This window comes from Perna viridis, chromosome 1 (assembly GCF_037379345.1).
Source record: "Perna viridis isolate PV_CMFRI_1.1 ecotype Kerala chromosome 1, ASM3737934v1, whole genome shotgun sequence".
Taxonomy (NCBI): Eukaryota; Metazoa; Mollusca; class Bivalvia; order Mytilida; family Mytilidae; genus Perna; species Perna viridis.
Genome location: NC_142445.1, coordinates 62,839,508 through 62,897,122, shown reverse-complemented (window position 1 = coordinate 62,897,122; position 57,615 = coordinate 62,839,508). Strand labels below are relative to the sequence as shown.

The 57,615-nt window shown below is 36.0% G+C and overlaps 6 protein-coding genes across 8 annotated transcripts; 1 reads left to right on the top strand and 5 right to left on the bottom strand.

Annotated features, from left to right (window-relative positions):
* Positions 1–579: 579 nt before the first annotated feature.
* Positions 580–11,975, top strand: LOC148629785 (uncharacterized). The gene is made up of 19 exons (XM_088557155.1): positions 580–1,119; positions 1,397–1,412; positions 1,703–1,818; positions 1,954–2,158; positions 2,332–2,565; positions 2,738–2,778; positions 3,132–3,236; positions 3,916–3,935; positions 4,153–4,183; positions 4,654–4,707; positions 5,538–5,695; positions 6,034–6,160; positions 6,677–6,808; positions 7,174–7,286; positions 7,820–7,894; positions 8,146–8,231; positions 8,901–9,117; positions 9,764–10,038; positions 11,195–11,975. Exons 3-19 carry the CDS (start codon positions 1,764–1,766, stop codon positions 11,298–11,300), a joined length of 2,034 nt encoding a protein of 677 aa, XP_088413281.1. The 5' UTR covers positions 580–1,119; positions 1,397–1,412; positions 1,703–1,763; the 3' UTR covers positions 11,301–11,975.
* On the bottom strand, positions 11,454–21,510 carry LOC148629784 (uncharacterized). The gene is made up of 14 exons (XM_088557165.1): positions 20,271–21,510; positions 19,067–19,110; positions 18,472–18,686; positions 17,994–18,083; positions 17,629–17,731; positions 16,448–16,675; positions 15,686–15,919; positions 15,232–15,403; positions 14,736–14,916; positions 14,247–14,436; positions 13,834–13,998; positions 12,546–12,618; positions 12,074–12,129; positions 11,454–11,813 (listed from the first exon to the last, which is right to left on the bottom strand). The coding sequence occupies exons 2-14, from the start codon at positions 19,101–19,103 to the stop codon at positions 11,617–11,619; spliced, it is 1,941 nt and encodes a 646-aa protein (XP_088413291.1). The 5' UTR covers positions 19,104–19,110; positions 20,271–21,510; the 3' UTR covers positions 11,454–11,616.
* A 10,493-nt stretch (positions 21,511–32,003) lies between these two features.
* On the bottom strand, positions 32,004–37,563 carry LOC148629783 (uncharacterized). Its single transcript, XM_088557091.1, has 4 exons — positions 35,944–37,563; positions 35,383–35,463; positions 34,298–34,389; positions 32,004–34,094 (listed from the first exon to the last, which is right to left on the bottom strand). The coding sequence occupies exons 1-4, from the start codon at positions 36,011–36,013 to the stop codon at positions 33,873–33,875; spliced, it is 465 nt and encodes a 154-aa protein (XP_088413217.1). The 5' UTR covers positions 36,014–37,563; the 3' UTR covers positions 32,004–33,872.
* A 198-nt stretch (positions 37,564–37,761) lies between these two features.
* LOC148629782 (uncharacterized) lies at positions 37,762–43,143 on the bottom strand. Its single transcript, XM_088557105.1, has 4 exons — positions 40,842–43,143; positions 39,937–40,017; positions 38,740–38,831; positions 37,762–38,136 (listed from the first exon to the last, which is right to left on the bottom strand). The coding sequence occupies exons 1-4, from the start codon at positions 40,903–40,905 to the stop codon at positions 37,933–37,935; spliced, it is 441 nt and encodes a 146-aa protein (XP_088413231.1). The 5' UTR covers positions 40,906–43,143; the 3' UTR covers positions 37,762–37,932.
* A 151-nt stretch (positions 43,144–43,294) lies between these two features.
* Positions 43,295–51,789, bottom strand: LOC148629781 (uncharacterized). Of its 2 annotated transcripts, XM_088557119.1 has the most exons (5): positions 51,656–51,789; positions 51,302–51,403; positions 45,631–45,711; positions 44,592–44,683; positions 43,295–43,750 (listed from the first exon to the last, which is right to left on the bottom strand). In XM_088557119.1, exons 2-5 carry the CDS (start codon positions 51,372–51,374, stop codon positions 43,559–43,561), a joined length of 438 nt encoding a protein of 145 aa, XP_088413245.1. In that variant the 5' UTR covers positions 51,375–51,403; positions 51,656–51,789; the 3' UTR covers positions 43,295–43,558. The 2 variants fall into 2 exon arrangements, with proteins under 2 accessions (XP_088413245.1, XP_088413239.1); XM_088557113.1 differs by lacking the exon at positions 51,656–51,789 and having other exon boundaries at positions 51,302–51,628.
* A 645-nt stretch (positions 51,790–52,434) lies between these two features.
* LOC148629780 (uncharacterized) lies at positions 52,435–57,360 on the bottom strand. 2 transcript variants are annotated; one of them, XM_088557134.1, is made up of 5 exons: positions 57,334–57,360; positions 56,150–56,245; positions 54,135–54,215; positions 53,590–53,681; positions 52,435–52,911 (listed from the first exon to the last, which is right to left on the bottom strand). In XM_088557134.1, exons 2-5 carry the CDS (start codon positions 56,220–56,222, stop codon positions 52,720–52,722), a joined length of 438 nt encoding a protein of 145 aa, XP_088413260.1. In that variant the 5' UTR covers positions 56,223–56,245; positions 57,334–57,360; the 3' UTR covers positions 52,435–52,719. The 2 variants fall into 2 exon arrangements, with proteins under 2 accessions (XP_088413260.1, XP_088413254.1); XM_088557128.1 differs by lacking the exon at positions 57,334–57,360 and having other exon boundaries at positions 56,150–56,385.
* Between the last annotated feature and the right edge of the window lie 255 nt (positions 57,361–57,615).

The window sequence follows — 57,615 nt, the reverse complement described above, 5'->3', positions numbered from 1 at the left end:
TTATATAGCAGTGATTTACCGATTGTTCCCTGTGTAAAAAAACCCGATACTTCACACTTAAATAAATTCTGTCATTTCACTCTCGGACTTTCTCCCGCCAATATATCAGAAAACATCACGATACAAATATCAATCCGCCGTTCACAAAGTTTAAAATTTATGTTGAAAATTGCAACAAATAATGAAGGAAATCTTTATAATAAATAGGATAGTCAATTGTTTATTCACTCTTACCAATTAATTATCCTGTTATCAAAGATCAGTGGAGACAACAAAAATCATCCAAAAAACGTAGTATTTTATTTGCAAGATACAAAAAAAGGAAACAATCATAAGAATATTGCAAGGTTCGGTAATCTGTACATGCTTTTCAACAGAACCAGGCTTCAAAATATAGATCAATTCAAACGGTAAATTTTTCTCAATAATTTGAGATCTGAAAAACAACAGTATAAATTTGGGGGAAACCATGTTAAATTGGTGTAAATAGCATATACTTTAATGTATACTTAATGTTTTTGTGCATTTCTGCCAGATTTTTTTGCTATATAAGTGATTATTTTTTTACGCTATAAAGACAAACCAAAAAAGCAGGTAAATTTGGAAAAGGTGGTTCAGATAAAAAAGGCGGAGGGAAAGTTGGCAAAGGAGCTAAAGGAAAAAACAAGAAATTAACTAAAGAAGAAAAGAACAAATTAAAACAAGGAAAAAGAAATCCTGGAAGTGACAGCGAATACAGTTACCGTAGTGAGGTCAGTGCAGGAGGGACTAGGCATGTACGGCGTCGAAGGAAGAGGGCAGATGGTACTTATAGTGACAGCGAGTCCTACCACAGTAGTCAGGATGAGGAGGGCGAAGAAAGAAGGCGAAAAAGACGTCAAGAAAGAGGAGACTTCGACAATGATGGTACTACAGCAACAGGGACGGCCAATTCTGGTGAAACAAAAGATGATGCCGACAGTGACTATAGTTACGCCAGTGAAACTAGTGAAGGTGGAACTAAATACCAAGTAAAAAGAAAACGAATTAGAGATGAAGATGGGAACATTATTGGTTATGGCGATAAAGAGCCTGCTGGCGACAATGTCAGTGATGCTGAATCTGTGAAAACAAGGCGAGGTAAGTTTTGTAAATACATGTACTTGCGGGTAAAAATAAAATAATGGAAAAGTGGAAACCCAGAAAACCCGGCAACTGTACTAAGCTATTGCATCAGTTGTTTTTAAACGAAAGATTTTCGTTTCAAAAACCGTCACAGATTTTTAATGCAAGAAACCAATCATTCAATACTTTGTTAAAGCAAATTACATGAAACTTTAAATTTTTTTTTCAATTTATGTTGTGATCTTCTTCATATAGTATGTTATTTACTTTATTTATCGTTTCTGTCTTTCAGGCTCAGTCGACGAAGAGTACGTATTTATATTGATGAACTATATAATTGAAATAAGTTAAGATTTAAGTATATTGAAATAAATTAAGATTTAAGTATATTTACATATTTCTTGTTAACATATACGAGGCACTTTGTTTAAAGATTTAAAACAGCTATAAACACTTTTTTCAGCTTGTTGTCTTTTTAGCCTGTCAAAAAGAAAAGTTTGTTACAGTTCTGTACTGAAGAATCCATAATTTATTTTTTAATTGCCCACATTGCCTTATTTATTATATATTTCTGAATGTTCTAAATTGTGCCACGCAGTTTCAACAAAGAGAAGATCCATGTCAAAGACATATTAGGAGAAGACCATGGCTTTAATCAGATGGGAGATGGCAATGACAGTGGGATTGATGGAGAACAAGATGATGAATGGCCAGGTCAGTATGCCAAAAAGATAATATATTTATGCCAATATATAAACAGTTATTATGATAATGATGCTGACTCATCTATGAAACCTTCTGCATTCATAATGTAATGATAAAAGATTTTTAAAAAAATCTACTTTTAAGGTCGTCTGGGAGGAAAACTGGAGGCGATACCATCAGACTTCAGTGACGCAACAACAGATGATGATGATGTTGATCTTTCGAAAATGACAGAAGAAGAAAAACAAGAATACTTCAGGCAGAAAGAAGAACGGCGAAAACAGAGAGAGGCCAGGCGACGAGCAAAATATGGGGATAAGTATGATGAAATCATGAAGAAAAGGGAAGAGTAAGTATCAATCAGTCTTTTATTAAATATGCTATAATTAACGTATGTTGTAAAAAGGCACCAGTAATCGATAAGGTATTTATAATATATTCTATACATTTGAACTGATGAAATTTGAAAATACTTCAACTGCTTTTAAAAACCATCATTAATGTTGAAAAAAATTCATTTAGGAAAAAAAACCAAGAAAAGAAAGAGATAGAAGAGCAGGAAAAAGCCGAAAAAGAAAAAAGGGAAAAAGAACAAAAAGATGACAAAAGTGGCCGCAGATCATCGCTCAGAAGATATTCGGACTACAAAGGCAAAGAACCACCTAAAAGTATGGTAACTTATGAGAAAGGACCTCCAAGAGAAATAGGTGGGAAAGATACTATTGACAAAAGAGAACATGGGCTCAGTCATGAATCGTAAGTCTGATCTTGATGTAGCAGTAAAGTAATCAAGATAGCGAATGCTAATTTTTCTTTTTCATTTTGGGGGTCTTTTTTTAACTTTCGAAATATTAAGTTGTAAATACGAAACCGATTCAAATGCAAAAACAGTAAACGAACAATATATTAATTTCGTTGCTTTTAACAGGTGGGTGAAAAAAGAGAAAACGGACACAAGCAATCGAAGAGGTAATATAACTTTTCACATTATAATTACAATAGGTAATATTAGCAATTCGAATGTTAATGATTGTTTTCCATTTCTGTTTTTTGTCCCTGGAATATATTCTTTTGATTTCCGCTAGAATCTTGGTTCCCTCGGTCCCTTGATTACTCTGAATATCAGTTTTGATATATAAATCTCCTTTAAGCAAAGATAAAATAATTTTAGTAACAAAAAGTATACTTCATCGGAACCATTTGTATTTAAAACACCTTGTGTGTCACTATTTTTTTATTAGACGTTTTTTTTGTGACAATGTTTTTTTTATATCGTAACAACTCCAATGTTTCAAATATAACATTATTTTTATTGCGTTCAGGTAGTGCTGATTCAACTGCATCTGATTTTGTTCCAACAAAGCTAAGGAGAGAAACGACAATGCTTAGGAAACTCCCTACTATCCCCCAAGGAAAAGTTCCTGAAGGTAATGCTGGTTTGGTTAACCTTACCTTTTGATTTTCATTTACTTTTTTGAATTGTTTTATTTGATTCGTGTTTGTTCTGGGTTTATTTCTGTTATGTTGTTGTTACCGAAATACAGCAGTAACTGATATCTTAGAACAAAGTAAAATTGTCCAGGAATGTAATATAAGTACAAAATGCGTGGTCAATTTAGATGAGATGCCTTAAAAATCTATGAACAACAAATGTTGTTATTATTGATTCGACAAATTACCAACTTAAAAGTAAAATTCTCTTTTATAACAATACCAGTGAACGACAGCTGTCAAATGCCGAATATATGACAAATAACTTGTGTACTTCGTTAATATTAATCGACTTTGTCTCTTGGTTTGAAGTTACTGTCATTTCTTGTTGTTTAACTTATGATATTGTCCATTTCCCCAATAAAACATTTATATTCAAAATAAAGAGTAGCCTGCATGTACGGCTAGGGTAAGGAATAATGAATTTAATGGACAATTTGATTTTTAAATGTATCTGTATTTTCATGTTAGGTAATAACTTTGTGATTTGACCATAACAACAAAAACAACAGAAAAAAAGTAGTTCTTAGTTTTTAAAGTAACTTAGATTGGAATATATCTGTGTACAAGGTCAAATTACCATCTACTATTAAAACATTTCATTTTTATTTACAGATGGCAAGAAGAAAAAACAGGTTTGTGATATTTTTCAATCCTCCGAAACACAGTATTTATTCAAATAACTTTTTTTTTCATGATATTGATTATGTAAAGACAGCTGTACAAAGGAACCCTTTTAACATGGGGCTTATAATGCATACGTTGTGGTAAATGAGGTTTATTTGTATTTTTTGCACTATTGTAGGTAAGTACTATTTGTTTCTAAGCTCGTATTATTTGATTTATTTGTAGCCTGGTTCTAAAGATGGAGATTCTTCAAATTGTGAGTATTATTTGTTTGTCATAAGTTAATTTGTCATGATAAGTGAAAATTGTAAACCCGAGACAATAGTTTCGACAATATTATTTACGATATTTATAGAGTAGTTTTGCATCAAATTTTAGGGATAATGTCAAGTGATATACAATTTGATTTTCAGGAATAGTAAAACCTATGATTTAGTAAGCGTTATATTGGTAAAATAGTCATGAACAGCGTTGGAATGTCCCTAAAATAAACAGTTGCGAGGTTGCAACTATCAAAGAAATAAACAAAACATACAAAATGGAAACAAAAAAGAATCGTCCTATGAGATAAAAAAAAAATATGAACCAATAATCTCGTAGTCATAAGCACTTTACCGTTTGTCTAACTGTAACACTTTCATGCTTTCAACCATCGTTATTTTATGTCATTGTTTGTTAGCTAGTGACTGTTTCATAAAATGTTATATCTTTATGTCACTATTTCAGATGATGGTGATGACGACAGTGAAGATTCTAGATCTAAAATAATCGACGACAAAAGTATGTAGTATCAGTCAACTAAAATTACTTTTAGAATTACGGTGGAAAAGATTTATTGCGTATAAACACTTAAAAATGGATAATGGTATTGCAGCATGGTATATCTTATACTGTTATCCCTGAAATTTCCTGTACCCGTAAAACACTTAACCACGGATTAAACAATGCTTTTATCCTTAAAATGTTGGTTATGGTTCATGTTGATTTTTGACTGATTTTTTAAGGCAATATTTGATATAAGTAACGTTATTCAGTTACATGATTTTTTTTTTTTTTTTGCATAAAGAACCTGGAAACTACATTTTGAAAATGTGTTCGTGCTTAATATGTGTTTCATTATTCATTCTTACATAAATGACACATATCCTTACTTATTTCAAAAAGGTTAAAGTGTATATCTGCTTTATTAGAACAAGGATTATTGCATACGTTGTTATCTCCCACATTAAAAATGGTCGGACTGGGGTTGGCATATTAAGTAAGCAGACTGATTATTATTTTTATTTTAAGGTCAAGAAGAAATGTTTTTAAGTTTAAGATCTATTCCATGATAATTGATTTTTTTCTAGATATGCTTAGATTTAAAATATTTACATCATGTCCCGAATAAGGACACTGATAAACTGGTTCGGTAAAGACTACTATATCGTACATACCACCACATGACCTAATTTCAATAATCTGATTAATTGAATAATGAATACTAAGTTATCAAACATATTACTACGACACTGAATAATATGCTTGTTATATATCAACTAAGAAACGGTTAGATATTATAATGTGTGTCAGTGGATGTAAAAATTGTATTTTTTGAATGAATGCTGTAGAAAAATCCAAATGGGACTCAATCGTTGAAGTCGGAGCTGATGGAAAGTTGCGACTAAAGAAGAGCTTTATTGACCTAAAAGATTTGGACGATGATACCTTGAGAAAACTTGGAATTGATCCTACCTTATCTAAAAAGGATATTGCTAGAAAACTTAAGGTATTAGTATATTCTCCTTCGTTTTTATTCCAAAATAAAATTTCTTACATTATTTACTATTTAAGAATGCAGTATTGTGTATTAATGTCGGTAAACCACTTCTATGTGTCCTTCACCATCTCTTGCAAATTTCCCTACAAATTAACACAAATTGGGGAGGTCTACCGCTTCGCTGTTTTCTCAGTTAAAACGACTGACCGAGAAAGGATTTTAGTATTTTCCTATTAGACTCATATCCTATCCTCAACTTTTGAGTGTCGTTGACAGAAGTAATATGTTAATAATCAGCATACGTTATTCACGATAAATGTAAAATTTACACACACTTAACATTTCAGGAGCTATTTGGAAACGACATAAAAATTAAAGATGGAAGCTTCTATATTGGAACGAAGCATGTTAATGAGTTTGAAGACATGGATGATGATGAACTTGCTAAGCAAGAGGATTTGGATATTTCTACTTGTAAGATACATGATATATATCATGTAAAACTATTGCTTATTTAAATAAATTAAAGTTACTATGAAATCGGAGCTCTAAAAAACTTATTTCTAGGTGAGAATGCTTTATGCAATGAATCTTGCGAACATCCTTTTCATTACTGCAGATTTCATGCGCCTGTCCATAGTCAGGAGATGTTAGTCATTAATGTGTCCCTGTATCGTTATACTACTTTTTACTTTGAATTTTAAGAATTACCTTTGTTTAGTTTCCGTATATTTTATAACTTTGTTGTCGGGTCCTTCCAGAACTTACCTGAAGGTGTGTTTACACTTATTGAAGGCCTTTGAACGTATTTCCTACTTTGTTTATATGTTATATCCTCGCGCATTTGTTATGTTTCACCGTATACGGTTTTTTTTTCTATTACGTAGACATTTTCATTGTTGTTCTTCTTTACCTTACTTGTTCTAATAAAATTTTGAAAGCAGCATTATTACAATATCAATTAACGCCAAAGTGTCTTGGCTAATTCAGTGACTGGAACACGGCGTATTAATGTGTTGATGAAGAGGGGTGGATCGGCTTTAAGACGCCACATGTTACGAATACTTGCTGAGTGTAGATTGCAAGATACTGGATTTACCAAAGCGAACATAGACGAACAGGGTACTGTCATTCGAACGTTTTTTTTTTTTGTTTTTTTTTTGTATTCTATTTTTATTTTTGAATTGGATTTAATTGATTGATGAACTTCAATGAAGAAGTTGACCTCATTTCTGTATTTAAAACTCAGTACACTGGAAGAAGTCTTTGTTATGTCAGGACACAGAAACAGTGTTTCGCAGTTACAAAAGATTAACATTTTATTCCACTGATTTGCATTTGCTCAACTATAATTTTAGCATGTCATTTTTATTTTTTTATAACTTTTTTTTCTCAAAATTGTTACATTAGATTACAAACGTTTCAAAATACTTTCAAGTTTATTTGATACCATTCTTTGAAATAAAATTGTTCATTTATAATTGTAGGATCAATTGACTTCCTAGCGCATTATAGACTTGTTGATCCAAAGAAAGTAGACGGCTATGCTAAGGCTTTTGTCGTTGAAGATACAGATTTTGATACATTCATTGACTACCAAGTAAGATATATAGTTGACTTTAAAAAAGCATATACAAAATGTACTGATATAGAATTAAAGAATGTTTCGTGGATTATTTCGTATAACATGTTCAAAAACATTAATAATTAATATGAATATTACCTTTATTTTTTTATAGTGTATTCCAATCCAAATCATTGTTTTTTGTTTTTGTTTTTTGTTTTTTTGTTGTTTTTTTTTTTCGTAATCGAAACAATATTTTTTTCAGATTTTCTTGGAATCACAGAATTAAGACTAACTGACGATAATGACATCAAAATATTTAAACACCAGGTTATACAAAATAATATGGTTTGCTCAAAGAGTACCAACTTAAAAGAGGCAGAAGGCTTTTTACAAATCACTTTTGATAATAACACATATAAACATATATCTGATTTAAGTTAAAATATATTTAAAATATACCATATAGTTCCGGTATATACAATACATAAAAAGTATCTATACATTACAATATAAAAAGCATTCTTGTGCAGTCATTAAATAATATTTTGTTTTCTATTAATTTCCAGAACACGAAATCAGCCCTTGATGGCATAGAATCAATTAAAGATATGAGCGCAAAACAACTGGAATACGTCTTTAGGGTAAGCAGACAGAGCTATCAACCTGGCTTCATTTATGCCCTAGAATGTATGAAAAAACCTTCACTGGATTTTTTGTGAACCATGACAAATTATACCTATGAATGAGGAATACGGCCATATGCCGTTCGTTCCTTGTAGGCTTCTTTTTTGATCATCACTTGTAGTAATAATTATTCAACCACTTTGTTGACATTCTACATGGACTAGCAATGAGTCATTTTAATATTTGCATTTTTTTTAATATGTATTAGGTCCTGAATATAGACGAAGCAACCAGAGTAACGTTTCGAATGTTTGCGGTTTTAACTGCGCTTTGTGAAAGAGTGTCATCAATGGAGTAAGTGTGTTTAAATAGTACTTGCATGACCTATAGATACTTGACGATTAACTGAGGGTTTAAAGTTATTGTGAAAAAAGAAATATAATAACTATATTGGCAATACACATAAATATATAAATTTTGGAAGTACTATTTTTATTTATAATTAGTTCTAGTTAGAAACTAAACGCTAAAATTAATTATATTGGTACACAAACTCCTATAGAGTTTTGTCAACAACTTAGACAGTCGTAAAATACATGTTTATTTTGAATTATGGTTAGCTTTAACAAAAAATGAATGATTTGAAAATCATTCGAAAGCTCATAAATCAGTTCACAAACACCTTAAGCATTGAAATTAGTGTGCAACTTTCTAAAAAATATTTAAAATAAGGATTTGTTTTATTTGTAAATTGCGAATCAGATTAAAGAATTGTACTGAACAATTTTTTTGAAATTCTTAATTTTATTTTATTTTATTTTCACATCCCTTACCTTAGTGTTACTGCTTTGTTGTCAGATCTACGCACTTTCTTTTTTTGATTCTTGTAATATTTGAAAATTTTGTTAATTTGGATTTTTAAAAAGGTATTAACAGTTAAAACTTTGATTATTACTAAGAAAGCAACTAACTTATTTCAACTATACAATTGAATTCAATACCTACCCTTCCTTCTTCCTTCAGTGACTTGAGTCGACAACTTTTAGAAATCTGCAATTTGTTAGATATAGAAAGGAAACTGGACCTTTACAAAGCCATGTTTTATCACAATGTTCCAACGTATCGTGACACAAATTATGTCACGGAAGAGTCTTTAAAAATAGAACTTATGGCAGGTGGACTTAATTGGTCGCAACAAGAATTCGTTATGAAGAAAATGGAACCGAATTACTTAGGGGAGGTAATATTTACAGAAAAGTAATACTAGTATCATGTAGTTAAAAAATCATTTATGTTGTATTATGTAAAGTAAGTGTAACTTGTACATATCTACCGGCGTATTTCTATACAATCTAGTGAGATTTATTTCACAAACGAAATTAAGGACTTTGGAGGGTTATTATAAATGTAGTGTAAATGAATGAGTTTTTAAATATATTTTAACGTTCGCCGTCTGTTCATGGATTTTCCTTTACTCTTATGAGGTTGACTTTATAGTTGCTACAAAATTGAAGTCATCACTGCAGAAGTTTTATGTTCGTCATCATGAACTTGTGGATCATTACGGTGTATCAATCTCCACCATGAGTACCTATTTGTTCATCGTGTCATAGTTTTCCTTTCCTCTTTTGTCTACCCCGGACTTGACTTTTTATGAGCAATTCATTCAAGAAAGGTATAGGATGCATACCTTACCGGTACACCTGGTCCATGCTCCCAGTGGAGTCCGAGTTTCTCGTTTACTTTATTTATGCTTTATATTTTTAAACCATATCCCGTTTTAGGAGTTAAAGAAAGCAGTAATTTGTTAAATATAGATACTTTGATTTTCGTTTTTTAAATACTTAATTACTTGTACAAGAGTAATATTTCACAGTCTATTTCAGATATCTTTCCTGGATTATATGTGCTACATACCTCTGTTCCTGTCAATGCATGACAATATCTGTGATAACCCATTAGACATGTCAAGTCAGAAATATCAACAACCTCCGAGAAGAAGGCCCCCGTCGGTTCAAAGGGACATGAACCCATTATCGCAGCCGCTCAGCAAGACATCAGCATTTTTACTTCGTAAACAAGCTCAGGATTTTGAGTCTGGGACAGCTGACCCCGAACACTTTTCCAAAGAATATGTACAACAAGTCAATAAGTATCGGATGTAAGTACAATCCATTACTTTTTTAAATAGTCAGGCTTAATTCAACTTCTGCAACATTTGAATATTATTTGTTTCGTTTTAAGATATTGTAACTCGCTAAACAGGCTTTGGCAACACCCCTTCAGCACCTGTGTATGGAGTTTTCATATAACAATTCATGCGTGATGCCAAAACTACTTTTTGTACCGTGCTAAACTTCGTACACGTACAATTAAGCTAATGGAACAGGGTTTTGTTGCTACAAGATTAAAGTCATCTGTACAATAGTTTTAAGGTCGTCATCGTGAATGGATCGTTATAGTGTGTCTTTCTACACCATTTTGTTCGCCATGTTATAGTTTTACTTTCTTGTTGCGTCTACGTCTTACGTCGACATGACATTTTATGAGCAACATGGCGGGTGTCGCTAGAAATGCAGAGGACGCTTACCCTACCGGTGCCTCTGGTCCATGCACCAATTTTATAAGTGGAATCTGGGTTGCTCATTGCTTCTTTGTACTTGTTATTTGGTTTCTTCATGTTCTATGTTGTGTGTGTCCAAGTCTAGTCTTTATGTTTGGAATATATTCTTTTAACCTCCGCACAAATCTTGATTCCCTTAATAACTCTTGATCAAATATATAGATTGACTGTTGCAGCGGGGATGACAAATATTTTATATAAAATTCCTAGTCATTTACTCTATATATTTTACCCATCAAAATATTTTTTCTAACCATATACTCTTTAGATCAAAGGTTAATTAGAATGCTATTTTTAATTTTGGTTCTCATGATTGAAAGCCTAAAACAACACTCAGATCAACAACTCTTCGTTTCCCGCATTACATATTAAACTGGTAATAGCAACTAACCGGTCTTTCTCGTTTAAAAGGAGTTATTTTTGTATCAAAACCGAGCCATTGTACTTTCGGTTTTGTATCGTATGTACTATTTCTTGAAATAGCATGTCGAAAACCTTTGTTTTGAGATTGTTAGTGTTGGTGTGAGATCTTGAATAGGATAAAGAGAAGATTGAGATTCTAATTTTATTATGTAGACAAATATATATACCGCTGACATTTTCATCGTAGTGGGGTTGTTGACTCTGACATATACACCATACACATTCCCTTTATAAACCTTCAAATGTTTCATTTAATACATCTTTTTTTCAGTTTACCAGATATACCAACAATATTGCAAAGACAACCTTCGAATGTTTCTAGTACTACAGATTATTATAGCGGAAGTTCAATAAGGGAGAAGACTCTGATCTACTGAGAAAAAAAATGTTGAAAAGATTTTTTTAATGTGTGTGTTTTAATGCTGGTAAAAGTGATATCTATGATTATTAATGGCGTGTGTGAATCTCTAGTCTTTTGTACCTCAACTGCCCCTGAAATATCACGAATAAAGTGCTTAGAAGAATGAATGTTATAGAAAAATGAGAACAATTTTATTTGCTTCATATTCTCAGATAAGAATATCTGTTACGTCGGTTTTCAATGTGTTTTATCGATTTCATTAGTATCCAATATCGCTGTTACAAACAATACAGAGTACTGCATTATTATATTCAGTTCCTCAGCGTCCTCCGCTAAATATTTTTAATTATGGATGCACTCAGAAAAGAGTTACTTCTCTTGGCGTTTATGTAAATAGAGGATGGAATTGAATTCCATGACATCCCCGAGTCATAACTGACCACATAACCCTGGCCGTTGTTGGATAGGCCAAACAAACATCCTACGTCCGAATTTATTCCAAGAATTGTGGAAACCATCGGCGACAGCACTGAAAATACAGATTGGTCATTATACTGTAAACATTACTCAACTATTCTTATTTGTCATTATACTGTTTTATTGATTTGATTTTTGTCACATACATTTTTTTTCTGAAATAGTGAACTCATTGTACTTGTTGTGACATGCGTAATAAAATTGACAAAACGGATGAATGGGTTACTCGATGCCAACTTAAACAATTTACACAGAAACAATACCGCGGTTGTGAAATGTTGAAATGTAAGTAAATGCAATATGAATACAAACCTCTCTCTTTTCCATCTTTAGATCTGGCTATACAGGAAGCGGAAGTCCTCCCAAAACTGTTATTAAAATATGCTTTGATCTTTTATTCGGTAATTAATATTCTTAAGAATATACTTTGAAAAGCGAGTTTACCAATCTTCAAAAGTATTCTAAATCGATCTTAATCTAATCCCCAAATCTGACGAAAATCAATAGTAATCATGCGAATCCCAAACATTGTAAATAGAAATGCACTGTTTTAATTAGAAACAAGAGAACATTACTATTATTGTAATATTAATATGCTGCAAAATGAAAAGGTGTTAGCATTGTTGATCTTAGTATAACTTTTTTTTATCTTTTTCGGTTTTAATGCTCTAATCCAGTTCACGATTTCAAATTCATAGTTTACAAAATGAATTTGCCATTGCCTTCACTGTTTAAAATATCTGCGTCCAACACAGTATATGGATTCTTCTTAAACTACGGTTACCTCGTTTTCTTTCTGTTGTCACAGTTGTAACTCGTACCATTCAAGTCTTGTAAATTTGACCCGTAATGGTAATCTTGAAAATAAAAACTTTCTATTTCGTCCCTTATAGAATTCAAATCTATTTAGGTTATGTCTTTTTGGTGAATTGTGATTGTTTATTTACCCTCGATAGCCTCTACATTGACACTTTTTTACCATGTCATTGCAGCTTTCATAAAAAGAACATAGATGTCATTGCTCCGACAAAGATGGAGCCGATTAAAGGCGTAAAATGCTATTTTTTATTATTATTATTATCATTATTATTTTATTTTTTTTTATTTTTATTTTTATTATTATTATTATTATTATTATTATTATTATTTATTTATTTTTTTGGTCTATTCCATTCATTTTTGACATCGTTTATATTCAGAACAAATGTTTGAAAAAAATGTAGTTGCGTAGCCTAATTTATCTACTTATAAAATATAGAAATTTATAACCATTTGATATTGTTGGTTTGATGTCATTTCATTGAATCATTAAATATGGATCTTTGGGAAGAAAAAAACGGTACATACATTGTATATTTTTGTGATTGGAATTATTATGTGAAGGGTAATAACACAGTTACCGAACTGATAAAATCAAAGCGGCATAAAAGGGTAAGTCATAAGTAAAGTCCGTATAACAAAGGCAACAACTGGGTAAAATCCGGAAAGTTGGAATAAAAACATTTTAGAATCGTGAACGAATGGCCTCTCTTTTAATATCGATACCTTTTTTGTAAATCCTATAATTAAGATACTTTTATAAAAATGTTTAGGAACAAAAAATATTTCGTACTTAAAAATCACCCTAAGATCATTTTTTTAAAATAATTTATAATTTAAATTATACATGCCAAGTAGACAACCAATTGTTTCAATATTCATTTACTAAAGGACAACCTAGATTTCAATTTAGAGAAGTAGAATTTTCATCAACTTGCTCAATAAGACAAGGTTCATAAATTGACAATGTTATACCCTGATCATATTTTTAAAAAATGTTTTGTAACAATAAACTATTCATCAGTGAAACATCACCCTACCAAATTCAAACATGGAGAAAATGTGTCATGCAATACACGTAGCAATTTGATAACTTAAGCCTAATACAGTTGATAAGTAGCAAAACAACCAGAAGACGATGTATGATTTAAGAGCAACGTCGGTTTAAAGGTTGAAAACAAACAAACAGTGATCAGTTGAGGACAAAGCAATATGATTTTGAAAAGAATACAAACCAGTCGAGTAGACCATACCTTCGATTGTATCAATACAATGAAACATGTTTTCACATGATACGCATTTGCTTTTGTTTTGTTGTCCACAGTGACAACTATGTCTACGACAACAGGCACACGAACGGTCTACTGTATCCCAAGAGCAAGGACAATCATTTCCAACCACGTGTGCTTTACTTTGCTCTGAAATCAAATGGTATAATACTGAACATAAGTATGCAAATACGTCAAAATAAAAAAAAAACATGGTCTAAACTTGAACACATGAAACAGACGATCTACATACAAAATAAGGATAACCAAATAAAAAAAAAGATTACACATATAAACCGAAGGAAATAAATGAGGTGATTCTACTTCAAAATTGATTTATCTTCTTCTGTATTGTTTCGTGTTTTGTGTTTAATTGTTGTTTATTCAAAGTATATTACCATGCTCCTGTTCTGCTTTGAAATGATAAGATTTCAAGGAAGTTGTGAAGTCTTCGTCTGATCTCCATCCTGTATATATTACCTCATAGACCAGTGGTATCTCTTCTGTAGATGAATACTCATCTTTTTCTATATCAACAGTGACGTTAAATATTAAACGTGACAGGTGTGGAAATGACACACGTGGAAGCTACAAGTATTTGATATATATATCATTCAAAAGAAATTGGAAGGTGAACATAAAATCTATACCATGGTTGGGATTTTTATGACAGATATGGACAAATATTGTCTCCTGGTTTCAATAAAAGCTTGCTTTAATTTTAATTGGGATAAGAAATAATTTTAACAGCACAAATTGATGTATAAAAATCGACCGAAGACCGAATAACCAAGATTTCATCAGCTTAATGCATAAGCATCGTACGCATCGTAAGCATTTTTAGATAACGGTTGTGTTAAAATCGAATTAGCATACGTATATATTACCTCAAAGCAAACGACGTTCTCTTCTTCGTTCTCGTGTACCCGTCTTACAGTGTCGTAATAGCGTTTTGTCGAGGATAGATACGAGATACTTGGTGGAAGATAAAAAAGGACCGAGATGTTGTAGGCAGTTCCGGTTGAAGATTGGTCATGGTTTATTGCCATTCTCATCTTACAATACTTTCTGAATCAATTAAAAATCAAAATTGAAAAACCAATATAAAAAGATGAAATAATTAGAATTTCTCCCTTAAAATAAACTCATCAATTCATAACTTGGAAAATGTCTAACTGAATACTACTGTTATAAATTGAAAATCAACAAACTGAATTTGACCTATGATCTCTAGAAAATACTTGATGCAGTGTTCACACAGTCGACGTTTTAATGTTCGTAGCTTGTTAACAGACCTAATGATTAGACGGATTTTTTGTTATAATATATAATAAAATCATTATCATGATGTCAAGAGTTGTAAGTTATTCAGGATAGACTTACAAACCACCTTCAGACGAGCTTTGGAATTCCTCCAGGATCCCATTTAAGACTGGTCTTTTTGGCACTGCAGCTGTACTTGTCGAGATGTTCACTTTAATATCAATTATCCAAATAAATTCGTCATTCACTTTCAATGATGTTCCAACTTCTAAAGTAGACCCGGCAGAAAATCCTATTCAGAAAAAAAAACCAATTGTATAATGTGGTCATTTTAGATAAAGTAAAATTAAGAGCAACTCTGTTTACGGATTCTTGAACTCGTCAAGTTTTATATTTAAACATTTATTCTTAAACCGTTTTTCGTATAGTTAATAAATATTTTATCTTATGGACTTTATAGTAAAATTTTATCACGTTGTCAACGTGTCTACAACGTACTCTTTTGTTTTATTTTACATTCAAGTATCTGCCTTCATAGATAAAAATTCTGAAGCAAAACTGCACGAGTAATAACCTATGAAATCTTGAAGTCTTCCTTGACATTTGAGATGAAATCCAACAACTTCATTATTCATATCCGTTATATTAAGGGTCGGAAACCGGAATACAGCAGTGTCTTCTTCAGATGTTCCACTCTGTGAATATTTGGTGAGAGCTGAGTTCAATCGAGAGTTGATCATATCTACTATACTTTTATCAGCTCCGGATACACTGGTGACAGCCATGTCGATAACTGTCATTTTTGCCTCTAAATAATAATAAGAAAAGGAAAGACGCTTTTATAAATACCCCTTTATCATGAAAGCCAACTCGTTAAGCTTTCTTTGGCGAAAGTCATAGAAATTGCATCAGTTTTTCAAGTTGAATTTACTCTTGTCTTTACAAATGATTACGTTGGATATCACTTTTGGTCCATGCTCCCACTTTCTAGTGGAGTCCGAGTTGCTTTTGTTATGTATTATTTTAGTTACTTAATGTTCTTTGTTGTGTACGTCTGTTTCCCATGTCTGGTCTTTGTCCATGGATTACATTCTTTTTATGACCGCTAGAACCTTGGTTCCCTTGATTACTCTTTGTGAGGAATCTCTGAATTATAATCCTTTATTTTTTATCATTTTTTTTCAAAATTACAAAATTAAGAATAATATGGCAGTAGTGAGACAAGGTATTGTTTTTAAATACGTAAACGATTTGAGCTTTTATCTCAAATATCCATCAATTTCTCTATTTTCCTGAATTATTTCACACAGTTCTCTAGGCATCTGATGATACCTACCATTATCACTGTACGGCATGTATAGCTTGGCATACGCGCTGTCCGTACTAATAAGTGGAAGTTGTATGTCGACCGAAAAAGTCGTTTCCTCCATCATACCAATAGAAGACGGATGGGCTCCAGAAACATTAAAAGGTGGAACATACACGGCGACAAATTCAGAGTATATGATGGTTGACTCTCCTAATGAGGGTTTCACCTCTATAATTCCACGAATGTTTGTCAAATCTGCAATCAGGGTGGGTATATTGCATGTACATATATAAGTCTGTATTTGTATGCTGAATTAATTTCTATGAAAACCATTCAAATTTAAATTCTATTTTTTTTTAATTGTCTATAGTGATATCCTATAGGTTTAGAATAATTGTACCCTTGATTACTCTTTTAATACACTCTAATTTCAATCAGCAAAAAGTTGATACAACGTATATTAGGGTTTAAGTTGTAAAGTCTGTATTCTTGTGGTGGTTTTTGACACATTTCAGTGACTTTCATGTAGTAGTCTAATTAAGTGTCAGTCCCTGTTGGAGTCAGGCAGTGGGTGAAACATGATATGAAGTAACCAATCATTTTGATAAATTAATGTAATTTTACTATCTGCACCATCAAAATCAAAGAAAAAAGACAAGATTTTCCATATCATGTTGGTAATTTGAGTTATAATTTTTTTAATGCACTGAAAATGAACATTTTAAGGGCAGATGACTCTGTCAAAAACCTCATTTTTCAAACATTCTATTGAAAAATTTCTCAGCAAAGCCATTGATGCAGAGGTAAAAAATGGTCTTTTCAAATACAGAAAGTAGCTTTGAGTGATATTACATTGTTTGATCGGTGGGGTTTTGAAATGCATGTTTCCGATTTTTTCCATTTTGCCCGATTCTTACAAATACTTACTCTTAGTTGTCCAAATAAAAGTGGAATCCGTCCGTCGTGCATGTCCCCTCCCGTCTGAATTTAAGGCCATTTTTTTAATCGAAGGGCACCAGAGTTTTTTGTTTTTTTGTTTTGTTTTGTTTTGTTTGTTTGTTTGTTTGTTTTTGTTTTTTGTTTTGTTTTTTTTTTGAAGATCCGGTTTAGACGAGCCTCTTTCCTTCTACGTGGACATTTATCTTTTGTCCTTTTTTGATGCAAGAAAGAAGTATTTTATAAAACAGTACCAAACGTTAACCACGAACCTGTGACCTTCATAATAAACCTTCCCTCGGCAGAGAGAACAGGCATATAGTTATTTTCTAATTCTACAATGGCAAAAGTTTTGTCTTCACTTGGTCGAATTTGCTGCAAAAAAAAAAGAAACAGTCTAAATTGTATAAAATATCATAATGGTTAATTAGGATTCCACTAGATCACATTTCTACAAAATAATAGTAAACTTCCAACAAATACAAAACCCAATTACACGATCGTTCAATAAAACAACAGATTTGCAAATTCATGTGTACCCATTCAACGGCAAACCTAAGTCAAGGCTTTCCATATTATCAGTATTATTTCCTAGTGACAAGTAAAATACTACACATGACCTATTGCAATGATATACCTGGCGCATAGGGCTTGGTTTGGTTCCTGCTGGCATCACATCAGTTTTCATTTTGACAAATATTCCACCATTTGGTTTGTTCCATAAAAACTGTTACGGAAGATAGATAGCAAACATCAGTAAGTCAGTTGTATTGAAAAAGAACTATTTCTTTCTATGTAGGCGTTTTATTGGTTTGTCGGCATACATGTAAGAATGTTTGGAAATGTGATTAGTTAAGCGATTGCTAATACGTGTATCTTTATTTTATTTTGGTAATTGCCCATCACAAAAACACCAACGACGTAAAACACATTTGGTACACACAAAACGAACAATTGTGCAAGAAAACGATAAAAATGTATAAAACTAGTTTAAGATAAGACTAAAAGTGAATAAAGTCCTGACTTGATATGGACCCTGGATGTAATTAAAAATCCACAGAAGTTTCTTCTTTGTATGACGGTTAATTCAGTATGTACAATACTGGACACTTTACCTTCATTGACAAACCAGAAATGAGTAAATCTATTGATTCCATATCTTGAGCTCCTGTGAAGTTGAGAACAAAAGTGAAATTGATGACATCGCCAACATTAAACTTTCCTGACTGAAGATAATTTATTGCAGGACCTGATGTTTTATCATCTCCAACGCCATTCATATCTTTAATTACGTTTATTCGACCTGTCACATTCATCTCACTCTTGCATGCTGTGAATTAAGTTAAAAATTATGCAGTTTATTTATATGACAAACTAGTAAATTTCGATGTTATTGAAACATTATTCGTTAGAAAGGGATTGAATTTGTTGATGTTTTTTCTAGTACTAGACAAAATGATTTTATAAACGTTTAGTTTTAAATAATCTGAATATGTTGTTATTTTTCACATTAGGATGGGCAAGTTAAATTCAGACCTACGAAAGTATAAATTAACCAAAGTGAAATAATATAAATACCTGTAAACGTTAGGATTTATGACGTACATGGGCCTGTTAATAGTAACTTTTAACATGGTACTTAAACATTAAACGATTCGAACGGTATATTTGACTTCTCGCACAGACGATAAGGATAAGAAATGTACTCACTTGCAAAGAACACTATTAGAATCAATCCTGTCAACATGCTGTGTCTGTTTTACAGAAAATAATGTCGTCACCGATAGGAATTCATTAAAAATTTGTTTTGCACTTTATTACTAATCATTGTATTGAATTGGTATAAAATCTACAATAAAGTTCTCGTAATCTTTATTGTCAGTGTCAAAGTTTGACCATTAAAAGGACACGGTCTGAATTCAAATCATCAGACTGCTTTTAATTAAGATTTTGTTGTTTGCCACAAGGGACAAATCAATTGCAGTTGACAGACATGTGCTCTTTAGACTGTGTTATGTTTTACCAAATAGTTATGAAGTTTGATTTAACGAATGCATTTGAAGACTACAAACATGTTGTCTTGTATCTGAAAGATCGAAACTTATAAAAGTGGTTATGTCCCTTAAAGGGACCAACTCCCACTATGCAGTGTGTGTGATGCCGAAGTCCACAGGACGGATGTGGTGAAATGTAACAAGGCACCAGCGTTTAATCCAAAATAGTAAATACTTTCAGAGATCACAAACAATAAGCTTTGAACTCACCCCCCCCCCCTTACACACACACAAACACATTAATAAAATCTACGGTATTATACACGATGACACATTAATGACCAATAAGTACATGAAATTATCGACAATGTGCATATTTCAATCTGACACTGCATTAAGTTTCACGAGAAACCAGTAAATAGTGAAATGTGAAGAACATTTTGTGTGGCGGCAAGCAAAAAAAACGGCTATTGATACAAGGTGAAATGTGAAGAACATTATGTGTGACGGCAAGAATGACATGGAGAAAACTTTTTGAAATAAATGCACAAATCCATTTACTTATCGTTCACTGAGAATCAAGCGAGTCATAATGGAATTTCGAACAGCGTTATGTCAGACCGACAGTCTGAAGCCGAAATACATCTAAACTTTGTTTTCGATCGGTTATAATTTAGTTACAGTCGCTAAAAAAGATGAGAATTACTATATAATGTATGTACATTGTAGTTTCCAGTTCGGTAGTAAAGTAATAGCAGCTTGATTGCGAGAAGTCATGCGTTTCCCAAATGAAGCTTAGAAATTTAAAAAATAAATAAAAACAAGAAATTCGCAATTTCCCGCGATGTGTTGCATAAAGAATGTATCCGGTTGTCCTAAATCTACTAATTAAGCAAATACACACCCGTTATGAGGCTCACCTCGAAACTTTGGACTGATGGATATTGATAAATCGAGTAGTACATCTAATAATTATGGACTTTTCTGAATTCCTGGACCTGCTTCACCTTTATATGTTTGTCAGCACAATAATATCTTCAATATGAATGCTAAATAAAAATACTAAGGAAGTTAGAAAAAACAGTGTGGGATTACCAATGGTCCAATTCAAAATAGTTGACCTCTAACATCTTATTAGTTATATTATGCATTTCTATGCATCTACATTTCCGAATAAACCAATTGTTAACAGTCATTATTCATGTTGTCTATAGATCCTTAGACGCGTAGTAGCTGTGCTATTTGATTTTGAGCTAAGAATTAACCCCCAAAAAGATTATAAATAGTCATAAAAAAGGAAATATGAAGAGGTAATGATGATTTTTTACGGTCTTGACTATCCTTACAGAGATATCACACGACCGCCCCGTACGAGAATTCTGTTAGATATTGGTTAGTAGTTAGAGGTAGTGGAGCTCAGCCTTCGGGGTACCTGACAGAAGGACTCGGTCAGAGTGTGTCCTACTATCGGCTGGGCTGCTGTGTTGAAGTTATGGCCTACTCCCATACCCCACGTGGGTCCGAGAGCGTTTCCCCACTCTTAACTATTTGAGAGTACGTCAACGTGTAGAGCGTATAAAGAGGTATGCTAAGAATACATCCGGAGAGCTGATGCAGTGGCGGCTCCAAATAATTATTTTTATAAAGGGAATGGGTAACGATCAAGAAACCAGATACATACTTCAATTTGATTGTCTGTTAAGAAACTGGGTTTTCAGAACCAGGTGTATCAATGATTGTATATGTGGTACAAGATGTTGTGCTCTATGAACTTAAAAGTGCACGCAGACCTTATTGCTGAAATAATACTCTAAGAGTTCGGCGTTTCAAAAGTTTATATACGTGTCTCTTCAACTAGATGCTTAGAAATACACACTTTTAACAGGACATGTGTTAAATGTAAACCGACAACGAACCTAAATATTACCCAAACTGGCTCACTGCTACGATGCTACATGCATTCAGAATGGTGAAATTATATCAAGGACAACAATATTATCAATTAACAATATTTACACCAAACAAGCCTATCTTTTAAATTATATTTTTAGTTTAAACATATTTTATTTGTAATAAACAAAATGGATCAGACACAAGTAAAATAACGTATTATGAAGTCTTCTCCTGAAATAATAGTAATTACAATAAAGTATAGGCATACAAATTAGTAGTGTCAAAAGGCCGATTCTACCCCACATGCAGAAATCCTGCATAAAACCCCCAACCCCGACGGCCAGATGTAAAGGGATGGCATTCTTATTGAGCATAGGGTAAATACAAGAATTATGGCTTTCGTATCTATCGGAGAAGACTTCATCAGTGAAGATTTCTTCCAGGAAAAGGTCGAGGAGCAGAGTCAGGAAGCTCAGAAATGGAAGGACCTACCCATCGGGGTAATCTACAAGATCATGGAGGTGATAGAGGTGGACGGTAGGTTTTGACGATACGCACGGTGTCTTCATGCTTCATGCGTTTCTTGCGGATGCGTTTGGATAGGACCGTCAATACCACCATTCCGATCGAATTCAGGATGGCTAGTGAGCTCAAGGGAATACATGCCAGGGCACCTATCCCTGTTGTGGCAGTGCTGAGTGTACCGGTGGTGCAAATGACATTGAGCACGGCACATGTATCTAGAGCAAAAGACACCACTTTGTCCACTCGCTTATAGATCCTCGACAGTCAGTTGTACTTGTGCATTTCGGATTTGAGCTCTCGCTCGGTCGATTTGATCCTAGCTTGCCTGTAGGATTGCTTCCTAGAGTCTACGAGTCCATTTATTTATACCTAGAGGAGCATGCCCAAGATGGGACATCCCTTCTTTGCCGCATGCTGGATTTTTTCCGCTTGACCTTTCGTCAAGTTCAGACCGTACTCTTGATAATCCATTCATTTATACCTCACGCAGATGAAAGCGGATGGTGAGATGCTCCCCTCGCATATCGATGGGGCGACCGTCCTGATCGGTCAGATACGTCTGCATGCGGTCGATGGTCCTCAGGGTTAGACCAGATTCTTGGGGGTCTGGATGATTTTCATGCCCGGATCGACCGCGGGAAAGAAGCTATAGATGGTGGACTGCTGGGTGCCGTCCACGTAGCTTCCGTGAATGATATCGCTATTCACGAGGATGCTATTGATGCTGATGATATTGGCGATGCGCTCACCCTCCGCGTAGCCGTTGGTGCTTCGGTCGTAGGTATACGTCCGGCGCTCGAATCCAAGCACCGTATTTAGGCTATTGGGCACGTCGAAATCCACTTGATAATTACTGGCGTGGGTGAGGGTTGCTCACAGAGTCGCGCGATTGGCATCGAGAAGGATCTTAGCCTTGTGCTTATGGAGCCGCAGTTGCCGCTGGATCTTATCATTGATATCGTCGATGCCATAAGAGCCGGTGCTCAGTGCGACATCATCGGGAGAGTAGCGGAAGGAAGGAATTATTAGCTACATGAATATTGGGGATGGAGTAGTACGTCTCCAGATTCACGAGGGCCATCTCGTAAGCTTTCTCCTCGCGCAGTTGGATGGGTGGGTTGAAGCAGGTCAAGATCTGGCTATCGTTCCCAGAGACGATGAAGGAGAACCCGTGTTTGGGCTCGGTATTGGTGGCGATTTTCCGCAAAAGTGAAGCGTCCATTTACCCTCCTCAGAAGACGACGCTCATCGTCTGGCCGTCGGATTCGAATTGGAGGATTCGATCGGAGATGACCAGGGCGACGGCTTGGGTATTGGCAGGAACGTTGCGCTCGAAATCGGCTCGGATCTGGATATCCACCCTCGACTCTTTCAACCGCTCGGACATGGCTCACGTCGATGACGAATAGGGGATAGAGATCGATGAAGTCGGAGGGATTGATGCCGCCATTGCTCAGCAGACTTTCCATGCTATAGAATTTCTTGCAGAATTCGGAAGCCTCCCTGTAGAGCCTAGCGACACTGCATTGGGTGAAGCCGGCATTGAATTCAACGGCGGGATAGCGCTCCACATTGAGGGTCACGTGGATATTTCGCAATCGGCAGTGGTCGAAGACAGCGGCATTATGCAGCTGGTCATTATTCCGTTCGGTCGGAAAGGTGACGATGATCCATCGCGGTTTTTCTCGCCCGCTTTTAGCGGCTAGACGCCAGTGAAATTGTGAAGTCTGCGGCACGGTGATGGAGTCGCACTGCCTCATGCGAAATCCGCAATCGATCTTGGCCTTGCTCTGGATGGTCTTATAGAGGCGCAGCTTTTTTTCGTCAGAGGGAATGACTCGGGAGACGAACCAGGAAACCTTACTCAATACTACTTTGGCCACGTCGTTGACGGCGGCAGCACGGAGAATGGCATTAGCATCCGAATCACGCACCATGGAAAGCTCGTGCTTGAATCCGTAGACGATCTCATCGTAGTCCTCGGCAAAGCCAAAGACGTGCTTCAGTGGGATGGAGAAAGAAAAGGATCCCTTATTGGTTGGCTTGGTGATGATATACCCGTGACGTCCTGCAAATCCAACGTTTTCTGCCTCAGCATTGGTCGTGGAGTCTTTGAACAATAGTTGGTTGAGGCCTTGCGATTTGGAGAAGTCGTCGGGGTACGTCAGCATTCCTAGCATGGTGGTGGCGATGCCGGGGTCGTTGAGGTGCTCGATCTGCTGGCCGGAGAGTCGGTAGCTGATGCTACGAAAGAGATACATAGCACCGTTATGGACGAGCGATACCAGATCGCTGTTGCCATACGCAGAGCCATCATTCTTCTGAAGTCGGCCTTCAATCAAGAGATAGCTTTCGGCGGGGTGGAGGAAGAGATCTTGGCTCTCGATATTGATGCGTATCTCTGCGCCGGCATTATTCAGCTGCGCCCCGGCTTGAGGTTCGTATTCGTGAACCTGATACTCCTGGAGACTTTCATCGAAAGTCAGTCCTTCGGTGATAGAAAGCATATCGGCCATTATATATTTTATTTATAGCGCCGAGCGAAGTCGTGGATGGTGGCGATGCCCCCGCCAGAGATGAGATCATTGAGACGGGCCTGCTGCTGCGAGGTCCTCTTGGTCTTGGGGGAGGATTTTTCTTACGAGTCACTCGATGGACGACGTGGTCCACGGCCTTAGCCGCAACTTTCTCCACGCCTTTCAGGGCTGCATTGGAAGCAGCGCTCACGGCCTTACTACCCAACGTCTTGACGGCGGAAGAGGTAAGCACGCGTCCTGCTAGATTGGTGATGGCATCGAATAGTCCTCGCCCGCCGACGGCATACCTTCGGCGATAACCGTGATTCAATACTAAAGGCATCGTTAATTTATCTAGAGGAGCCTTCGATGCAGCTTCTCGTACTCCTCCCTGCTGATATGACCGGACTTCCTCATGGCGTCGAGTATGGCCACGATTTCGTTGCGCACCCCATTATTTCCAGCCTGGTATGCGGCAGCGCAAAAATCGAGACGACCCAGCAGCTGGTCGAAGCACGTGGGGAGGAAGACGGTCGGCATCCCGCTGCCATACTTATCTTGCTTATAAAAGTGGGATACAATCTCCTTCCATTTGCGGCTTCGATTGGACTTTGGAGTGCGAGAGAGGATGGAATACATGGCCCCCGATGCTCGTATGATATCGCCATAGGTATTCAGGTCTACCACGTCGAAATCTTTGGGATGCTTCAGCACCATGAGTTCCCATAGGCCAGGGGTACACTTATAGCGCTTACAATCGACGAAAATATCGTCTCCATCAAAAGTGACGGGCAGACTTCCGATTATGATGGAATCGTCGTCCACTCGCAATCCAAAGGCATGATCGGCCTTGGAAGTCATACTGAGCTGGAGATAGTGCGTCGCGGGCCGAGGCTGGTGCTCATCATCGCTTGCTCGATGGGTAGTGAGCAAGCGCTTCACATTGCTTGGGATCGGTGATCTTGATAAACGTCATTTATTTATAGCTTCGCCATCGCCCCTAAGCGTTGAATCGAACGCCCCCAAGCGTTGGATTGATCGCCCCCAAGCGTTGGAACGAACGCTTCTAAGCGTTGGATTGATCGCCCCTAAGCGTTGGATTGATCGCCCCTAAGCGTTGGATCGATCGCCCCTTAGCGTCACCACACCGATAGCATGCCTCGGGGAAAAGCTTCGAGTGCTTCTTACATTTATCACTGCCCGATATGGATGGGTACGTGCACTAATGGCCACGTACGGTCTCGATGCAGCACGGTGGTTGCATAGATATTTCCCTGCCGTCTTGGGGCTTGTGAGATCGATGGTCAGGAATGGTGAGGAGGTTATTCAGCAGCGTAGTCTTGCCGCAGTCCGATTTCCCGATGGCAGACCACGGGTGGATCGCTGTGGGAGGAGAAAGTGGTTATGCCGAGGACTCGCGGTGGGCTCATCATAGGTAAGATCTTCAACGTCCATTTGATCACGAGCAATGACGGACGGCGGCGGCAGAAGGTGGGGACCTGCGCCGGGTGCGGTACGCTGAAGTCGCAATTCATCAAGACGGAGGAGGGCGCTGGACTCATGAATAAGCTGATCAATCGGATGCCCGTCGAAATGCATCTATCTGGGCATAATTTCACCGGTCCGGGGACCAGACTCAGCCAGCGACTCGATGCCGACGGCACCCCCAAACCTTGGTCGAGGCCCATCAATCGAGTCGATGAGGTCGCCTATCGCCACGATCTTTGTTATGCCAAGCACAAGGATACGGCCGCACGCAATTCGATCTGCGATAAGACGATGCTAGCCTCCCTCGATGCCATCCCCACCGCACGTGAGCGCTTCGAGCGTAGCATCGTCAAACCCATCATCGGCACTAAAGCGCGATTTGGGCTGGGTTTGGGGGAAAATGTATGGTCGGATGAACTAGCCGAAGAGCTGCATAAGCCAATCCGACGCAAATTCCAGAAGCGTCGCGTGGTGGTAGGTGGGGTGGACGAGATCTGAGCTGCCGATCTCGTGGATATTAGCGCCTTCTCCTGCGATAACCGAGGCTTCAAATACTAGTACCTCTTGAGCATAATCGACGTCTTTTCCAAGTACGGCTGGCTGGTGCCGCTCAAGGAAAAGAAAGGTGCCACGGTGCGAGATGCCTTCCGGACCGTCTTCAAGGATCGCACCCCCAAAAAGCTATGGACCGATAAGGGGACGGAATTTTATAATCGCGAGATGAAGGATATGCTGCGGAAGCACAACGTCGATCTCTACTCCACAGTATGGGCATCCGCATCCGTCAGAACCTGCTAAGTGCAGAGGGGTGGTGGGGGACGTCAGTCGCGGGCGATTCGATAGTGTCCGTGGGTGAGAGTGCTGATGCCGTCCGGGAGGATGTGGCGCTTGTCATCTTTGGCGGACAGAGCGATCTTGTTGATCTCCGTGTAGATCTGATGGGGATGGATCCGGATGATATTCATCGGACGGTGAATCTCCTGCTGGGTGTCGAGGCATCGCTTGTAGTCCTCGAAGGCGATGCTGCGCTTGATGACGCTCTTGGTGACTCCATTCGCCTTCGTGGTGGTCTCGTCATCCCCTAACTTGAAGGCGTATAGCTTCGCCCGTAGCCCTACGAATTCGGTCATGTTCTTGCCGCCGCACTCGTCCCTGAACATCCCGATGATCTTCTTATTCACGCCGGTGGGGTAGTTGGACGTATCGAATTTTTCCTGGACGTGTGGCGCGATGTTTTTGTAGAAGTCGACGGTCTGAATTTCGTAGGCCAAGCTGTCTGTGTCGGTAAAAAGCAGTCGGGCCTTATCGCCGTACGTCTTCCTCACGAATCCGTAGTGGAAGTCGTACATCAGGAGCTTCGAGATATCCAAGATGCATGCTCCTCCGTAGACGGGCTTATCGAACTTCAGCTTGGTCTTTTTCATATGGACGGCTGCCAAATTCTCGGTGAAGACGACGCGGCGATCGAAGTTGGGTTTGGCCACGAGCTTCAGGGCCTGCTTCGCGGTGGTGACTGGTCTGACGTCGACGCGCTTCCAAATATTTTCCATCGTTTTGCCGAAGACCGAATTATTCATGAGCTTGAAAAATTCCTTCTAGGAGTCGGTCTTGGCTGCGGCTCGAAGCTTCGTATTCAGCTCGATATACGACTTGAGCCAGGGGGATTGCCTGAACCCTATGATGCGATGGACTTTGACGAGCTTCATGTCCATCGATAAGTGGAGCTTGAGATTTCGATAGTGGAGGGCATATTTTTCGCGCTTGCCTAGATGAGGCACGAGCTTGCGCACCTTGTCATTTTCCACGTTTTCCGGCACAACAGGGTAGTCGTGGGCGTCGTGAAGATCTTGCGGATATTCCAGATCGCATTTCACCATGGCTCCGTACTCGTGATCGTCGGGATATATACTCAAAGACCTTCTCGATCTCCTCCGGCTCCATCCACTCGAAGTCTCCCGTGGCTGTGCCATCGCCCAACCGTAGAGGTTATTAGCGTCGAGGTATGTGAGATATTTGGTGGGTTGGGAGTGATCGTAGTCGGCCATGTAGGGATTGTTGGCCTTGGCGTGGCGGTGGGAGATCCTGGCGACGCCCCCTCTGGTTGCCCTCTCGATCATCAGCAGCATGTCCGGATCGGAGAGCAGCTCCAATCTGACCCCGGTGGTTTTGAGGGCTGCGTCATAGGCTAGCCCGGGGGCGTGAAGTGGTGGGCAGGATCGAGCCCATAATTTTCCCATGCAGATGTCCCTGAAGTCTTCGAAGACATCCACCAGTATGGCTACGTCGGATTCCAGGCAGAGATTGTGATAGTCCCGCAGCGTCTAGTAGTCGAAGGCCACCAGACTCCCTGAGCATGTGCATAGTCCTCGTCGTTGATGTGCTCACCGGTAAGCGTGCTGAAGAAGGTCTCCTTGGGTGGGAGCTGAGTCTCCTCCAGCTTGGCAGGCCCATCGGCGTAATCGTAGGGATAGACCCCCTTCCTAATTATTAGCTCGTACTTATCGCCAGAGCATCCCCAAACCGCCTTGAATTTATCGGGCGTGAGATTCATCAATTGATTTTCGAGGGAGCTGAGCATGAATCTGCACGAATCGATGAATCTCATCTCCAGGCCATCGTCTAGTTGCTTCGAGAAGCTGATATATTTCTCATCCGTATTCGGGATGCAGGTGATCTTTCCCCCGTCGAATTCCTTCACGAAAAGATGGGCATCGTACCCACTCAGATATGATGGAGTATGATGGGCACGTGCTTCGGAAGCTGAAAATCTAGGTTGCACTGGTTGTGTGTCGCGCCCCGATACTTATCGGTGAGGTGGTCGTGGTTCCGGACCTTATCCCCATTCAATGCGCCGCCGCAGATGTGGCAGTGCGTGCTTGCTTCGAAGCTCTTCTTATCCTCGTTGCTCATCACCATCGGCTTCTTCTCCCTGCAGATATTCAGTATGCTCGTCCAGCATATCTTGCCTGCAGAATTGGCAGAGGCATCTGCGGCAAAAGAAGAGCTCATGGCCGTGCTCTGAGATTTGAGAGCTCAGGAGTCGAGAGAGGCTCTTGATCCAGCAATAATCTGCTTACCTTCGCGAGTCAAGAAGAGGATATCTACTTGGGTGGGGCCTGTACCCTTGGATATTCTGAGGGGATAAACCTGAAGATCCTCTTCCTCATCCTCACCCTTCTTAATGCCATCGAAGCCAAAGACGTTGATAGAGGCATTTTGCCTCTCGAATTTATCGATCGCTTTGAGGGAGACCGGGAAGTCGATGCCTTCGAATTTTAGCTCGTTCTCCCATTTCGCGTATTGGCTCACCCGGTTGGTATGCTTCTGATCCACCTCGTCGAGATGCAGGGCTGAGAGAATCGCCCACTGGAAGCAGCATCGTCCTCATTCTTCATATTGACGATCGCCTTCTTTTTCGCGAGTGCCGATGGCGTCGGTATGAAGGAACTCCCCTTGAGCGGCTTGAATTGGTTCAGATGGATTTCTAGCTTATCGACGCTGCTGAAAGTCCATCCACTCCCTTCGCGCATATAACTAGCCATACTCTCCTTGATCTTCTCCATCATGGAGGCGATCTCCAAGTCGAGGTCGTCAGATTCCATGAGCAGTGTCGTGCGTGATCTGAAGGGAGTGGTGATGTAGATATTCTCTTTGGTCGTGGGGCTCGTTTTCACCATGTCCACTAGGAACACTAAGTGGACCTTCAATCCCTTCTTTTGGGCGAGAGCATCTGAGATGGGGTGGAGATCGTGCTTCGACTTAGCTTGAGAAACGTAGCTACGTCATGCGGCTTCAAAGGTTCGATGATGACCGTGCCAAATACACCATTCGGTGATCTTAATCTCATCTTCGACTGAGGCGCTTCTGATGCTCTCTTCCACCTGCTGGAGTAGATCTCCTCTCTTGAGCCTCAGACCCTCTTCCTTAGCTATTTTACGGAGTGCCTTCGTGGTCTCTTTGACCACGATCTTACCTACGATTGGAATGACCTCCTCCTCCTCCTCCTCCTGCTGGCGTGGTTCCTTGCTATGCCTCCAGCAAAGACCATCCTTCCCGGGCTTGCTCTTGCAGAATTGCCCCTTCTTTCTCTCGAGTGGGACGCCGCATGTGGTCTTCTGCTCCCCTTGTTGGTACTCAAATCGCGGCTTGGTTCATTGTGCACCGCAATTTTGGCACTGCTGGATATGCTCATACACCTCGATCACGTTGGGTTTATCGCAGCACTCCCGCTGCCTTTGGGGGTTTGGGGTTGGAGTGGTATCCTCCAAATCTTCTTCATTCTCCAGAAAGAAATCCTGGTAGCGATTCATATTATCACTATTGGATGTCATCCCTTTATTTATTTCAATCTCTGGCACACCTTTCTTTAAGGTGTCCTTATCCACATCCCCACTATCCTCAGCTGGAGCGACCTGACTTGTGCTCTGTACGAAAGCCATAATTCTTGTATTTACCCTATGCTCAATAGGGATGCTGTCTGTTTGCATTTGGCCGTCGGGGTTGGGGGTTTTATGCAGCATTTCTGCATGTGGGGTAGAATCGACCTTTTGACACTACTCAAATTCAATAGTGTTATGTTTTACAAAGTTAAAACGAGACAATAAAAATATGACATAAGGTAATGTGGTGAGATGTGATGTGATGTAATATGCACTAACTTAGCTCAAGCAATAAGGAATCTTTTAGTGCATTTAACGAAGGAATATACACGGTCCAGCACAACCTGATATTGTTTTTCTGATAGATTTTCTGCAAGACCAACAAGTAGATGTAGATCTATATTGCAAAATTCAAGAACCCACTGTAGGTCGCTCATTAGTTTGGTTCTTGAATTGTTATAAAAAGGGCATACAAAAAAGTAATGCTGAGCAGTCTCGTATGTATGACCATAATGACACGACGGACTTTGTATAATATTGACTCTATAAAAATCAAATTTTACAAAGGATGAAGAATTACGAAGTTGAGTTATCAATATATTTAAATTTTTTGGGCTGTAACAACAATGTTTAGGGAACAGTTAATTTATCATTTGCGGTCAGTAAACACAATAATTTTTTTGTGCCTGAATCTCTCTCAATGTTCTGTCTAATCTATTCCACTCGATTATTGTTGATGAAAAAAATCACGAATCATCGACAACCGACAAAAAAAAGGAACAATTATATCTTCACCATTCCGAAGCGGATATACTGTAGTAGATTGAATCGTCGTGTAAATAATCCGGAGCCATTTTATCATATTTTTTATGAAATAAATTTCTTACGTTTTTGTCGATCTTCTAGTTTTTGCCCCATCCAATTTCGCTATATACTTGCTCCGATTTGTTGAATATCGGTTAGCCAGTTATTATTCTAGCAGCTTCGAGGTGTAAAGTTACCAGCTTTTGGGTGTTTACTATCACAGAGATTTCCGAAGCATATCCAAATAAAGAGCGGATATACACTTTGAATAGTTTTTTAAGTGATTCCAAGAAAGTTTAATTTTTTTTAATTTCGAAGAATATGCTTTCTAATCTAGGTAACTGGATTTTCTATGTGATCGTTCCACATTGCGTCGTCATTAAAAGTAACTCTTAAATGTTTATGAGTTTTGTTAAGCGGAATGTCTTTTCCGTTCAGACTGAAATTTATATTTGGAATATCGACTTTTGAAAACATCATAAATTTTGTTTTATTTGGGTTAAAGTGCATTAACCACGTTTTTGACCATTTGTCCAACGATAAAAGATCGCGATCAATAACATTTTTACTTCTGTTATATTGTTGCTCGAGTAGCCGAAAGATGTACCATCAGCAAAACTTCCACAAAGGGAAAATAGACTATCTGCTATGTCATTTATATTGTTTATAAATAAAGGGGTCAAAATACTGAGCCTTGCGGTACTCCATCCGACGTATTGCAAAGATCTGACCAAGTCTGTATAACTACCTGTTGTTTCTTATCTTTAACATAGCTATGAAATCAATCCATAAGTTATATTCTTTTGAAGTCGCCTTCGTTCTTTCCATCTATTCATCTATATTTAATTCGAAGAGTGAAAATATAAACAATCGATACAAATTGATGCAATATGTGCGTACTTTGTTTTACAGATTTCACAAGGAAGATATCGTCACTATAAAGTGACTAAATACGGCTAAGTTCAAGACGCCGAAAATATCAGGGAAAATAATAAAATGTCTTCATAAAAGGGGTTTACACCTCCAATATGTATATAAACACAGTGCAAAGTTTGAATAATATTTAATTTATACTTTTTAGTTACAAATTACACAAAGTAGGTACCGTACCCATAAGCGTGACAGACGGACGGACGCACCAATTCGAGCGATTACTAGACCTGTTTTTATCTTTGGTGACGCAGATAAAAACAAAAAATGTAAAAAGACAGTGTTAAACCGACGAGCATCAAAGACACCACCAAATCTGAATGGATATATATATAGGGATCGAAGATTACTTGGTTTTGATTTACTGGGCCTCGTTTGTTTTTCCCAAAAGTTCTAAAATTGTTATCACTTCATTACTGTTAAATCTAGTAAGGATACCCTGTATATATAAATGGTTATCATGTAGTGAATTAATCAGTGTCATGTTATTGTGTTGGTGACGTTTCGGCCGAAATCGATATTTCTTATTTAATAATATCTTGTCTAGTAGTGACCTTGATGACATCAGGATTTGATTTTCCCAGTCCAGATATATTTTATCGACATCAGGATTTGATTTTCCCAGTCCAGATATATTTTATCGACATCAGGATTTTCCCAGTCCAGATATATTTTATCGACATAACCTATAAGTAATAATAGTTTCTGTAAATTCTGCTGTTTTGCATCAACATATCTTTACCTCTTAAAGGCTCTATAAAAAGTACAACCTGACAGACAAAATCCTATTTTCATATAGCAGACCGCAGTAAATAGTAAACTTTTGTTCTTTTAATGTAAGTCAACCTTAAAGTAGCTATAGGATATAGGAATACAATTGATCAAATTGCATAAAATATTTGGGACAAGAGGATCACAGTACCCTGAATCGCTCACCTGGTTAAATTTCTGCCTTTCAAGGGCAATGACTCTAACAAAGAGTGGTCTGACAATTTTGACAACTTTGACCCAGACTTTTGTAGGCTTTGTAATGAAGATCATTTCGGCAATTTGGCTAAACTTAACGGTTTTGGAGGTATATGCGAAAAACTTCTGTCTGATCCCTATGGTTTATTTTGAAAGAAATTGGATTAATAATAAGGAAAATGTAGAAAAAGGGCAAAAACTGCAACACAGCTTCACAAAATAAAACAACAAATTGCCCACAGATAGATCTCATCATGCTCAATATTTTTAACGAGGACAGACTTTGGCTAAATTCACATTAGATCTGTGCAGCACACCCTAAGGGTCATTTATACCAAGTTTAGTTCAGATTGGTCGAGCAGTTTCAGGTGAGAAGAAAAAAAACGTCAAAAAAGGGCAACAACTCGAACATGGCTTCACAGATTAAAACGAAAATTTAATCACAGATAGATCTGATCATGCAGAACACTTTGATGAGATAAAAAGTCAATGACATGCTTTTAAATCATTGATCGCAGACAAGATTGACTAAACCTTACTGATGATGCTGGATCAAAAATTTAAAAAAAAAAAATTGACATTTAATGATATTTGTGAAGATTTTCAATTAAAATTGTTGATGAGCTAAAGAACATATAACAGTAAGATATATAGTAACTTAGTTTATGTTTACAATAGCAGTACATTAACATACAAAAAAATCAGTTTTAAAAAATTGTACTGTGGATGTCCCTGAGATCTCACTGTTAATATCATATACTAAAATACAAATGAATGCATAAGTGTTATTCGGAAACTGGCGCTTACTCCTTTCACTTCTCAGTGAATACAACGAATTGCAACGAAGAACCTACAAACATATTTGCTTATTAATAAAAAAAAAGTGAAAATGAGGTCTGATAATTGGTAAATAAAATATATTTGGATCAGGACTTTTTTTTTAATCTGAGACTGAGACTATACTCCTCTGTACAACAAACAATTCCACTGTATTTGAATGAATGTAAATCGCCACTTCTGCTCACTTCTTGGCTTCCGGTTCTAGCTGCTCAAAATGTTTACAGACAAGGACGGGAATCGATGTATGGTGGAGTACATAACTACTGACACTGCCTAAGACAGTCCTCCGCAACCATCCATGCCCACGTGAGCCAACCAAAATCATAGAAGCTTTAGACTTTTCTGCAATGCGGACAATCTGTTCACCGGGACTACCAAATCCAATTTCGAACTTATAGCTAATCTGAAATAAAAATTAAAAAAGAAAAAAAAACATTCTTTTCGTTCAGACCTGTAAGACCACATATGGCATATTGGCATATCGTGCTATCATCTTATATTGTATACTTATATTGTATACAGTATTATCGAGGGACCGACAGCAGATAAAGAGACAGCAGGTCGTTGCATGGTCTCTGTTTTCCGAAAAAAACAGCGAGAACTTACATCTAGGCCTTTCAGTTTTTCAGTATACTGTTTTTCCAGCTCCTTTGCCTTCACTGTAATTTTACGCAGCAAGGATTCAATAACTCCTGGACCTGTCAATAAGAAGTCAGTTAGTTAATCAATCAATCAATCAATCAGTCAATAAAAATGTTATAGTTTAAACCATATAGACATGTTTTACACTTAAAACTTATTATTTTCTAATTAATTAAAAAAAAAGATGTTTTCAAGCCAAAGATGTTGCAGAGATGATTTTTACTGCCTGTAGTACAATTTTAAGTAGCAGACTTTGTAAGAATCATGCAAATTGTGTGATATGTGCTACACCCCAAAAAAGGCTGCATATTTTATTTTTTTGTTTTTAAGTTGCTTTATAGGTCCATATGATGAAATGTATGATTATTCATTCCAATCTATTTGCTTTCAAGAGATAATCAACATTGAAAATCCAACAGATTTTATTGTATTTTAGTGTCATTTGCAGAGTTATCTCCCTTAGTTTTGAATTCTACAGTGCATTCTTTATAATCTTTTTCTCCTATGAACAAGGGCTATATGAAAAGCCACGTTACTTTTTGTTTACTATGACATTTTAAACTACTAAATATCAAAAAATAGAAATATTTCAGCTTTCCCACCATGAATAACACTTTCCATGATTCTTATGTGGAGTACTACTTAACAGTTTTAAAAGTTAACCTAAAAAGTTTGTTACATACAAAAAGTATCAAGTGGTGAAGACAGGAAGCGGTTTCGGGTATTTGAATACCCTCCATCCCCTTTTTATTTTATTTTTTTTTAATTCCGTGCATTTTTTTAATTTTTTTTTTTTGTGTGTGGGGGGGGGGCAAAATGGGCAATTAATAGAAGTAGGCTGCAACCCACATCCCTTTCCAAAATCTCGGGATAATTATGCAGTTGCATACCACAACGATCCGTTTCGACCATCAAAGCTATTTAGTTTGTTCTGTATATACGTCATGGGACTGTACCATCGTAGCAGAAGGCATTAAATACATCGTGGTTATGATTAGAAAGAAACCAGAGTTAGAAAATGTGCTATCAAAAAAATATCCGACCCGTACTTGCGTCGGTAAAGTTGTAATCTTCAGGTACATGGATAAGTACAAGGTGATCGTTGGACATTCGAACTCCACTGACATAATCTGAAAATAGATGTAGTTTGTTTTAAAGTATACACTCGTTTACCGAGTTGTTTCCATGCACTGGCGCATTTGAGTAATATCAAAATATGAAAACCACGTGGCCGTGAAAAATAACACAGTTTTAAAGATTATTGGTTTACACACACTACACATTATAGAGTACTCGAGAAACTAGCCCACACTACTATATAATACTTTAAAATTCTAATATGACAAACAAAATGAAATTTAAATGTTTCTTAATTCATAAACATGTCCGAGTACATCACTCTTGTTTATTTTATTAACAGAATGTTCATGGACAGAATGTGTATCAAAATTAATCAATTTTCTAATATCGAAAATACGTTATTTTGCAAACAATCAAGCTTACTGGAAACGATCTTTAGCAGTTTAATTGGTAAAATATTCCGCAATTAAGAAACTACTCATATTCTCGTTACTTCATAACTATTGATTATTTGATAAAAGCATACTTACAGTTAAAAGCATTGTCACTGTGAACGCTTCCATCCACAGCCACTGCTACGATTCTACTTCCATCAGCCATATTCACCTGGGGATTGTGGAATCGACCTTCACCGGGACTGGATATACGCCTCGTTTACAAAGAATCCTTTAACACATAGAGGTCGCTAATTTATTTATCACACAGTTGTATTGACAGTTGATATGAAAATCGAAGTATATTATTGATCTCGTTTCATCGTAGCGCAACATATTGATATGCAGAACATGTCACAGTACTTGCTAGTATCAGTCTTTGTAAATGTGTTGGTGGATTCAGGGATGGGGTAGTGATTGGAGATCATTTTTGTTTATAAAAAAATTGATAATAACGTTTATTTGTTTGCCAAAATTGACCATAAAAAGCATGGAGTCCTCATTCTTTTCATCCCCTTCCAGCGTCTATATTCTCCATCATACTTTTTCCATATACCTTTGAAGTATCGTAGAAAAATTTCTTGCACCTGCTTTATCATAATTGCAAATGTTTGAAGCGTTTCAGAACTGAGGATAATACACCTCTGTAATTTTCAACAATGTCTATGGTTTTAGGTCTTATATAATATCAGACCAGCTATATAATGTTGATCATTGCCAATATCTTTCCTATTATCACGTGCTACCTCCAAATAGACTTAAACACCAAGCGTATCGTCTCAGCAGAGGACGCTTACCCTACCGGTGCACCTGGTCCACACTCCCAGTTTGTAAGGGAGTCCGAGTTGTTCAGTTACTTTTGCTACTTTGTATATATTATTTTGGTTATTTTATGTTCTTGTTCTTTTTTGTGTGTGCATGTTTTCCATGTCTGGTCTTTGTCCATGGATAACATTCTTTTATGTTCCGCCAGAATCTTGGTTCCCTTGATTGCTCTTTCAAAAGTTTAAACTATTGAGTCATCAATTAACAGTTCATTGAAAAAAAAAGAGTTTTGACAGATAATTTTGTTTGTTTGTTTGTTTGTTTTTTGGTTTTTTTTTTGCTTGTTTTTGTTTTCTTTTTTTATGTTCCTGTTTTTGCTTTATTTTCCGGTTATTTTTGTTTATTTGCACAGCACAGCTCTACATTTTTTATTTTATCAATGATTTTAGTAGGTCGTGTGAACATTTTCTTTAAATTGTTCGGCATTTGGCATCAAATTGAAAATTTTTCCTTAGACTAAACTGGATCACATATTCTCTAAGAATACAGAATTATCAGTGACACTGATCCGAGACAGACCAGTCTGTCCGCAAGGAATGTTTAGGGTTCTGATGGAAATGGCTAATTGATGGTAAGGGTTATAATATAAGCCTGACTTCAGTTAGTCGAGATTTTCAATTACAACGTATTACATGCCGATTTTAAAACAGAGAGAAAAAAAAAGAAAAATACCCAAGCCTATGCATAAAATGAACTTGCATACATTGTAATTGACCATTTTCTAAATGTAGCTGTTGGTCGGAATTAGATATAAATTTACCTTTTACCTTTAAGTTGATACCGGTAATTAAATTACAAAATTAATATTTTTCATTTAAAAAAAGACGAAAAATTGTTACCAGTGAGAGAGTAATTCAGGACATAACATAAACTTAAATAAACGTCTTGATATGTTCAACATCACCAGAAGATGACAAAAATCATATGTGATATTTCGGAAGACAGATATCCTCCATCAGTTAATGCATATGACAGTTCTACATTACCAAGACAAATCGAAAGGCTTTAAAAAGCAGAAAACAAGAAAGAACCTGTTTGGTATAGGATTTGTTGAGTAAAACCTGTAACATACAAAATATACAAGACAAATACTTCATATATATATACTACCTATAATATGAGACAAGTTATGAACAAAATGGTGAAAAGTATACCATGGTTACGACAATACATAAATTTTGTTAGTTCATACTTCAAACTTTAGTAAACATTTATATTGCAAGGTTATAAATTACAAAGTGGACTTGGCCTTTGTCTCTGTTATTTGGTATGGGGTGGTCGACAGATCAAAACGGGTACATGAGCATGATGCAAAACGTAATCACTGACACTGCCCAAAAATGTCCGTCGTATTTTACCAAGACCACGTGACCCCATTACTATAATGGTTGCGTCGAATTTGGCAGCAAAGGCACATATTTGTTCTCCTGCTTCTCCTAAACCAACTTTTACCTCTCCTTCTATCTAAAAAAAAAGAGTCAAAGGTTAAATTGAAACTTGTAAGCTGGATGGTTTAACAGATCCATAACAATTATATTCCAACAAGCCAAAGGAAAACGTGTTACCCGCTTAAACACACTTTTCTTACTCTTTACAAGCAAACCATTTATCATCTTATCTCAAATATGAAAAAGTTTGAAAAGAAGCAGCTGCTGTCAATTTTGATGTCCTTGGGAAGAGTTACCACTGGACCAATGAAAAATACGTTCATTCAGAAGCTATGACAGACTTAAGGTGTAAAAAACACAATGCGGTACATGTCAACTTCTGTGACCAACAAACAAGAAGATCTCCGTCCTCTTTAACAAAAAAGACGGAGAGTTTGCAAGGCGCTTTCCGAAGTGTAAACGGTTAAAAAAAGAAAGTAAAAAGGCCTTTATCATACTAAATACATAACAAAGCTTAAGTCAACAAACTTGACATCAACCAGGTCCATTATTATTCCATTAAAATGAAGCCTAAATAGTGCTAATTGTATAGAGTATGGGCCTTGTCAATTTGGGGCCACGAGCCTTTATTGAAGACAACTACAAGAGGAAGCATGATGGTAATATAGGTTTAACTCACCCCACGTTCTTTCAGTTTATCTTCGTATTGTTTTTTAACTTTGTTAGCTGAGTCCATCATTTTCTTTACTAAGTCGTTGATAACACCCGGACCTTCAATCGATAAAACAATGCTTTTGGAAATGACGAGATTTAATCTTGAGGTTTCAGGGTGACAAAGTGCGGGACAAGTTTTCCATATTTTTTTCATTTCAATTAAGATTTGTCTTGTAAAACAGATGTAGAATTCGCAATCAAAGTAATAGTAAGAGTACACCACAACTATCCATGATCTAACACAACCTTCAATCAGATTTTGTTTTCAAAGAAATTTCAGATTCCAAACCGATAATAGAAATATCACAGAATTATAATAATACATATAATATTGGCCTGTTTATATGAACTCTAATGCTCGTGTGTTATAAAATTGTCTACGCAAATACTCAATATAATGTTCTTTTTTGTTTGGTTGTTTGTGTTTTTCAGTTTATAAAGTGACAATCTATGATTGGTGAGGCAACGGATTTTCCAAGTTGCCGCACTAAGCACTACGTGTCACATGGTGTCACACTATCTATTTGTTTGGATCATTGTAAAACAGATTTAGGTGGGTAATATGCATGTACATGTATGTCAGTGCTACCATCATGTGTCTATTATACTATGCATTCTTTTTTTTCGAACCAAGTGTTGATCCTCTGAAAAAGATCGCATCCAGACACCTTAGCCTCAAATCATGTTCTGATTGTTTTACTTAATTTTTTTAAGTCAAAATTTCACATTAGTAGAAAAGAATTTATCATTTGCGATTTATATCGTTACTGATAAATGTATCAGCATCTATATATTCTTTCGTTTTATGAGCATTTGATATTCGCATAAATTTCATGTCTGCAGTGCCACAATGGTGACCTTTTATTTAAACAGTATTTTATAGATGAATAACTATCACAACATAAAGTTATCACATGTCTTTTCTTAAGAAGGGGTTTTTAAATATCTCCCAAATGTAGGTGAGATGATATAAGAAGAGAATATATAATTTAAATGTATGTGTTGTAAATTTACTTCGATTTGATACACAAAGAGTATACATCTTTTGATTTCAGAGCTTTAAATATAACCCTTGTTTTGCGTTTCGCAAGAATTTTTATTAGAAGGTTTGTCACCTCTTTGTCAAATAATCTTGCTTTTATAGCTATCAAAGGTGACTTACTTGCATCTGTCAAGGAATAAAGCTGTGGAATGTGTATCAAAATCACCTTGTCAGTAGACGCCCGGACATTTTTCTCATAGACTGAAAAGCAATGTTTAAAACGTTGCTTAAGTCGCAAATTCTAAATCTAAATACTATTTTTATAGCTTGAGCTAGCTGCGTGCATTGTCGATATAGTTGATTAATTAATAATTTGAAACAGTAATGTGGGAAAAAACACAAATGCCTGATAAACACAATACGTAGATTTTTCGTTCGTAATCAATAAAATCTCGAATTCATGGTATACCAAACGTATTTGTCAAAAAAGAAATCAGTTCATGTTTAGTTTTGTGATGGGTTTCGGACATTATTATATCAACTAAGTCGTTTGTTTCTACCAGTTTGATATTTTTGTATTGGTTAATTCTTACTACGTCACTACTGTTGACCCTCTGAATTAAGTTCTGTCGTTGAATTCAACAAAAGAAAGTAGATTTAATAGTACTGTACTATTGTTACTGTAAAGAGACACCGACGTCGATAATGTTTACATGTGTATTCGTGTCCTGCTTAGTTTTCTACTTATAATTCATAGTCATACTCGTATATATATACACACTCTCTTCAATAAAACCATCAGTACATACCGATTCCTCTTGTAGGATTTTGTGGGGATTCCAACAGCTGTCCAATGCATCAGCTCAATTTGTGTACGACGTGTTTTAACTTGTTTTACAATTCAAAATATATTTTCTTCTTTCCGTTTGGTTATAGAATTGCAATTTCTATCGGCTCTGAGTACGGCATATTTTATAACGACCCTTCAACGGTTCATTGCAAAATATTCGTTATATTTATAGCGCACCTGTCATCTGAACAAGTATAAATATCAAAATTCATCAGCAGAAAAAAAGTATACTTACAGTCTAAAGCGAAGTCTGAATTATCGCTACCATCCACGGGAATAGCCACTACCTTTCCAGCCATCGCTGTTGTATGCTGTGACAGTATTTGGACAAGCACAGTCAGCAATGCATCTATGAATATTCATAAAAGACCGAGAGATTCGGGTGAATTATCTTCAGTTCAACAGTGAAAAGCTGGTTATATCTGGTATGTAAAAACTATTGAATACAACAACAAAGATCCAAGGACTCGCTGTGTACACAAACAAAAATGTTTTTTTGCGCATGTATCTTACATGTCAAAAGGTAAATACCAACGATAAACTTCTTAGTTTATTATGTTGTAAATGGCTATAAATGATATATGTTGTGATTCTATATAATGTAACTGCATCTTTCTTTAATTCGTTTAAAACATTATGCGCACAAACATATTTCGAATTCTTATAATGGAAAATTGGTAACAAAGAATGTTCTTGATCTGGTTGTGACCTTACATAAAATAAGTATGGTAATCATTTAAGGTGATTAATTAATGTATGAAAATTTGTCTCACCACATATGGTGATAAAACCATACATTTTTAAATAAGATTTAATTACTAGTAAACTATATTAAACAATATAGACTTTCAAATTAAAAATGGAATATTTATCGATTATGGTTGGCGAACCTACCTGCAATTTTGAATGTTAATGCTTTTTGTTCAAATATGTTAGGCGCGGAATTAGTCAAAATTATTATCATTTAAGGAGGTCCTATAATATTCATGGTCTTCAGTTATTTCTGGACCACTAAAATTCGATTTCAGCAGCTCCTCAATGCCTTGGCCTCCACAATTGTATTTATGACCTCCATTAATAACTTATTACATTGTATTTTAGGGGTCCGTGCAGAAATATTAAAGAAGATTATGAAATCGAATTCATGGAGGTTCTGTACTCGAAGAGTGAAAGTCCAGAAATATATGAGGAGCTCCTGAAATCGTATCGTTGAGGTCTTGAAATCGAGTTGTGGAGATTCAGAAATATTTGAGGAGCTCCTAAAATCGAATTGTGGAGGTTCGAAATAATTGAGAACCTCCATGCATATTTCAGTTCCTCCTTGAATAATAATAATTTTGACTAATTCATCGCCTCTTAAAACAAACACGCTTCTACCTATCAGAAAAACACGAGAAAGAGAGAGGATAACGAGACATTCCTTCCATCGGTTCTGAATTTTGCATTCTATTGAATGCATCCTATTTTCTATTGAAAACTAGGACATGTTAGGTCCGCGGGAAATCAAGGTCATAGATCAAATTAAGGTCCATGCAGCAAGCTAAGGTATAGTTTTTTGTTCCTGCAACTTTCTGTACAAAGATAAACTTTGTTTGATTAACAAAAAGTAATTTAATGGTTGAAAAAAGTTCTTCTAAGCATTTTTTCAAGGTTTTTCACATACACGTTTTATATTTAAAAAATGATAGGATTAGAAACGACTGATCACCGGATGTGCACGCAATATCTTGGTTAAAAACAGATGATGAATCGGTGCTTCTTTCGATTGATCGTATTGTTTTTCCTCTGTGATTATTTATACATGTGAATTCATAGGTCGAATGAGTTTTCTATGTTTTACACATTGCTGAAGCACCTTTTAAGGACTATTTCATTACTAAATTAACTATTTTCTGGGGTTCCAATATCCCATCCTAATCATATTTTCATTCTTTTCTATTTGTTTCAGATACTCCGTTACTACTTTTGTATCCCTTATTCGTAAGAGGGGTTACTGTATTTAAAAAATCTGATACTTTTTGTCTGTCTTAAATAACATCATTTATTGGCTGATAAATTTGAACTCTGTATATTACAATAATCGTATCCGTTAATACGCCCATAATTTTGGTCGCATTTGTCTCATCTAATTACTCATTTCTACTGGACAGAATAATTTACTTAACGAGTAGTTCAAGTTTTCTATTATTTCATTTCCAGTTCTTCTATAATGGGTCTTCATTCCGGTTGGAGAAACAAAATTTAAAACAAGTAAGGATCCTAAGCATGGTGTAATATTAATTCCTCTTGTTCAGTCTTAAAACAAATATCTGTCACTGAAATACTTATGTTCAAATCCTAAGGGTGTGTTTTATGCAAAAATTCAGCCTTTAAAATTCGAAGGAGTGTAAGTCGCCGTGTAAAGGTGGAAGTTTTCGGAGAGCAATTATTGATTATTTGTACTACTAGATGAAAGTGTGTATTATGTTTACACTTATGCTGTATTACTAAACTCAGTTTGTCCATTGCTTTCCCTTATTGTACCATTTCAACCCGTGCTCTATCATTTTTGGGGAAGGCACACCAACACCATTCGTCTTAAACATGCTCGTGCAGACTTTAAAACTTCGTGGTCTTTACAATTGAACATGTGTACTGTACTACTAATGCATGTATTACGTACATGTTTATGACCAATGTACAATAAGATGTCTATAAAACTTTATTTAACTTAAAGCAATAATTTGACTTCTTGTTTCTATGCATTAAAATAATTGTCCAGGAGAACATCACAATAAATATGTATATTCATGTACTAGGTTTATCTCACTTCAACATCATTACTAAGTGATGTCAATTTCACATTTTCATGTGCATTTTCGCATTTTATGATAAAAGTTATGTTTTCGTTTCATCAAGACATAGATCTAAAGCCTTTTCACTGTTACTCAGAATTACATGTCAAAACGACATTTATGATTTACAAACAATAACAGGCACATGGGCATGATGAAGAACATAGTCACTAACACTTCCTAGAATGGTCCGTCTGATTTTACCGAGGCCTCTTGAACCGGTGATGATCATGGCTGCGTTAACTTCTTTTGATACAGAGACAAGCAGTTCGCCAGGTTTTCCTTGACCTGTTCGAAACTTTCCATTTACCTGCAAACATTATTAACAGACATTGGTAGATTCATAGACTGATTATAATTTTACCTCGTGGGCAATTCAGAAAGCGAACATTTGATCAATCAACAAGATTCTTCTTTGTATTGCTATAGTCCGATACTCTAGAGGGATACACTAGTGATTTTGAGAACAGTCTTCTTGACTCTAGGCCAAACAAATTTTATTCGTTGACTAGCTTACAAAAGTTGATGTTGGAATATTTATCATGTCTATGAAAATATGCTAACTTACGAACGAAATACCCAATAAAAGCAAGCCATTTCCTGAGTACACCGTTCGGAACACCCCATAGAAAGGCAAGCCATTAGCCGAGTACATCAGCCATAAACTGAGCACATCATGCGGAATCTGTATCAAATCAGTCCTAATTCTTCAACTTATTCATGTCACGAACTTGACAGGGAAGCAAGGAATTCCCAATTTTATAATCTTTAAAGGACTTGCCAGATAATCCAGATTTCTGGTCCAAGACCAATAGAAAATGATGTTTTTACACAGAATTCAATAGACCCATTTGTGGTAAGTTAATGAGCATGCTCAGTATACACTTCCGCGAGGTAGGGCTTGGGTAGAACAAAAGAATTTTCCTCGCGGAAGTGTGTATTGAGCATGCTCTGCGCATGCTCATCGAATAATCTACAGTTAGCACAAAAGGGTCTATAAACAATTTTGGATGCACGGAACAGGAGTTGATATAAATTATAACGCATTTTATCAACCCTACCGGAAACCATAGACTAACAATGCCAGTCCTGTAAATTGAAAATGCTTTTAAATTGAAAATAGAGAAAATGAATATAGCTGAAATACTTACATTTTTAGCTTTCGCTTTTGCTTTGTACTTTTCTTCAATATCTTTAACAGACTTTTCTATCTCTGCTATAAGTTGTTTTATAACTCCAGGACCTATCGGTGAAATAAAAATCCATCAGTTCAAGCACAAATGTACAACCTTCACAATTAACTATTAGCTATAATACTATTGAGACTAATACGTCAAAGTTAAGATTGCTAAAGTGCTTGCGTTCGCCATTGTTCAATGTAAAATTCAAACATACATCATGATGTACATCTTCAGTGCCTCCCTGGAGATTATTTAGTCCTTGCGGCTTGAAGCTCGTGTAGGTATTTATACTTTTTAAACGCAATAAAATTAATGTATGTGTGTGTGCGTGTGTGTGCGAGTGAGTGTGTGTGTATGCGCGCGTTTGCTTTGATTGATACATTTCCTTCTTTTGATATTCGTTCGTGTTCTCTCTGCTTTGTTATGTCCCTTAACTAGTATCCGTATAATTTCGACGATCGTTCAGATTATAGGTCTCCACGATTGTATAGTCATTTAATCTACAGTGGTGATCTTTTTATATAAGAAAGTCTGACCATTCGATCAAAACGACTTTTATCCGAATCCTGACGTTCACACAGTATGACTACAATTCCCACATATAGCTAGACATGATTATAAACAATATTATTGTTTTGCATACTTTTTTTACTGTACGAATTTTCTTCTGGTTTGTCAATTCTTGCATCAAAAGATGCCTTAGCCTGTTCTGAATGCATTTTCTTTGTACTATTTTCTTTACTTCGAAAACTGAAAACTCTTTCTTTAAAGAAACGCAGCTTTTAAATGATTGGAATTTCCATCCTGGAATTTTGCCCATATTCTGAGTGACAACCCAAATAAGCATACATAAAAAGGGGGCTCTCGGTATTCAACCACAGGGATATCATATATAGCAGAGAAATATGTATGTTCTTTGTATACATCTACATCCTATGGGTTTCGATATGTAATGTAAATACATTTACATGTATTTTCAGTACATGGTAGAAGAAAAATCCCAACTTACTTGCCATTTTAAAATCATACACGTCTGGACAATAAACCAATATAACCTCGTCATTTGTTCTCTTAATGTTGTCAACATACCCTGTAAAATGATAAATAAATAAAACATAAATCAGAGGCCTAAATCTAATTCAGTATACGAATGTGTTATATTTTTAGAAGCACTCAAATGTATACTATGTAAATTTCGTGTATGTGTGTTAATTATGTTTATTTTACTATTCGTTCTCCATTAGGGGAACAACCATTCGATTTCTAGGGGAAGGGGGCTATGATCAAATATTTTGCCAGTATAATTACTGGCCTGACTTTATTATCTTCCACTAAAGCATGTCCAGGAATTACGCGAGTGTTCATCCTGGATTATTTAAACATACATCATCGTCATGTCCTTTATTTAAAATTTGATACTAGCGTCCAACATAAAATGGTTGCTTCCTTAAGAATTTTAGATATATACAAATGTATACGATATCATGACTTAAAATAAAATGGGACAAGTCAACTTACTTAATACATAATTATGGATTACATATACAATAGTGAACATTGAATATCACAAAATATCAACTCAAGTTATCTAATTTCAATACCATAACAAACGAACTTCGGCGATAAAATCAAATCAAATAAAAAAAATCGAGTTGATACACTGTATTTTGCAATATTCATATGTCACGAGTTATAAAACCTTATTTCAAATCGCTTGTTCATTTTACGTGTACATCGTCCATGGTGTGATATCAAATATCACGTGGTCCCAGACGAAAATAAAACATTTAAATCAAAGCGAAGATACTTAAATCCGTATATTGTTTGGGAATAATTATATATCTCATGTCCTAGCAATATATACAAGACATCTTATAAATAAAGTCGGATACCTTAACTTTGAACAAGATATCTTAAATATATTTACATCTATCTTATATAATTTATATGATGTCAGATATATTGTATTTATTGTCTTATATGATGGAGAAAAATTGTTAAAACGGCTTGTAATATTTACTTTACACATGAACCTTAAATGTTTTTGCATTGCAATTCATCGTGAAATTGGCTAAGGATAACTAAGACTTGTACGGTTTCTCATTCTTTCAGGTACTAATTGAAATACCTTACTTAGATTTTTTAGAGGTTCTCCTAGCAGTTCAAAACCCTGGCCCCACTCCAGACATTTTTTGGCTGCTATTCATAACAAACGGCTTCTACTGGTTAGATTATGCCGATGATATTGATTTAACTTTTATAATTGATAGTGAGACGATTTTGTTCGAATGACTTCGGCGTTCGAAATTATACAACCTGTAAAAAGTCAGTGTGACCGTTGCATTGTTGCATGAAGTAAACTGCGCAAACGCGGTATCTGACATGCACCTCATTATTAATGAAACACATGCACAACAATGCATGTAATGAAGGTCAGTCAAAGAACGTAATCAAATGTCGGGGTTGTACAACGTCTGTCTGGTCATCGGCTTACATCCAATCATTTTACCGAACAAATACTTTTTTCAGGCCACCACATGGTCTTCAATGATGGGCAAATTACATACCGTAAAGTCAAGTTAACTAATCGTCTGGGAAAGGATTTTTTTTATAAAAAGTCATCAACAAAATATATTATATTGAAAAACATCAATAATATTTAGTACTTAGAAACAAGAAAAAGGCCATAACAATTTGGGCAGAGGACTCAAAAAATATATTAAACTTAATAAAATTTATCAAACCTCGAAAGAAACGAAATGAACAGCTGAGGACAGCTATGAAATGGTGGAAAGAAATAATATTCGCCCTATGCCCTCATGAGAGTAAAAGTCAAAGTCAGTCACATACGTGGTCCCTAAAAAACTCCACATCTGAAGAAAAAACTGCTCTGAAACCAATCCATCAATTTTTGCATCAGTTAAACGCGGAATCATTTCTCAGATACAAAAAAAAATCAAGAAAAAACTCGTGGGCGTATATTGTCTTTAATATACATTCTGCAAGAAATGAACGATGTGTGTACATGCAGAAGACGAATTGCAACACAAGGTCTTTCTGCGAATGATACCTGATACAAAATATGAACACCGCTGATAGTATATCGATCCCGTTACATATACTCTTTAATAAATCATTATCGACGGGAGTGTTTCCGGAATTTTGGAGGCTTGTCTCAATTATGCCTTGCTTTAAGATGAGGGAGAAGTCTCTGGCTTCTAATTATCGACCGATCGCGTTATCAAGTTACATCGGGAAGGTTTTTGAGAGAGTAGTATACAAGTACCTTTACAACTATCTTATTACAAACTCATTGTTATATAAATTTCAGTCAGGTTCCATGGCTTGGCACAGTACAATCCATCAACTGACTGAGATTTATCATAATATATGTGAAGCTCTAACTGAAGGCATTTGATAAGGTATGGCATAAGTCGTTAATAGTCAAGCTTAAATCATATGGAATTGATCATAACGTACTTTAAAGGCTTGAAAGCTACTTACATAAAAGACGACAGAGAGTCTTTGTTAATAATTCTATGTCATCTGAGTCTTTTATCAACGCGGGAGTTCTTGAACCTTACTATTTTTTATCTTTATAAATGATATATCTGATTTGAATAGTTTTACTAGATTATTTGCTGATGATACCTCACTATGCTGTTCGTCACATAAACATTTAACAATAGAGCATACCATTAACTCAGACCTTGATGAACTACAAAAATGGTCTGAAGACTGGAGGGTAGACTTCAACCCTGCCAAAACCAAGGCTGTATACTTACAAACCAAGAAATAGAACAACCAATCAATATTAAATTCAATGATCAAGAGTAGAGATGGTTGATACTCACAGACATATAGAAGTAGTGTTGTCTTCGGATTGTAAGTGGTCAACCCATATTGATTATATATTTCTGAATGCAACAATTCAGTTATGTGTCCTGCGAAAGCTCAAGTTCACTCTGAACAGATCAGATTTGAACAAGATATATCATACTTACATTTTACTTACTGGAATATTTTTTGTGAACTGTGGATGAATGTTCTGCAGAATGTGCAAATAAATTAGATAAAATACAAAATGAAGCTGTCAGAATTGTAACCGGTCTTCCAAGATATGCAAGTATTGAATCTTTATATTTTGAAACTGGTTGGGAGACATTAACAGATCGTCGACGAAGACGTAAACTCGGTCTATTCCATAGAGTACACAATAGTAAGGTACCAGCATATGTAAGAGACTGTTTAACACCTATTGTAGGCACAACCAGTCGATATAATTTGAGAAATGAGGCCAACTATGTTTATCCTCAAACCCGTATTAAAACTATTTCGAAGTCATTCTTTCAATCTGTTCTACGATTGTGGAATAGTTTAGACCTACGATTGAGACAGGTACCAACCTTAAATAATTTCAAACAATTACTGAGAAATCAGAATCCCGTGTTCAAACCACCCTCATATTATGATGGAATTCGAAAACTAAATATTTTGCATACAAGACTACGTCACATGAGTAGTACACTCAAAGCTGATTTGTTCAGGGTGGGCTTGGTGCCTGACCAGAAATGCATCTGTGGCTGGCCTATTGAGGATAGTATCTATTTTTTCTAGAATGTTTTTGGTATGTAGATCAACGTAGATTATACATAGACAATCTTCCGGATACTGGTGAAGATCGGATAACTATGATTTTATTTGGTAGCGCGATACTTGATAACACCAGCAATGCTGACAACTTTAAAACATTACACCATTTTATTCAGCACTCAGGTCGATTCTGTTTAGACTGATAATACCTTTGGCATTTTTCTTATTTATTTTCTTATTATTATTATTTATTAACGTTTTACACCAAATTATGACTTTTTTCCCTTTTGTAATTTGGACCTACTGTTGTAAAGGTTAAATTTTCAATATCTGTACACTACACTTGTCGTTACTTGTTCAACAGTTTATTGTGTGTTATATTCCATGTACGGAGAAGACCATGTGAGTTGGAATGACTCGTATCTAATCCATATTTGTTTATTTGCAAATAAAATATGTTTAAACTAAACTAACAAATGTCAATGTTCTCAATCGCTATTAACAAACTCAGTACACGAGTACTCCTACTACGTAAAAGGTTGGAATTCCGTTCCTCCATACCCCAACACCAAGTCAGAAAATAGCTTGCCAGACAACCTCTAGCATTGTTGGAGTAAGTACACGAGCACTTCGATTATACAACATATAACGTTATGTCTGGGTAATCCTATAAACAATGCCTCAACTATACAATTATCCTTTATTCTCTATAAACTTATTTTAGCAATATAATTACCTACTTTACAAGATTTTTATCACTCCTAAACAGTTTTTTTCCTAGATTGTGACAAATAAAGTAGAACCTGTAACACCTGTACAAGGAAGGAAATTTGATTCAGAATGCTATTTTTTTTTTTCGTTAAATATACTAGCCTAATATTTTGGTTTTCTTCGGACGAGGAAGATGAAACAAAAATCTTGCGTAGAATATTTAGAAACGTAAGTTTTAATTGTCCTTTATCCACTGTATATAATTAATAAATAATTTGCTCCGCAAAAACGCGTAAATTATATGGACACTAGAGTTACTCCTCTTTGCCCGAGTTGATCTCTTCCAACAAACCTAATTATTCCTGCTATACCAAATAAAATAACACATTTTACATTTTTGTTGATTTTAATTTTGTTGTAGAGCATGCTGGTAGTATCCTTTAAGTAACTACATTCTTACACAATCTTTGGGAAGTGGGAGTACGATGTCCTGTCAGTGTAAAGTACTTGGCCCGAGTATATTACTGATGTACTATTCATCTGTCAATGTTTATTGCTACTTCAGATAAGACATTTTAAATATCTCTTACAATATATTGGTTGCTAATGGAAAATAAATCATGGTATATATATGGCTATACACAGGACACATTCCTCAAACTAAGAAAGCAAGGGTTGTGGTAGTTTTATACCCCAACTTTGATTTGGGGATGCACATAGTGATAGGAGTGTCCTTCCGGACTTCCTTCCGTCCGGAGCTCCGTCCATACTTCAATCCACCCTTCCGCTACACAGAGGGGTACTCCGTTACTCCTCACACACACACACACACTGAATAGAATTGAATGCAACTTTCACAAAATATTTATTGTACATAATCCCATTGTACACCTCCTATTGTAGATTTTGATCCAATTTATTTTGGAGGTCAAAGGTTGGGAAGTTATGGGGGTATCAAGTTAATGTTTGCAGTCCTACTGCGTTTGTAACTCATTTGGTCTAGGCCGCTATTATAATGTAGGGAAGAAAGATTTTCCCAGCAGTGCTGGAGGTTGTCTGGCAAGCATGTACATATATACTCTTTTATTAGTTGGTATAAATCAATTTAGAACATATAAATTTTCCCAAATGATGTTTGTTACTAGGACCATTGATTTGAAATAAATGTATCATATTCTATTCTATAGCAATTTGTGAAAAGGAGTCCTCTTAACTCATGTTTGTTGACTACAATTATGCAGGAAAACCCCACATTTCGAGTCTGAACATGTGTAGCACCGTGCAAAGACTCGTGTTACATAAAGCGTACTTATATGGGACCTTCCTATCTTATGCTGTAGAAAAATGTTTGTTATGCAGCAATACTTGATACTTACAGTCAAACGCCTTTTCTGCAAAATCACTGTTGTCGACTCCTATAACTATGACTCGCTTGTCGTTTGCTGCCATCTTTAATACCAAGCTTCTATGTTACTATTCTGTAATGTAATATGCTAGTCAATTGCACTATTCCACACAGGCTAGACTGATATTATGTGTAAATCGTATTAAGGTAAATATTTAACGGAAATTGATTTCATCACTTTACCAGATCGAGTTGAAGGTCGAAATCAACCTAGCATTAAACATTGAGCATTTTTGTTTCATTGGATTGTAGAATGATAGAAACACATAGACTGTCACGTTCCATAATACCAAAACGAATAAAAGCAACATTTAGTAGTACACACCTTTTGTACTTTCGATAGTGTAATATGAAAGACTGAAATAGCTAAAGGGAAATAAACCTGAAATCTTCCATATTTTCATACAGTGATGACATAATATTTCAGTCAATAACATGTGACGGTAGCTGACAAAATCATTGTCACAGATTTATATTTTTACATTTTACATGTATCACATTATACTTGTTTTAACCGAACGTTTCGTACTGTTCTGTTTGTAATGACAACAATGGTTTAAACTGTGTTTATTCTGGGTTCGGTTTGATCAGGTTTTATTGTATAATGTTCATTCAGTTAAATCAGTAACATTTAACTATTTAATTAATTAATTACATGTCTACTAATTTGTTCACCGAAACTACCCCACTATCAATATCCCGCCTAACTTGCTTTTGTGTGTACTGTATGTAGATAATGGGAGTAAATCCATGCTATAACACACAGAACTTCTAAAAATGGGAAAATATTCAGATTGAAAATGTCGCATGAATTCAAGGCAGATAAAATAATTGAAGGGATAAAGCACGCGTGACAAAGTAAACACACAGTTTAACATAACAGAAATCAAAATATAGATTTTTTTACTTGGGTATGTAAGAGTTAAGGTCTCACGACTTGGCAATAAAAACGATATCACACCTTCTTCTTGTAAAGAATGATACAATAACACATTGTGTAGCATGAAAAAAATATAAGATATTAAAGTGTTTTCATGTGAATATGTTTCACTTTACCAAATGATAGAAGATCTTAATGACCGTGTAACTTTACATTAACGCTGATACAGATAATAAACTTTATTATTGACTCAAAAACGAAACGGTGACTTCGAAATCCTGGTAGTGAATTGATGCTCCATCATATATCACTATAATTCATTAATAACTTGTATCACTCGTGCTACTTTTTTTCAATAATATGAAAAACAAAACGAAAGGAGTAGTTGTTCATGAATCCATCAACTTGGACTGCGAAAATGTCATCAGAAGAATATTTCTATGAACAATATGTTTACATGTACAATAGAAGTCATTGAACAGGATCGTTACTGTCTGTACGATTTCCAGTTAGTTCTTACACACCAACACTGGTATATGAGAATGGTGAATCACATAGTCGCTAACACTTCCTAATATTGTCCGTCTTATCTTGCCAAGACCTCGTGAACCGGTGATTATCATTGTAGCGTTTTCCTCTTTAGCAATGGAAATGAGAAGTTCGCCGGGTTTTCCTTGCCCTGTTCGGAATTTGCCATCAACCTACAAAAAAGAGGAATATCATTTTAAACATCTACATTTTCCACTAGTACATGCACGCCTTTGATTTCTAATTTTAATTTGGTGCACTTGAGTGCATTATTTAAATTCCGATATACTGTTATATACTGTATTCTCAAATTTCTGCTAAAATGTAAAAAGAATAGTATATACCTTCTTTAATTTTATTCCGTAAAAATGTCCAGCATCGACCTCATTCTTCCTTATTCAAGCAGTCATTAGACATTTGGAAGTTATTCTACCTTTTTTTGTGTCACTCTGAACACTGGCCACATAGGCTTAAGCTTAATAACACTTCTGAATTAGATGTACAAGATGCATTCTCCAGTAAGAAAGCGAAGACAATAGAAATTTATAATATTTTACTGTCATGTCTTTAATGTATATTTTGTTTCGAAATTCATTATGAAATTATTTAAGGAGGTAGACCTAGAGTGAGGCGCATAACTCTTACAAATCATTCGAACATTTGTGTTAAGCATTTTACATTAATCTCATCTAAGAATCAAAGCAACTAGGATTGATTTAATTCTATTTCAGATGAAAGCTTGATAGGATTTGGTGAAATTGAATATGATGCAAACATATCACTTATTTCAAGAGTTCTGTCCCTTACCCCAGGTCTACCTCCTTAAGCAATCACAAAAAAATGGTGCTTACATTTTTAGCTTTTGCTTTAGTTTTGTACTTTTGTTCTATGGCCCTCACTGATTTTTCCAATTCCTCCAGTAGTTGTTTTACGACTGCAGGACCTATTTTCAAAATAAAGTAGAAAATTAATTGCTTAACAATTTTTGCTTTTGAATTTACTGGCAAAAAGTTTATTCATGTGCAATCTGAATTTCATTTTGTGTCATTTTTATCATTCTCTATATTTAAGTGATAGGTTGGGTGTGATAGGTTGGGTGGTTCTGAAGAGAGGATATTAACTGAGTGACTATTAAATCTTTTAAACACTCTTACCAAGTAAATTTATCAATTTCATTCGAAATCAGACATTTATCAGGTTTCGTTAATCATTTGTTTTTTGCCAATACTTCAAGTTTTGTAGAATTGTTATATAATTCTCAGCAGGTGTTCATTTCGATATTTGCTCGAATGTTTGTCCAATTGGATTTCTCTTCGGTTACTGACTGCGAATACACCCGAGCTGTCTTTGTTAATGACAGACACATACTGAACACGAAAGTTTCATTGATACTCACTCGCCATGGTAAAATCATAAGTCTCTGGACAGTGAACTAACACCACTTCATCGTTAGACCTCCTAATGTTGTCACAATACCCTATTTGAGATTAAATTTTTCGATTAAATTTCATGTGAAAAATAGATAAAAAATGAATACGAAAATAGATAAAGCTGATGCAGAACGAGCGCCCTGAAAAAAAAATGTTAGAATTCACAGTGCCATAGTTATCCCATAACACCTTAATTTATGTAATTTAAAACCTTTGTGTTATATACTAGCCGGGCTGCATTTTCGACAGTGGGAGCAAGCCTCTGAGCCCGACCGCGACATTTTACGAGCAATTAGGCTGGTGTTTCTTGAAAAGCAGAGGACGCTTACATTACCGGTTCGCCTGATCCATGCACCCAGTTTGAGTCCAGGATGCTCATTTACTTATTTTTCTGTGGGAGTGTTACATTTGTTTATTTCATTTTCTTTGTTGCGTGTGTCTATTTTGCTTGTCTAGTCGTTATCCATTTTTTACCGCTCCAATTCTGGTTCCCTGGATTTTTCTTTAGAATCAAATAAAAGGTGTCCAGACTTCGTACAAATGTGTGCGCGCCCCTCCCCTTTTGAAAATACTGTATTTTATAAATAATAAAATTATATGAACGAAAAGTATATCTGTCATACATTCACTAAAAAATTGGATATCAGATACCAACAGCATCAAGACAACAATACCTAGGTCACAGGTGCTGGGTAACTGTGATAAATTATCATATATAGGATAGAAAACAAACAAAACTAATGGAACTTAAAGAAATCTTCTAATCTAAGACCGGCACCCAAATACATATTTTCAAAAAGTCATCCATACATCTTGGCTGTAACCCCGTTTCTTGTTTATTTTTTACAATAAATCTCCCGGTATTCGGGATCAAATGCTAACAAATGTACTTATTATTCTTTGAATCTTATTTAAATCACCCCCAGCTTCTCTTTTGGACACACAATTACATAAGAAAGAGCATCTTGTATGTGTACATGTATGCTCAAATAAGATCCGAATAAATATAAGAGATGTCTTTATCTAATAACTTTCAGCGTATTTATTTGCATTTAGATAGGATAAAGGCATGCCCTGGAATAATCAACGGACAAGACAATAACCATTTTGGCGATTGTAATCTAAATTTTCCTAGAAGTGTGCTTAATTAGGAAAAAAACGAACTTTTTTTAATTAAAAAATGTTAGATGTTGGTAATTCTTACGAGACAGCGGCCCGACAATAAAATCCTGACCAACTACGGCAGCACCTCTTCTATGCAGACAGACTATGGTACTAGTCGGGCTGCACATTTGATAGTGAATGCAAGCACATGTGGGCCAAAAGTGCAAAGTCTATTAGTTTCTCTCTGTAAATCGTCACAATTCTCTTAACGTATGTACTAAAAAATGCAAAGTCTTAGCAAAATTCTATAGATTAGTTACAATATTGTTAAGCCAGTAAAAAGATGGATCGGTGTACGCACAAAAAAAAATAGACAAATAAAACTGTAAGGCATCCCCATTCCCATGAAAAAAAAATTATCACACCTGTAAAACTTCATAGGCTTCAGCAAAATCTGCTTGAATTTACGAAATAAATTCAGACCAATTTAAGCTCGTTACATCATAAGTTTAACATGCATTTTGTTTGCAACAGGATCCCAGAGGCTAGTCGATAACGACAGCCCTTTAATTTGGTGGTAGCAAATTAAGTTCGAAACAAATTTGTCTGCAAGAGAATTTAAGTTCTAGCTCATAATAATTTTTTTTTCATTTCAAAACCATGTAGAATTTTCAATGACCTCAAGCAAGTGCATTAAAGTTAAGACTAATTAGAAGGAATTAATGTATAAGTTATGCTATCTATAGTTGGCACTTATCCAGTGCACATATTTTTTATGTAAGTTATCATACAAGTTATAAAGAACACGTAGATAAAAAAAAAATATCAGTAAGAAGCCAGATAAAATATAGTAACCTATGAAAGAAATGATACTTACAATCAAAGGACTTTTCGGCAAAATCGCTGTTGTCTATTCCTATAACAATGACTCGTTTATTGTGTGCCGCCATATCGGTCAGCTCCAGAAATGATTCTGGTATTGGGAAACAAACAAAGCTATTTATAAACAACACTTCAGAAGCTAGTAGGTCGAGAAGATGTGAATGAATTGTTAATCAATGTCCTATCAATTAGCTATGATAAATACACGTTGATAAATACTGATTTTGTATGTTAATATTAATACACTGATATCAATGTAGCATGCAAACTTATTTCATCGTTTTATCAATTATAAGTCCATTACACTGTATGATGAACAAATGCATCAGCTGCTTCAGAACATTAAATTAAAGACAGTGCTGATAATAGAAGGTAATTATAGTTTCTTGAATACCAAGGTATTTAATCATTTATCCAATTAACTTAACCTCATTCTGAAGGTCATTCTACATTGGAACAAAAACAAACTCCAAGTGACAATACTTACAGTTTTTGGATGTTTTTCCAAGTTTTAATTTTCTTACATTTTTTATGATAACTACTTAAGCTTAGACTACATAGCCTGCATAAAAACGGAAAAAGAGCTACTTCCCCAAGGATTCTAATTTACAAATTGGGCTAATTAAAAAAACACACACTGTCAAAATGTCCCACTATTTTATTATTTGGTAAAGTTGGACGAAGTCTAATAGGTTCACTTCAACTAAAAGGGGAGGAACGGTCATCGCAACCACACAGCCCTCTAATTTTATTTTTGAAAAATGTAATTTCCAATGGCTACTTTAGAGTGCACTGTATTGTACATGTCAGAATATGGCTGTTCACTAAGGATTTACATCAAGCCTCAGAGCATGAAGCTCGTAAAATTATGATGTTCGCTGAGGCATACTTTAAAATTCTGACCTTAATGCCTCACTGGCAACCAAGCAAAATAAAAATTAGCCTCCCAAGACGGCATAATCCTTTGGATTAGTGTAAAACCCACGAGATGACTTATCTCCCTTTAACCTTGAAACTATGTACATTCAAGTTTCAGTGCTTTCACTGCTTCAATAGCATGTGAATGATTTTGTTAGATAAAATATTGATCGCTTCAAATGCAGATTTTAAAAATCAATATAATCTAGTATAGTGTGAAATAAAAGTTGAAACCTGTTATTCAACTTGCACTTTACTTACTCGAACATCAAAGAAACGGGAACATCACTGGTCTTTTCCGGAAAAAAACCCGAAGGATGCCCCGATTGGTATAGCTTATTTTTAAATGTATTACCAACGACTATTGGTATGTATAACAATATTCATCGACACATTTATAAATTTCTTGAACATCCACAATTCAATATTTTAAAAAAAATCTTTTAACTTCGACAATCAACTGGTTCCCCAAATGACCTCCGGACTGCTCAGGCATGATACTTCCAACAAGCATAATTCATGCTAAAACATCAAGCTGGAGCC

Excerpts from the sequence above, each read along its gene's own strand:
- LOC148629785 (XM_088557155.1), top strand. The coding sequence starts at position 1,764 with ATGGGAGATGGCAATGACAGTGGGATTGATGGAGAACAAGATGATGAA. Across the intron at positions 2,159-2,331 it reads ATCATGAAGAAAAGGGAAGA|GAAAAAAAACCAAGAAAAGA; the intron begins GTAAGTATCAAT and ends AAATTCATTTAG. Across the intron at positions 2,779-3,131 it reads GGACACAAGCAATCGAAGAG|GTAGTGCTGATTCAACTGCA; the intron begins GTAATATAACTT and ends TATTGCGTTCAG.
- LOC148629784 (XM_088557165.1), bottom strand. The coding sequence starts at position 19,103 with ATGTTGACAGGATTGATTCTAATAGTGTTCTTTGCAA. Across the intron at positions 16,676-17,628 it reads GTTTATTATGAAGGTCACAG|ATTTGACAAACATTCGTGGA; the intron begins GTTCGTGGTTAA and ends CCCTGATTGCAG. Across the intron at positions 15,404-15,685 it reads AAGACTTCAAGATTTCATAG|GATTTTCTGCCGGGTCTACT; the intron begins GTTATTACTCGT and ends TTTTCTGAATAG.
- LOC148629783 (XM_088557091.1), bottom strand. The coding sequence starts at position 36,013 with ATGGCTGATGGAAGTAGAATCGTAGCAGTGGCTGTGGATGGAAGCGTT. Across the intron at positions 35,464-35,943 it reads CAGTGACAATGCTTTTAACT|ATTATGTCAGTGGAGTTCGA; the intron begins GTAAGTATGCTT and ends ATCTATTTTCAG. Across the intron at positions 34,390-35,382 it reads TTACAACTTTACCGACGCAA|GTCCAGGAGTTATTGAATCC; the intron begins GTACGGGTCGGA and ends TCTTATTGACAG.
- LOC148629782 (XM_088557105.1), bottom strand. The coding sequence starts at position 40,905 with ATGGCTGGAAAGGTAGTGGCTATTCCCGTGGATGGTAGCGATAATTCA. Across the intron at positions 40,018-40,841 it reads TTCAGACTTCGCTTTAGACT|TCTATGAGAAAAATGTCCGG; the intron begins GTAAGTATACTT and ends ATTGCTTTTCAG. Across the intron at positions 38,832-39,936 it reads TTATTCCTTGACAGATGCAA|GTCCGGGTGTTATCAACGAC; the intron begins GTAAGTCACCTT and ends TATCGATTGAAG.
- LOC148629781 (XM_088557119.1), bottom strand. The coding sequence starts at position 51,374 with ATGGCAGCAAACGACAAGCGAGTCATAGTTATAGGAGTCGACAACAGT. Across the intron at positions 45,712-51,301 it reads TGCAGAAAAGGCGTTTGACT|GGTATGTTGACAACATTAAG; the intron begins GTAAGTATCAAG and ends ATCATTTTACAG. Across the intron at positions 44,684-45,630 it reads GTATGATTTTAAAATGGCAA|GTCCTGGAGTTATAAAACAA; the intron begins GTAAGTTGGGAT and ends TTTCACCGATAG.
- LOC148629780 (XM_088557134.1), bottom strand. The coding sequence starts at position 56,222 with ATGGCGGCACACAATAAACGAGTCATTGTTATAGGAATAGACAACAGC. Across the intron at positions 53,682-54,134 it reads TTATGATTTTACCATGGCGA|GTCCTGCAGTCGTAAAACAA; the intron begins GTGAGTATCAAT and ends TTTTGAAAATAG. Across the intron at positions 52,912-53,589 it reads CTAAAGCAAAAGCTAAAAAT|GTTGATGGCAAATTCCGAAC; the intron begins GTAAGCACCATT and ends TCTTTTTTGTAG.